The sequence below is a fragment of the Schistocerca americana genome, chromosome 4 (assembly GCF_021461395.2).
Source record: "Schistocerca americana isolate TAMUIC-IGC-003095 chromosome 4, iqSchAmer2.1, whole genome shotgun sequence".
In the NCBI taxonomy this organism is placed as follows: Eukaryota; Metazoa; Arthropoda; class Insecta; order Orthoptera; family Acrididae; genus Schistocerca; species Schistocerca americana.
This window is the reverse complement of record NC_060122.1, coordinates 152183733-152255821: the sequence shown is the minus strand read 5'-3', so window position 1 is coordinate 152255821 and position 72089 is coordinate 152183733.

Sequence of the window (72089 nt, the reverse complement as noted above, 5' to 3'; positions counted from 1 at the left end):
ACATGACGACAGGGAGAAACAGAAACGCACAGGACGAAAAAGAAAGTACAAAAACTGGGGACAGACGAAGACGAAGACGGAGGAAGACGAAGACGGACGAAGACCAGAGTCCCACGCTGTTGGCGCTGACGGCGACAGCGACGGCGACGGCGACCGCGGGTGGCAGGAACGCCGCAGCTACTGCTGCTGCTGCTGCTGCCGCGGACGGAGCCGGGGCTGCTTCTGCTGCTGCTGCTGGGCTGGCTGGCTGGCTGGACCGCCGCAGCCGCTGCTGCTGCTGCTGCAGGAGGACTGGCTGGCTGCTGCCAGCTGGACCGCTGCTGCTGGCCGGGGCCGCTGCTGCTGCTGCTGCTCGGCTGGACCGCTGCTGCTCTGTTCTGCTCGGCTCGGCTCGGCTGGCTGGCTGGCACCTGAAAAACCTAGCCCTTCGAATAGTGCTGGAATGGCACAATCGAAGGGCGGTAACCTTGCGGAATACTGCCGGAGATGATAATTTATTGCTTTGATGTGGTATTTACAGGTAATCACGCTGTAATAGCATGCGTTCTCAGAAATGTTCACAAAGGTATCACATTGGAACAACCGAAATAAAATTTTCAGACGAAAAAAGTGGTCCAACTAAAACATCCATATTTCTTTACGTACTACACGAACATGTAATAAAAATGGGGGTTCCTAATTAAAAGAACGCAGTTGATATCCTTTTAACCTAGCGGGTCAACCATAGCGCCATCTGGTTCCCCCCTTCCAGCTAGACGAGTTTCGTTCTTTGCAGTTTTTTCGTTTGATGCTTATTTCCTGTGATATTTTCCCCGGTCACTATCAATGGCCCACCATGTATATGCGGTGTGTGTGTTTTCGAACCTGTCGGAAAGAACAGACACCTTGTGTGATCCAGCGGCCATACAGATAAAGGGCTTCTGGGCAGTAGGGACGGATATTAAGGTGCTATAGACCATACAAAATTTATGGAAAATGTAATGTCTTTTAAACATATTGAGTAAGTTCTCCCATTTACGTATGAAAAAAATTATGTCCCCTATATGACCACCTAAGGCCTCGCGGCAGCGAGCAATCCGTTCATCGAAGTTCTCGATGAGTCGTTCACAAACACTCCGTGGAATGTCGTTAATAGCCCTTTTAAGTTCATTCTTCAGTGTTTTTGGTTTGTTCACATAAACTTTTGACTTCAAAAACACCGACAAAAAAATTTCACAAGGCGTAAAATCGAATGACCTGGCAGGCCATTCCTGATTGCCACGCAAAGAGATAATTTTTTGAGGAAACTTCATTCAACAGGGCAATCGTTTCACTGGATGTGTGATATGTCGTACCATGTTGTTGATATCAAAAATCGTCATTTTCGTCAATAAGAGGGATAAACCAATCAGAAGGCATGTTTCGGTAACGGTCGCCGTTTACAGTGAGTGCAGCTCCTTCAACATTTTAAAAAACTTACGAGCCGATCACTCCTCCTGTCCAGAACCTAGACCACACAGTCGTGCGTTGTGGGTGCATCTCGTCTTCCACTGCCACTCGCGGATTTTTTGTTACCCTAAATTCTGCAATTCTGCTTCTTGACTGATAAGGAACTGCGCCTCATCTGAGAAAATTTTTCTCTTTTTGTGAAGTTGTCGTTCCCTGCTTGTCGAGCCAAGACCCATTGCGCAAATCGATGTCTCTTTCCATGATGTGCAGGATTCAACTCATGTGTAAGTTTAATCTTGTATGCATGCATTTTCAGATCTTTTGAAAGGATGAACCTATTTTCTGGGGCTTACGGTAACATTGGCACACTCGACAGCAATTTTTTCTGTTGTTCGAACAGAACGCAGTCGCCCTGTTTTCTTAGCGTTTGATACTGAACCCGTGGTCTCTAATTTCCGGATCAACTCCCGAACTGATAATTCGGTCGGAGCAGCATTACGTCCAAGTATCACACACAATTCACGAACGGTTGTCGTGGGACTTCCACTGTTTTTGTAGTAACTTTGTATCACTTGGACACGTTGCTCAGTTGTCATTTGATCCATGACGAAAATAAACATCAAACAACAATATTCATCGCACAGAATCTATCAGGCTACTCATGGGAAGGATCGTAGATAACAAACAGGAACAAACCACGGCTCCCAACAGTCATATGGCAAATGGCAAAAAATTCAAATTCGTCCGTACGTCCCGGACACCCATTACCATTCGAATATTTTCAATTCCGTTAGCCGCATTTTGGTGTCGAAATGAATCAATGGTAACAGGTGAAAATTTATGCCAAATCGAGACGCGAACCCGAATCTCCCGCCTCACGCGAGCAGTTGCCTCAATCGCCTCGGCCATCCGAGCACGCTTTAATCTTTTTTTTTTTTTTTTGTTTGTACATGTACATCACAACTACAACTTTCTGTCCATTTCGGATAATTCCGTCATAGTCCGCTGTTGTATGTGTTGTACGTGTCTGTATGTGTTACTGGACAGAGTGAAATGTCGACTACAGGACAAATCTTTTAGTGCGGATGCACACCAAGTCCGAATTTTTACAGGAATCCGAAAGGCGAGAAATGGCTTCACGGGTAGCTGGCGCTACGCTAGAACTATGTAACAGGCTGGGAAATTGGGTCGGATGGGAAAGGTGCTCGTGTGGCTGAGGCGGTTAAAGCGTCAGCTCGCGTCAAGCTGGAGAGCTGGAGTTCGAGTACACGTCCGGCACAAATGCTTTCTCCAGCACATCTGTACTTGGTATCGATGAGGGGAAGTTTTGCATCCGGATTCATTTACAAATAGACCCATATTACGTGTTTCCTGAAAAAAAAATAATGTGGCAGTATCCCGTTCCCTTTCATAGAGGCTCATGGTTGCCCAGCCAAATTCAGCCGCTCAATATCAGTCGGACGATGTTTGTTTATAACCGCCTCTCTGAGAAGAGACGCTACAATTTCTGTCTTCCATTCTTGCGACGTTGTGGAGTTTGGCGCGCAAAGATAGATGTAGACTATGCTGTTCTCGTGGAGACGTTGTCCACGTGGCCGTTACCTTTGTTGAATTGGTGTTTTGCTCGAAAGTTTCAACGTTGTGCTTAGAGAATACTTCTCTTTGGCTGGTCTCTCACCTACTGACCAGTCTGGTGTGGGTGACCCCTCCTGGGGGCAAAGCTCCCCCCCAGCTTAGCCTAGTGGATCATTGAGCCACAGAAACCTCTCCACCAACGTTGAGGCTGTCGTCCATGGGGAGGAAGGTACAAGGACAGGAGACAACTACTAGAAAACGAAGAGGGTAGCAAATGACAGGAGTGTGTGGGGAGCTACAAGTCAATACCTGCCCTAGGTCGAAACACGTATGATGATGGTATCAAAGATTCATTTCAATGCCCAAATTCGGCTTACGTCATTGACAACATGTGAATAGTATGTGTGACTTATTTTCAGAAGTCCCTATGTACACTACTAGCCATTGAAAGTGTTACACCACGAAGATGACGTGCTACAGGCGTGAAATTTAACCGACATGAAGATGATGCCGTGATATGCAAATGACTAGCTTTTCAGAGCATTCACACAAGGTTGGCGCCGGTGGCGACACCTACAACGTGCAGACATGAGGAAATTTTCCAACCGATTTCTCATACACAAACAGCAGTTGACCGGCGTTGCCTGGTGAAACGTTGTTGTGATGCCTCGTGTAAGGAGGAGAAATGCGTACCATTACGTTTCAGACTTTGATAAAGATCGGATTGTAGTCTATCGCGATTGCGGTTTATCGTATCGCGACATTGGTGCTCTCGTTGGTCGAGATCTAATGACTGTTAGCAGAATATGGATTCTGTGGGTTCAGGAGGGTAATACGGAATGCCGTGCTGGATCCCAACGATCTCGTATCATTAGCAGTCGAGATGAGAGGCATCTTATCCGCATGGCTGTAACGGATCGTGCAGCCACGTCTTGATCCTTCAGTCAACAGATGGCGGCGTTTGCAAGACAACAACCATCTGCACGAACAGTTCGACGACGTTTGCAGCAACATGGACTATCAGCTCGGAGACCATGGCTGCGGTTACCCTTGACACTGCATCACAGACAGGAGCGATGCGATGGTGTACTCAACGACGAACCTGAGTGCACGAATGGCAAAACGTCATTTTTTCGGATGAATCCATGTTTACAGCATCTACATCTACATCCATACTCCGCAAGCCACCTGATGGTGTGTGGCGGAGGGTACCTTGAGTACCTCTATCGCTTCTCCCTTCTATTCCAGTCACGTATTGTTCGTGGAAATAAGGATTGTCGGTATGCCTCTGTGTGGGATCTAATCTCTCTGATTTTATCCTCATGGTCTCTTCGCGAGATATACGTAGGAGGGAGCAATATACTGCTTGACTCCTCGGTGAGCGTCTCTCCTGCAGAGTCTTCCACTGGAGTTTATCTATCATTTCCGTACCGCTTTCGCGATTACTAAATGATCCTGTAACGAAGCGCACTGCTCTCCGTTGGATCTTCTGTACCTCTTCTATCAACCCTATCTGGTACGGATCCCATACTGCTGAGCAGTATTCAAGCAGTGGACGAACAAGCGTACTGTAACCTACTTCCTTTGTTTTCGGATTGCATTTCCTTAGGATTCTTCCAATGAATCTCAGTCTGGCATCTACTTTACCGACGATCAACTTTATATGATCATTCCATTTTAAATCACTCCTAATGCCTACTCCCAGATAATTTATGGAATTAACTGCTTCCAGTTGCTGACCTGCTATACTATAGCTAAATGATAAGGGATCTTTCTTTCTATGTATTCGCAGCACATTACACTTTTCTACATTGACATTCAATTGCCATTCCATGTACCATGCGTCAATTTGCTGCAGATCCTCCTGCATTTCAGTACAATTTTCCATTGTTACAACCTCTCGATATACCACAGCATCATCCGCAAAAAGCCTCAGTGAACTTCTGATGTCATTCACAAGGTCATTTATATATATAGTGAATAGCAACGGTCCTACGACACTCCCCTACGGCACACCTGAAATCACTCCTACTGCGGAAGACGTCTCTCCATTGAGAATGACATGCTGCGTTCTGTTATCTAGGAACTCTTCAATCCATCAGACAATTGGTCTGGTAGTCCATATGCTCTTACTTTGTTCCTTAAACGACTGTGGGGAACTGTATCGAATGCCTTGCGCAAGTGAAGAAACACGGCATCTACCTGGGAACCCGTGTCATCATGATGGTCGCATCCGTGTTTGGCGACATCGCGGTGAACGCACATTGGAAGCGTGTATTCGTCATTGCCATACTGGCGTATCACCCGGCGTGATGGTTTGGGGTGCCATTGGTTACACGTCTCGGTCACCTCTTGTTCGCATTGATGGCACTTTGAACTGTGGACGTTACATTTCAGATTTGTTACGACCCGTGGCTCTAACCTTCATTCGATCCCTGTGAAACCCTACATTTCAGCAGGATAATGCACGACCTTATGTTGCAGGTCCTGTACGGGCCTGGATACACAAAAATGTTCGACTGCTGCTCTGGCCAGCACATTCTCCAGATCTCTCACCAACTGAAAACGTCTGATCAATGGTGGCCGAGCAACTGGCTCGTTACAATACGCCAGTCACTACTCTTGATGAACTATGGTATCGTGTTGAAGCTGCATGAGCAGCTGTACCTGTACACGCCATCCAAACTCTGTTTGACTCAATGCCGAGGTGTATCAAGGCCGTTATTGCGGCCAGAGGTGGTTGTTCTGGGTACTGATTTCTCAGGATCTATTCACCCAAATTGCGTGAAAATGTAATCACATGTCAGTTCTAGTATAATATTATTGTCCAATGAATACCCGTTTATCATCCGCATTTCTTCTTGGTGTAGCAATTTTAATGGCCAGTAGTGTATATTAGAAGTGCCTGGTGGGATCAGAACGGTTACCGGTGGAGTGCGTCGCAGCCAGTAGGCGGCAATAGGCGGCGTATGCTGTCTAGTGCTCGGCTGTGTCTCGCCTAGCTGCGTCGGAGGCTCGCTTCCATATTCATAGCGGCGCGCGGCTCGTTAACAGCTGGTCGGCCGCGCCTTTCGCCCTTCCTACCCCTGCCCACCCGCCGTGCTCCACCTCAGCCGCCGCCCACGCGACCTCCCTGTAGAAAGGCGGCGACGAGCCGGCACCCCCCCGCTGAGAACGGAGGCGCCGACGCCGGCCTCGCCCTGGGACGTCGCGCTTCCTGCCCCGCCGCCACCCCCGGGAGCAAACACGCGACGCTTCTGCCGTCCAGCATTGTGTAACTGGGTCAGGGACGTCTCCGTCAATATATTACCCGTCACGCAAGTCCCTCAGACCGCCTAGGGCCAAAGGTATACAAACTGTACGAATTTTTTCTTCATCTTCCGTCTCTCAGCGCCATTTACTGGTAAAATTTTCCTTTTAATTTTGTTCTATGGCGTTTCCCCCTTTGTCAATAATATGCTGTTCAAATTATATGTCATTCTCAGCAGTGGTTCTCTTTCTACAGCATTTTGAAACTGGAACTTTAATTAAGGACAGCTTGTATTTAAAGGGTTTTTGTTAAAAAGAAATTTTCAGTACTTTGTTTTGGGCCAGTAATATTGAAGCTATGATATCTAACTTTAGATGTTTATAATACATATATATATTCCCATGACTTTAATGCTTGCTGGATTAGTTGTATCTTTTATGTAAAAATGAAACTTAATTAAATATTCTACAGTGTTTGGTAAATGTCATTTGTTTCTTTTAATATGAAACATTGATTATCTTGCCATTAATGTTAATTACAAAGAGTAGTACCATTTTGCAATTGCAAATTGGCTTTTTCTAGTGAAGTGTAATTTTATTTATCATACGTCCAGTTTCAGACCCAACAGGTCCTATGTACTATGTCTACGCTCCCTACCTTTCTAGAGCGATTACAAATACACAAACAATAAACTGAGCTAACTCAAGTATCGTCTATTTAGTGGTAATATAAAACGAGCTGCCCTTCTTGGAACTTTTTTTACGTCCTCCTTCAATAGTACCTGCTAAGGATCTCATAACACACAGCAGTACTCTAACAGAGGACGCACAAGCGTAGTGTAGACAGTGTCTCCAGTAGATCTGCTGCATCCTCTATACGTTCTCCTCAGTGATCTACTACTTCGATGACGAACTCCAGCTGCCTCGGCGCGCCGGCCAAAGATTATCGTATTTCGTTTCTTGCCTAACTACAATATGGTCGCCACGAAGTGTCATAATGAACCATAAAGGATGCCCTTTTATGTTCTGCTCCTATATCAGCCTATTACATCGCACATTGACATAAGGTTCAAAATCAGAAACAAGCAAATAGTTCCTCATCAGACACACGCCGATGTTGTTTTTTTTTGGTATAAGTGCATCATGGCAGATGACAGAAATCTGCAGCCACGTCAAAGATCTTTGCTCACAGACCACAATTCTAGATACAGATTGTTTTGAGCTCACTGGTTCTACCAATAAAACTCAGTCTTTTGTTCTCCTTAGCTGTGTGCTCATTCCAATTTCAGTTGTTCCTAACTTTTATTCCTAGGTTTTTAACTGAGCTAATTGTCTTTGGATTTTTTTTATTTATCGTGTAACATAAATTTAATGGCTTCCTTTTAGCACTCATATGGATGACGTCGCGCTTTTCATTATGTAGAGTCAACAGTCACTTTTCGCATCACACATCTATCTTGTCTGATGTTTAATCGTAATGATAGAATAGGAAAAGCGGAAGGCAAGTCGATCCGTTTTACGGAAGTAAAACGCGTAAGTGGCAGAGGTGGAAGGCACAACCGGTCAGCAGTCTGCCACCATAGGCAACAAGCCCGACCGGACAGCCGCGCGGTCTAACGCGCTGCTTACCGAGCGGGAAGGCGTGCCGGTCCCCGGCATAAATCAGCTCGGCGGATTAGTGTCGAAGTCTGGTGTGCTGGCCAGCCTATGGATGGTTTTTAAGGCGGTTTTCCATCTGCCTTAGCGAATGCGGGCTGGTTCCCCTTATTTCTCCTCAGTTATACTATGTCGGCGATTGCTGCGCAAAACACTGTCTCCACGTACGCGTACAACATAATTACTCTACCAAGCAAACATTAGGGGTTACACTCGTCTGGTATGAGACGTTCCCGAGGCCGAACCGCATAACGACCCTGGGTTCGGTGTGGGGCGGCGGTGGGGTGGGTGGACTGCTGTGGCCTGTTGTGGGGTTGTGAACCACTGAGGGCTACGGCGGGACGAAGCTTCTCCGTCGTTTCTAGGTCCCCAGTACAATACACAATACATTAGGCTACAAACCTCGCTTAAAATATGAGGGTAAAATCTATGCAGCTCCATGAAAATCGTGCCTTGGGTGCTTGTTGTCTACGATAGTAAAGATGTGGAATGTATAAACAGTGCTCCATGGCAACTGTTAATTAGAAGAGCCATGTGTGTGTCTTGTAAACATTGAGCCTCAAACTACACCAAGATATATCTTGGATATGTACTCGCATTCTCTAATACGACAACTGGTCTATACAGCCAGAAGTATGTTTATTCGACGATGACATGCCACGAACTGGTCAGACATTTGTAACATTTTAACATGCACGTGAGAATGGGTACAGAGCCCAAATCATGGTTGTGTAAAATAAATGAACAATTAACAGTCAAGGGGTGGAAATTTCTTTCAAAAATTTCTATGTAACTGTGGTCCTACGAAGGAAAGATTGTTATCTGAGAATGTATTTTTGGAGTACAGCATTGTATGGTGGTGAACCATAGATAGTGAGAAAACCGGAACGGAAGAGAATCTAAGCGTCTGAAATATGGCGCTACAGAAGGATGTTGAAAATCAGGTGGATTGGTACGGCATGAGGAGACTTCCTGCAGAATCGGCGAGAAAGGAGCATAAAGAAAACACTGACGAGAAGATGGGCAGTTATGATAAAATATCAGGAAATAATCTCCATGATGTAGAAGGGAACTTTAAAGGGTAGAGGGGAAGAGAGACATCGGAATAAATATGGTAAATAATTGAGGACGATAAGTGTAATTGCCAGTCTGAAATGAAGAGGTTGGCGCAGGAGAGGAATTGATGGGATGGCGCATCAAACCAGCCAGAAGACTGAAGACCCTGAGAGGTGGCATGCCTTTAAGATGCACACAGTGACTTGCCCCCTCTCATATTTGTATCTTACGCTGAGTAATTCGATTTGGGGAAGTATGGCCGAGTATTGTCATTACAAGGCTAATATTGAGAACTCAGAAGATATGAATATTTTCCTCTCTAATTGCATGTGGTGAAAAGTTGCTATTCCTTCACATGCAGACTTCCCACGCAGCGTCTCTCAGCACCCGGGTGGTCCGGTGACAGGCGGGTACTGCTAATCTTGAAAGGGTTATGCCGACGAGTGTGAGGGAGTTGAATGGATGCTGTTCAGACGCCGACATTGTCATAAGAGCGGGGGCGACACGCCCACAGGGGCCTGAAGGAGTGGCTGGGGCTAGAGATTCCGTTGCTTCGCAGAAACTTAGTGAAAACACTTTCTGACGGGCTACTAGCGAGGCGTGGGAATGACTTGTGTTCCCAGGCAGTCTTGGCAAGGAAATTCACACGTTTTCTGCAAAATCGTAACTGTGATTGGCTTGCTCAGGGAATAGCTCCGTGACGTAGCAATATCGGCGCAGAAATTGGCGCCAAGTATCGCCATTGGTGGAATAGTAGTGCTTCGGCAATAGAGTGGAATTTTCCGCCGGTTTTCGAGTTGCTGATTGGAAAGTTTAACCACGGCCACTGCATGGGGGCGGGAATGTTCTGTGTTCGGCTTTTACAGGCGCTCTTGAGGGAGTCGGCTCTCGCCTTTCGGTCGGAGTAAGTTACAAGACTGAGCTCTCGCTGCTCTGGACAGCCTGCCTTCCTTTGGCTGTCTAATATACTTTCATTTAATTGTAACTGTTTGACGAAGTTGCTGAAGTTGCGGCTTAATCGTAACTTTCCGAGTACAGTTGGCAATTGAGCCTTCTGCGTACAAGCGGCCTTTGTTGTCCGTCTTGAGCAGTTTTGGCTGTAGTTGACTGTATCGGATTTACTGTGAGACTTCGCTTGTTAAAATGAATCACTGTATCGTCAGTGATTGTGTAGCAAGCCTTCTTCGTCTCCCTCAGAGGCGCATTTTTGTTGCTAGGAAGTCTTTAGTCTGGAACAACCAGACCAAGATAATTTGTTTCGGGCTATACCCGCGACATTATCATCACCACGACGGGACGTCGAAGCAACCAACCATCGCCTCCAGTATGCCAGATCGTGTCCTTTCAGTTAAGAAGACACCTTGGTAATGTATGTCCGCAGCACCGGCAGATTAGGGAATTTAGCTATGTGACAATCAGAGCTCAGCAGAGTGCGCCTGTTCCCATCTTTTCAAACATGGTTCTGTCTTGGGTGGTCATTGTCTGAGTTCTCACTACTGTAGCAGCAATTAATGTTGGGTTGGCTGGTTGCAAGGAATTGGCTCCACATACCACTTGGTCATAAATGTCACAAACTAGTGTATGGACAACTCTAGTGTATGGACAACTTCACCGTCACAACATTTGAGTATCCAATTTGACGTATTGTAAAAGTTTCAGGAGTGTTTTGTTTATTATTTTGAGTTTAGTCACAATGAATCAAATTGTTATTTTGGACAGAACTTTCATTCCGTTGATCGGTAGAGCAACCCTTTCATTTCTCATTACGTTAATGAAACTTTCCTTTATCAAATTAATTTCTATCAAATTAAATTATTGCAGGTGCCAAACTCTTTTCTACTCCACTTGCAGGGTCGATTACAGTCAGTTCGCGTTTCTTCTTAATCCATGTGCAACAGCAAAAGTCAGAGTTATAAAAGGGGGGGGGGGGGGGGAGCTTAGAACATCATTTCCATATTAGGATTGTAGAAGAATTTAGTGTTAAATACACTGCTAGCCCCGGCACATCGCAACCCCTCAAAAAACCCTCGAAATCCTTAAGACGTAATTTTGCAACACCCTGTCTGCTGAGAGACGTGAAGATGAATACAACTTTGGTTTGAGTTGCACATTACATGTCCCGTACTCTTCAATGTGCACGATTGTTCAAGTTTGACAGTTAAAAACACTGTTTAGTTAGGTAAGCCCATCCACCACAGAGAGGTTGTATCGCATCGGATGGGGAAAATCGGTTTTTAAATGTTGTGGAGCCAAAAGTTGGATGGAAAGCAAAGTAACATCAGTTTCTAATTGCCGTAAGACTGGTGCAAGACACGTTCAGTATGGTATCCACTGTTTTCTGCCACAAGCTGAAATCGAGAAACAGCATGTTCAACAGGAGATACCAGTGTCTTGGGGGGGGGGGGGGGGAGGTCGGCCGCTGTGGCCGAGCGGTTCTAGGTGCTTCAGCTCGGAACCACGCGGCTGCTACGGTCGCAGGTTCGAATCCTGCCTCGGGCATGGATGTGTGTGATGTCCGTAGGTTAGTTAGATTTAAGTAGTTCTAAATCTAGGGGACTGATTACCTCAGATGTTAAATCCCATAGTGCTTAGAGCCATTTGAACCATTTTTTATCTCGGGAGCCACGTGCAGAATACGTTGCGTAGTGCTTTCCTCTAATTCAGTTACGTCCGTAATTGGAGAACTGTACATAAAATCTTTCTGATAACTTCACAGTCAGAAGTCACACGAATTAAGATCAGGTGATCTGGACGGCCAGATTGTGGGGAAATTACGGCTGATACTTCTACCATTTCCGAAATGTCTCTGCAGCAGCGGCTTTACTGACTGTCCAATGTGCAGAGAAGCGCCACGTTGCGTAAAAATGATCCTACTCACACATCCCTTCTGTATCCAGAAAGGCCGGTACAGGACCTGCAACATGCGGTCGTGCATTATCCTGCTGAAATGTAGGGTTTCAAAAATGGTTCAAATGGCTCTGAGCACTATGGGACATAATATCTGAGGTCGTCAGTCCCCTAGACTTAGAATTACTTAAACCTAAAGACATCACTCACATCCATGCCCGAGGCAGGATTCGAACCTGCAACCGTAGCGGTCGGGCGGTTCCAGACTGAATCGCCTAGAACCTCTCGGCCGGGGCGAATTTTCTCCACTTAATTCTCACTAAATGTGGCTTTTGAATATGAGAATGGACTCATCTGTGTTTTATTTTAATGTGTTACACTTTCCATTTACTGTCTATACTCATCTATGAGTGTGTGACTGCATGGAGTCTCAATGTATGGGGGTAACTGAAGATAGTTTGCCAAAATAAAACCTGTGGGCTAAGCTAAGCTGAGAGATTGCCTACGGATTCGCAAAATGGAAGGTTAGAGGGTGTCAGGTGGTCACAGATAATAGACGTTGGCCTCCCTGGAGTCTGAACAAGAAGACGTTTTCTCCGGAAGTCCGCCATGTTTTTAGCAGTTAGACTGACCGGTCTGAAATGCGGCCGCTCTTACAGACCTCTTGCTGGTACGGCGCGAAAGAAAGTTTCAAAATGAGTTATATCATCGTCGTTAACGTTTGGAATTTGTCGTTTTGAGTCATTATAGTCAGTGAAGTGTTAGACGACGGTTTAATTGTGATAATTTTGATGATTTGATAGCAGTAATCGTCGTTGTGCTGTTGAGACTGGCTGTTGACCATCAGCTCTGCACTCTATTTCATAAATATTTGCCAGTGAAATTTGTTCAGTTGATAGAACGTTTCATGATGTTGATTTTAAGCATAGTTTTTCTGGGATAAAGCTGATTTTTATTCAGGTTTCTTTGTAACGAGGGGGTGAGCACATTTTCGCACCAGTTTCTGGGAGTAGAGATTGTTGTTGTTGTGGTCTTCAGTCCTGAGACTGGTTTGATGCAGCTCGCCATGCTACTCTATGCCTCAGAACATGTCCTACCAACCGATTCCTTCTTCTGGTCAAGTTGTGCCACAAACTTCTCTTCTCCCCAATCCTATTCAATACTTCCTCATTAGTTATGTGATCTACCCATCTAATCTTCAGCATTCTTCTGTAGCACCACATTTCGATTAGTAGTAGAGATTAACGAGTAGAAATTCAAAGTTTTGTCTATGTTGAGCCATGTTAAATATCTGCTAAAGGGAATACACTCTGATACGCAGTCATATCACCTAAAAAATCAAATTTCGGATCAATTCCACAACCACGAATAAATATAGGCAAGGTATCATCAGCTGACAATTTACACGGACGTCTAATATGAACACACATAGATCTGTCAAAATAAAGGTTTGCAGAGATGTCGCTCCTTGTCGCAGCCCACGATTGATTGATTATAAATGTCCTATAGGCAATAACATCACGAGGTGGAAAATTACTCATTTTGTGAATTTTCGGTCGTGTCTTCGTGACATCTACTGGAGCTGCAGAGCTCACCACATGTGCTTGTGGAATCTGTTGTTAGTCCCCGTAAGGCAGCAGAATATTGTGAATGCTTCTAATGATTTCTAAGAGGACTTCAGAGACATCTGAGACCCCTTTTGTGAGAATTTTCGTTCAATTTTACCTCGTTGCGGTGTAAGAAAGATCTGACCATGTTGTGTAGCAATATTTGATGTAGTATATGAATCTAGAATAATTCAAATATCGCTTAGCTTCCTACAGTCACATCAATGGTTTTGGTAGCCATCAGCCACGTTTTGCGTAATAGTTTGGTAGTTTTCTGTTAATTGTCTTTCTGAGCACTAGCAGTCTACATATGTTCCCGCCACGTGTCGTATCTCCACCCCCTCCCCCAATCCCTTCCCCCCCTCCCCCAAACGCTTGTTCAAAGAGTTTTCTTCAATCCCCCGGCATGAAATAATGACCAATCAAAACCAAATTCATTAACGCGTTTCAGATTTCAAACTTCGTGTAAAATTTTATTTGTTTGGCCAATCCAACCCCTCTATCCTTATGGGAACAGTGGAAACAATGTCAGATACGGTAGCTGATCCGAGAGGTAAAAAATGTAATCTGAGTATCTGTCAGTGTGCAGCTGCATAAGCCCCCTCAGGAATTTCCGTTTGTTCCGTTTACGACAGTGTAAGCTGGGCCAATTAGTCTGAATAATAACCACGACACCCCTCCCTCCCCCCTTCTTTCCTAAATTTGAGTGCCCATGTGTGAATGTCGTGTTGCACGCTGATATACTACATGATGTTGAAAGTAACCCATGCCCCTATCCCATAGTGTAACTGAAATTCTTTTGCACAAACGAAACCAAAAGAAAATCTTAACAGTTTTCATTATTTGGAGCCCTAACGCTATATGTATTTGCCATACCAAGAATCTACATTATATAACCCCATTCTGGAAATAGTTTAGAGAATAATAAAAGTAGATAATTGTAAATATCGATATAACAAAATTATCACTCACTTTCCTCATTCAGTGCAGCTTGTTTTTTCAACTCTACAGGTTACCGCCCCCCGCCCTCCCCCCCCCCCCCCCCCCACCTTCTCAATTGAATATGTTGGTTCGATGTAAAGTGAGCATTATCTGTTGCATTCGTAATTAACAGAAGTTTCATGGTCAGTGTAGAACCACTAAAAACATAGATAAAGTCGGGCAGATTTTAACAAATAAAACGCTTAACATACAGTAAGAGGCTGAGCTTTGCATAGCAAACTGGAGAGAATAGTGAAAGGAATAAGCACAAGTTGCACAGGCACAAATAAAGAGTAAATCGTGAGAGAATAGGGGGGTAATTGAAATTCATGCACCATAGTTCCATTAAGCGCAACCGACGGTATCTGTGCAAGTTTAGCCATGTGCAACGAAATGTGCACAGCGTTACATTCCATGCAGTATGCACCTTGGTGTGGAAGTGTTTCTCGCCATTGCCTCATGTCTTGGTAACTTGCTCATGAAATGTGAAAGCACTGGCTAGCTTTAGTTATGTTTTACCAGCAGCGGGCTAAGATTTGTTTTCTGCTTCAGGCACCCACATGCTGTTTTCTGAAAGGCTTAGTTATGAGTGATGAGAGTTCTACACATTTCGTAGGGGAATCACGAAAATAATCAGCTACTAATAGTTTGTCTGTCTGGTGTCTTGTATTAGCTATGGTATTTTGAGATCTTTATGGCATCCGACTGAATTCTCAAACTGATTTCGTCCCTCACTGGGATGATATGAGTGTAGAGTTTATTGACGAGGAAATGTTTTGCGCATCGTTCGAGAGGAACGAGCAATAGACCTCATTTGTCTACTGTGTTCAATCTTCAGCAACTGTGGTTGAATTCAAAATGGAGCCACCACTGTGCTTTAGATTGCTACTCAGTGGCGTCCTCAGGGGACAGCCATGTCTGAAAGTCCATCAGATTTGGCTGGCTTTGTTTCCTTAATTTGTATTAATTTTGTTGAGTTAGTGTTTATTGTACGAACGTGTGCTTATCAAGTTATGTCGTCGGCTTCTGCTGCTCTGTGTTTGCCCTCAGTATTCTCATCGTGTTTTTGGTATTAGTTGTGTACTGAATACATGTCTGCGCTCATAAGTCGTCACCGTATGTTCATCAGTGTTTGGTTTGAGGTTTTCCGTTGTGTTTTTTGGTTGCTTCTAAGGAAAGATGTCCTTGTTGGTTGTGTTATGTGAACAATTCATGTACTTGTTGGTTCTGGTTATTCTACGGACGTCTGCATATGTCTTAAGTTGTGCCCTTGTGTTACATGTAAGGAGCAATGGATGTGCATTCATTATCGACGTTGTTTGATTTGCTCAGTGGCTATCCTGTGCTCTTGTCAACAAAATCCTTCAGCGAGAACTGTTCTAACTTTCTTAGTGATATGTTAGTCTAGAGTGCTGATTTCTATTGAGGATACCACCGTATGCTATTGTTAGGTCAGTGATGATCAGCCTAGCGCCTGTTTAGTCTCCGCTCTAAACTGAAAGCTTAAGTTAAGCTGCGACTAGTTCTGAGAGCAGAAAAGAGTCATCACCCAACAGTAGAACAAAATTTAATGTTAAATGCCAATTGACACAGTTCAAGTGATGTTAAGGTCTTTAAAACCAACAAATAGCAAGTCAGCGCTCTAGCTTAGGTAGGTTGGGTGTAGCTTTAAAGGGAGGCTGCTACTGTCTCTACTGAGTTTTAGTAACTTTTATCATTGAATGGGTATGGGGAAACATCAGTTACGTATGCAACAGCTAAGCTGTGAATGTGTTTCTTAGTCCTACGGCGTGTTGCCTTCAGGTTTATTTATTGATACCAAAAATACGATAGTCACTGTTTAATGATTATCTAACGCATTTCTGCTCGAGTTTAGAGCGTTGCTCGACTGAATCTTTTGGTATGGTTTCAAATTTTATCTAGTTTATGTACTGAATATTTTCTTTCAGCTGATGACACAGAACGGGTTGTGTATGCTATCGGCTTCCTGACCTATTTGTCCGCACAGTTTGACAAATAATGGACTTAGAAAAATCCGAGACTGCTTATACAAGCGTATTAGCTAATGCGTGTTTTCAACCCTCGAATCCCGCCTGCTGCGATTCTGGCCTTTCAAACTTGCAGTCTTTCTTTTGTAGTTGGCTTAAGGGGTCGTCGAATTTGCGAAAAATGTTTATCATTCCAATGAATCTTGCCACTCCCTGTTTTTGGGTGGCGGAAACTTCATGATAGGTGCAATGCAAAACTGGTCACTTTCCATCACTTATTTACTCTAAGTAACCGAGAAAACGTATTTCACAGTGAGATAGGTTAACATTTGATGACCGCACGGTTCAGCCCACTTCTTGAAAATGCTCCAACACCTCTAACGTGCCTCATATGCTGCTCAAAGTTTTTACGAAAAATCACATTATGTAAATAGTGCTATAAGAACTTAAATTTTAAGGAGCCAAAAATACTGTCCAGCAACTAAGGTAATACGGTAGTGCTAGTCGACAACCCAAAGGGAATGCGATTGAAGTCATAAAGGTTCCAGTCACTACAGAATGCAGTCCTCAGCCAAAGGAATTCGATAATAAGTTTAATTGAGATCCAAGGCGGCAAAATGCAGGGCTCCTGCAAACCATAGAAAACATCTATGTGAGTCCAGCAATGGAAATGATTGTAAGATAACTTTTATTTTATAGCGCTATAGTCAATGACAGATGTGAAAATTACCGAACTATCAGTTTAATAAGTCACAGCTGCAAAATACCAACGCGAATTCTTTACAGGCGAATGGAAAAACTGGTAGAAGCCGACCTCGCGGAAGATCAGTTTGGATTCCGTAGAAATGTTGGAACACGTGAGGCAATACTGACCCTACGACTTATCTTAGAAGAAAGATTAAGGAAAGGCAAACCTACGTTTCTAGCATTTGTAGACTTAGAGAAAGCTTTTGACAATGTTGACTGGAACACTCTCTTTCAAATTCGGAAGGTGGCAGGGGTAAAATACAGGGAGCGAAAAGCTATTTACAATTTGTACAGAAAGCAGATGGCAGTTATAAGAGACTAGGGACATGAAAGGGAAGCAGTTGTTGGGAAGGGAGTGAGACAGGGTTGTAGCCTCTCCCCGATGCTATTCAATCTGTATATTGAGCAAGCGGTAAAGGAAACGAAACGGAGTAGGTATTAAAATCCATGGAGAAGAAATAAAAACTTTGAGGTTCGCCGATGACATTGTAATTCTGTCAGATACAGCAAAGGACTTGGAAGAGCAGTTGAATGGAATGGACCGTGTCTTGAAAGGAGGGTATAAGATGAACATCAACGAAAGGAAAACGAGGATAATGGAATGTAGTCGAATTAAGTCGGGTGATGCTGAGGGAATTAGATTAGGAAATGAGACACTTAAGGTAGTAAAGGAGTTTTGCTATTTCGGGAGCAAAATAAATGATGATGGTCGAACTAGAGAGGATTAAAATGTAGACTGGCAATGGCAAGGAAAGCGTTTCTGAAGAAGAGAAATTTGTTGACATCGAGTATTGATTTAAGTGTCAGGAAGTCGTTTCTGAAAGTATTTGTATGGAGTGTAGCCATGTATGAAAGTGAAACATGGACGATAAATAGTTTAGACAAGAAGAGAATAGAAGCTTTCGAAATATGGTGCTACAGAAGAATGCTGAAGATTAGATTGGTAGATCACGTAATTAATGAGGAGGTATTGAATAGAATTGGGGAGAAGAGGAGTTTGTGGCACAACTTGACTAGAAGAAGGGATCGGTTGGTAGGACATGTTCTGAGGCATAAAGGGATCACCAATTTAGCACTGGAGGGCAGCATGGGGGGTAAAAATCGTAGAGGGAGACCAAGAGATGAATACACTAAGCAGATTCAGAAGGATGTAGGCTGCAGTAGATACTGGGAGATGAAGAGGCTTGCACAGGATAGAGTAGCATGGAGAGCTGCATCAAACCAGTCTCAGGACTGAAGACCACAACAACAACAACAGTCAATGACCAGCCTCTACCCAGTCAATATTGGTATAGGAACTAAGAAAATGAATCAATACAGTGAAGTACACGGTCTTATAAACCCTTGATCTAATAGTTAATCAGTTATTGGCCATAGCTCCTTCATTTTCAGCGCAGATAGCTGATAAAGAGTCTGCCTGACTTGTTCTAGGTCAACGACCTGTATCCAATAATCTGTGTCGTTAGGTACACGTAACTTCGTCAAACATCCAGCAACCTTTGAAGGACCCAGTGCAGCACCTTCAGTTGTTGTCTCATAAAAGCCCTGACGAAATCTCCTCTAGTGTTTTTACAAGTTCATTTATATCACTGCTGATTGCCCCCTGCGTTTCATGCCGACAGAAGATGAAACTCTGACCAAGGAAAAATTTAAAATGAAAACGTATGAAAACAACCCAGGTTAGTGGGAGTGGGTAAAACATCGGCCACAAAACCTGAACCCTCCAACTAGACCCTTGAACATGAAGCTTTGCATTCAAAATCTCCTTGAACTCTAAATGAGACAACCATGAGGCAAACCTGGTTCGTGGGCATTGTACTATTTTTCATCTGTAACTGTCGCTCCACTTCCAGACTCCACTAGTCCCAGGCACACTCAAAAGAGACGTGATCACTAGTAGAAACTACCACACAGTTACATTGCAGGATGAACACTCTCTTAATGTTTCTCGGCCGACCCCCCCTCCCCCCCACCCCGTCCCCCAACCTCTTAGTTAGATCGCCTTTCTTTCCCAGCCTACCAAGTGGCCGGCCTGGCCGTAATGCTCAATTATTGACGCAACCCCCGCCAATTTGTTTGATTATCCTTACTTCTACCCCAGGATCCGAAACCTCATGGTTTTGCTTCATGTTAAGCAAACTAATACTCTCTATCTGCTACCTCGCCTTCTGTAATTCATTAATGCTTTTGGGCTGCAGTACGTATATCAGCCCATATCAGTCCACTGATTTTAAGTCTTCTATCACATTTTGGACAATTTCTTTCTCACAAACCAAAACGCACAAGGCATTCATGTTGTTCAAAATTTCATCCAATTAGTGGGAAAAAGACTCATTCTCGCATTGTATGCATGAATAATTTTGTTTATTAAGTCATCCATAAGCATGTGTGGCACAAAATAGGCACAAATACCCTTATAACATTGATCTAAACCAATTCCCAATATGATGCCTCTCGTTTATATCGACTTAATTTTCCTTTAACTAAAGGATACAATACTCTGAACAGTACCTTATCCTCGATTTCAAATACCTTTACCAGTGGCGTAGCATGGTTGTAAAGGTTGGGGGGACTCTGCAGTTATTAAAGGGAGACAAAATAGTACAATAAACAATAATTTAAACAAATGAAACAAAATACTTCAAATAAAACAACAACAACAACTACTACTACTACTACCACTGCCACTAATAATAATAATAATAATAATAATAACTTTTTCAAGAAACGATGACAAATTTGTAGAACTCCAGCAGCAAGAGAAGAAGCACTTATATTTTCTTGTACACAAGTGCAATGCCCCTGTCTTTTCTTTCCACGAATAAGTCTATAACTCGGTCTACAAAGATTTGATCAGTGGCTAGCTCTCCAAGTAGTGTCTTTACTATTGCTAACGTGCTCAAGCACGACAGCCGGATGTTGGACATTGAATTCCTTAAATAATTCTTCACTCATGTGAGAATGCTCATGCTTCATTCACTGCTTGCTGTAGTTGCAGGTAGGGTCTAAACTAAATGCAGGAACTTCGTTGTTTCTTCATAAACGGAGTCTAAATCATTGTTGACAATGTACTTTAAGAGGATTCTTGGAGACAAGTGTTTTTTCTCATCAGTGTATATGTTACACAGTTCATTTTCAAGTTGTTGTTCTCTGAAAAAGGGGTACTGTTCTAATAATTGAAGCAGTTTCAACTTTGGGAATTCTTTTTGATAGTTCGGGAAACACTTTTCTTTCAAAAGTTCAACAAACTGAATTTGGGGAAAGTCTTGAAACCTTCATTCCATCTGAACAATTTGCAAATCCAGTATCTCGCAAGTTAGTGCCCTGAGAGATGTCTTTTGACTGTCACAGAATGATAAGTTGCCATTCAAACACAAGCTGTATTTAATGCATTCATCAACGAATATTTCCATTCCCAGAATGAGATTCTCACTCTGCAGTGGAGTGTGCGCTGATTATATTTCCATTCTTAATTGTCGTAAGTTCTTATTTCGTCGTGGCAAGCAGTTATACTGACAGATTTTGACTGAAGAACATTAAAGAGATGATCAACATAAACAAAGCACCCTCGGTAGAAGCAAAGCAAGTAGACAAACGTAGGATCATCTATCCGTCGTTTCCTTCCCACAGCACAGCTCAAAAATTCTGGATCCCACTGAGAGTCTGTATCATCAAATATATAATTAAAAGCACTATATAGCCCTAAGAAACGACTAGATGTTGTTGAAACTGCCCTGGAACGAAAGTTCCAGCAAGTTTTGCTTGCATGTGGCAGTTTAAATCCTTTTTCAGTTAGCAATATGGTTTGTTTTGATTATTTGCTGAAAAATGAATGGAATGCAGTAAGATCACTTACAAACATGCGTACTTGTCATATGATTTTGGAGGCATGTAACAGTACCAAATTCAGTTGGTGTGCGTAACAATGAATAAACAGCGCATAGGGACAGAACTGCTTCACCAATTGTTGTAGTCCTCTTTCTCTGCCCGCCATTACTGAAGCGCCATCTTATGTTTGACCAACCACTTTTCCTTCCACATTCCATTCTTTCAATACTGCATGAATAATGTTTGACAAAGCTTCAGCAGTTTTATCTCCAGAAACATCGTAAAATCCAATGGATCTCTGCTCAATTATCTGAATATTATACTCATTTGACTCTTGCATGACACGTCTAAAGTTTCATCAGCCTGAATCGAAATGAAATTGAAGTTCTGAATTTCAGATTTTATTTTCTCATTAAATGCCAGAGTTATCACTTCTATTACATCATTCTGTATATCCGGAGGAGTTCCTTTAAAAGTAGAAGATGATGACAGACGGTCTCGGATTAACTGCTCTCCTTGAGATAGTAAATCCAACAAATCCAGATAGTTACCTTAGTTGCTGGAGGATTCTCCTTCTCGATGGCCGCGAAGCTCTAGTTCTTGTTTACAAGGAAATACAATTGCCGGATAAGACGAGTCAATACTCTCCTGCTGGATGCAACTTCTTTGTTGTATGTTATTGCTGTCAGACGAGCGGCTTCAGAAAGGGCGTGCTCAATTCTACTTTTGCCCAATAACTGAAATGATTCTTTGTTCTGCAGGTGACGTTTTGATAACTGATGATTTTGTGCTTTCCTGTCAAAGTTCTTTATTGTACAAATGCCCTCATTGCATCATTCCTTTTCACCACCAAACAGAAGACATATATAACAATATAATTTGTTATTAACTACATTCGCAGTGAGCCAAGCATACTTTTCGTACCAGGCTGTCTCGAAAGTGCGTTGTTGTTTGGCTTCACTTAAAACTCATTGAGTATAGGAGAAGGTCGTTGGTCCTTCAATTCGCACTTGTTTTCATACTTTAATGTAGAACAAGACGTTTTTAATAAAAATTCTATAAGGTGTTCAGTTGCTGGCTCACTCATGTTGGCGACACAACGAATATATGCACTAAAATCACATAAGAATGACTATGAACACAAACCGCGCGACTGTTCACTTCCGTGATTAAAGCCAGCAAGTCTCGATACCTGCTAGCAAGTGAAGCGCACCGGCCTTCGTGGAAGAGGGGGCGCAGGTGCACACAGCCAGGTAAGGGAAGGGAGGCAGAGACAGAGCAGTCGAGTCTCAAGCAGGCAGATACACCAATACTCAGGGTGCGGCGCCGCGGGCTAAAAAACTGATGTCCTCGCACATTTAGTGCTCTTAGTAGAAAGTTGTTTATATTTTTGTTAAGAATTACTATTGCATCTTTTTAAAGCACGAATACAGGGGAGACTGAGTCTCAAAGTCTCCCCTCACGCTACGCCACCGACCTTTACATTCTCCTGAGTTTCAGCCAGTAACCTCAAAACTTTCTACATTTGTTGCACAGACCATACTGATAGTTCTCCCAACTGCTGCAAAGGGCTTAATAATAGATTAGCTAACTTAGCAAAACTACTTCACATGTGATTGGTCTCCCAGATTTGCACAGATGTGTTAAGATCACTCACAGAAATATCATTATGCAGGTCACTATAGTCCCTGCACTATCCTTAATCAGTATTTTACACAGACACTCTCCGTATTCTCCGATTCTCTACTCCTTGACTAATTTTAGCTCATCCTGTTCTAATTTGAGGGTTTTAATGTCTTTAATACGATTGCTATATTGGAAAATGTGTTTCCTCACGCTTAATTTGTGTTTTTGATGCTTTGGTCGAATTTAAGAAGGCCAAGAGACAGTCTAACAGTCTCGTAAACAGACATACGGCGAGGAGAGTGGTGTGCTGACCACAGTCCCCTCCATATCTACATCCAGTGACGCCTGTGGGCTGAGGATGACACGGCGGCCGGTCGGTATCCCGCTGGGACTTCATGGCCTGTTGAGGTGGAGTGTGAGTGTGTAAGAGATAATCTAAACTAGAAGAATCAATGCCAATGGTATCAATAGTCTTGCTCATTTGGTTGAGCTGTGACGAAACTGTCATGATGGGTTGGTCAACCCCCCTCCCCCCCCCCCCCACTCACACACACATACACAACTTGTGTATCTGGTCAGTGAGTCTCCCTTCAGTTGACTGACCATGGATGGCCAACACACTGGACTTGCTCCTTCCTGAGGTCTTGCGTTCCCAGAACCTACCTTGGTTCAGTATCAACAGTGCAACAAATGCCACTTAATTAAGGCTCATATAGCTACAATGACAATATGAAATTTCTAACTACCGTCTAGTGCCCATTACAACCATGCTCTGCTAAAACAGTATGGATCGTTGAGATAGTACATATGATAAATAAAACATTATGCCAAACAATCAAAAATCACACTTCACTAGAAAACGACAATTTACAATTGCCAAAAGGGTACTACAGCCTTTAATTAACGTTGGCGGCAAGATAATCAAGCTCCATCAGTAATAAATTTCAACTTATGTTCTGTTTTTACACAAAAGCTTCAACTAATCCTGCAAGCATGTAGATCACAAGCATACATAAATGCCATATATACATCTATACACATACATTCAATGGCCATTATGTAATTTTTGCGCCAAGGACGCACCAAATACTAAAAAGAAAATTTACATCAAATAGTAATAACAGATGACAACTTGTTCACCGAAGCCTGCAATATATTAAGCATTTCTTTTCAACCAAAATGCATTAAATAAAACTTGCCTTGGATACAGTTCTACATGCCTTTAGTATTATCTTGGAGCTCTAAATTAACAATTCGATTGACAAGTGCGCAGGACGTTACGTTTATTACCAGTTCTAAACAAATAGAAACAAGTCTTGGATCAGCACAGTAAGCACACCCGTTATTTATACTAAAGAGAACTACATTAGCCTATAGAGACTGTAAACACTTATTCTGTGAGACAACAGACACCTGAATGAACTGATGACACAACCATTTACAAGACTACAGCTGAGAACGGCAACGCTGTGAAATAATGCAATGTCTGCAAAACGACTTCACCCATGTAACAATCAGCATACAGCTTTGCCCACACAATATCCCTAAAATCACGACGAAATCCTTTACAGGAGAAAACGTACTGTTGAGCCCCACCATATAGTAATTGGGTCCATTCCTCTGCTACTTGCAAGCTATGACCATTTTCAGACACAAACAAGAATCATATTAGCATTTAAGCATCACTTCCCATCTGAAGCGCCGTAAGAGAGACAGTGTCGCTTATGTCAACTCGCCGTCGTCCGTACACAGCGGTGTGAGCAAGCGAAGAAAGAGAGGGCCTGCACTATACCAGTCACTTGCTAATTGATTACTGCTGTCTGTTTGCGGCGCTCCGAAGTTGCAGTGCCTTCCTTGTTGGCCACTGGGTGACTCACCGGCTGCCACGCTCTCCCACTTTCTCCTTTGTCAGAGAGCTTTCTTAGCGAGAACAGTGCTTGCAGCGAAACTTCTTTGGAATCGATAATACGTCCCGCTGCAAAAACGGCTCATCTCTCTCATCTAACGCACGACTGGAGGTATTAGTATCTTTTACAAATGACAGTGCGGTAACACAAGAAAGTCTAACTTACTTTTTAGAAAGAATCATTGATAGAATTGGTGAAAACTGCCTTCTTAACAGAAAAGAGTTAATAACTCAGGCATAGTGCGCAAACACGCTGTATGTAGCTATGATGAGAAGTTGTATTGGAAAAAAAATAGTTCTGAATTTTTTTTTTAAACAAAAGAATTAGCCGATAATTCTCTGCATTTGATTGCAGGCGCTGGAAAAAAAATAAGGAAAATGGCACTTAGACTACTTTTGCGTACCTTCATCCATATAATTCCCTGTTACATTAGAGTTTAGATATGGAATCTTTGAGAATGAAAGTTTTCGTATCTCAGGGGCATTCTTATAATAACAGACAATGCTCACGCATGATGTCAAGTTGTCACACTATTGCTCAAGCAGTTATTCACATCTACTGCAGCTTCAACAGTTTGCACAGTCTTCCTTGTAACTTTCTGTAACTAAACCAGCAAATGATTTAGATTGCAGCAACTATAGCCTTAACAGAGATAATAATTGTCGTACTTTGTATCTTCTACCAGCTTTATTATTTTAGGCTGGTTTATAAGTTGGTAACGTTTTTGTTTTGCACATTGGTACTAACGTTGCGTAGGGTTTATTTATCGATTATCATTTTTTATTTGTAGTTCACTGCTGCTGTTTGACTTTACATATTGTCATTTTGTCATTTGGGGCTAGTGAGAGGAGCTGTGGACACTAGAAAATGGAGTGGCGAGTGGAGAAATCGGAACATTCCCGACATATTCTTCTGTTTGAATTCAATAGAGTGACAGCAGCGGAGGTAACCAGAAATATATGCGCCGTGGGACATAGCATGGCAAGAAAATAGTTTTCTCGTTTTAAGGAGGCCCCATTTGACATTCGTGACTCTCCACGCCCAGGAAGACCTTCGGAGTTTGATCAAGTGTGTTTAAAGCATTAATCCAGAATTATCCATACTCGCAACTAGCAAACACGATGGACTGTGATAATTACATATCGTGCTACATTTGCATGCAATGGTGAAGGCTTAAAAACATCAGATGTATGGGTACCACATGCTCTAAGCCAGAATCCCAAAAGTTAGCACGTGCAACTCTGCTTGCTTGTCATCATTTAACTTGTTAACAACACCGATCATTCCTATCCTGCATCGTTATTGGCGACGAGAAATGGTGTATTTATGCTAAAATAACGAAAAGAAAACGACTGAGCCCAAACAAAACAACAGCTCCCCGTGCGAAGACCTCCACACATCCACAAAAGATAATTTCATGCATCTGATGGAACAGTGATGGAGTGGTGTACTACGAATTGCTTCCCCGCGGTGTAACCATCAATGTTGACGTTTATTGTCTAAAACTGAGACGTCTTACAGGCACAGTCCAAGAAGAACGGCCAGGAAGATTGCGTGAAGTGATTCTACCCCACCGTAACGCCCGCCCGCCTTCTGCTAGACTGACGAAAAACACTATATAAGCGTCGGGCTGGGAAGCCATTCCGCACGCACATTGTTTACCTGATCATGTCAAACAACTTTCACGGAACTTCCTTTCTGGATGAAAATGCTCTCCGAACGTAGCTCGACGAGTTCTTTGCCTCAAAACCACGTGCAGTCGCGGAATCGAAAAGTTACCCGAGCGTTGGCAGACTGTTGTAAATGGTGGAGGAGAAAATATTATTGATGACTAAGGTCTCTGTTACGTGTATCTTTTGTGTTTATTAAACTTACGGAGAAACAGTGCGAACTGATGCACCGACCCAATAATAACAAGTGCCTAGCAGATACTAAGTCAAATCTGAGTTCTAGATGAAATAGTTTCTACTTAGCAACTCACTTTATTCTTATCTGTTACATGTACTCATCTCTCACTGGTGAGAATGCATGATCCATGTTGAAACATACGCTGCATTAAAGCTTTGAGTTGCATTAGTAAATATACAGTACTGGCCATTAAAATTGCTACAACAAGAATAAATGCAGATGATAAACGGGTATTCATTTGACAAATATATTATACTAGAACTGATATGTGATTACATTTTCAAGCAATTTGGGTGCATAGATCCTGAGAAACCAGTACCCAGAACAACCACCTCTGGCCGTAATAATGGCCTTGATACGCCTGGGCATTGAGTCAAACAGAGCTTGGATGGCGTGTACAGGTACAGCTGCCCATGCAGCTTCAACACGATACCACAGTTAATCAAGAGTAGGGACTGGGGTATTGTGACTAGCCAGTTGCTCGGCCACCATTGACCAGACGTTTTCAATTGGTGAGAGATCTGGAGAATGCGCTGGCCAGGGCAGCAGTCGAACATTTTCTGTATCCAGAAAGGCCGGTACAGGACCTGCAACATGCGGTCGTTCATTATCCTACTGAAATGTAGGGTTTCAAAAATAGTTCAAATGGATCTGAGCGCGATGGGACGTAACATCTGTGGTCATCAGTCCCCTAGAACTTAGAACTACTTAAACCTAACTAACCTAAGGACATCACACACATCCATGCCCGAGGCAGCATTCGAACCTGCGACCGTAGCAGTCGCGCGGTTCCGGACTGAGCGTTTAGAACCGCTAGACCATCGTGGCCGGCGAAATGTAGGGTTTCGCCGGGGTCGAATGAAGGGTGGAGCCACGGGTCGTAACACATCTAAAATGTAACATCCACTGTTCAAAATGCCGTCAATGCGAACAAGAGGCGAGCGAGACGTGTAACCAGTGGCACCCCAAACCATCACGCCGGGTGATACGCCAGTATGGCGATGATGAATACACGCTTCCAATGTGCGTTCACCGCGATGTCGCCAAACACGGATGCGACCATCATGATGCTGTAAACAGAACCTGGATTCATCCGAAAAAATGACATTTTGCGATTCGTGCACCCAGGTTCTTCGTTGAGTACACCGTCGCAGGCACTCCTGTCTGTGACGCAGCGTCAAGGGTAACCGCAGCCATGGTCTCCGAGCTGATAGTCCACGCTGCTGTAAACGTCGTCGAACTGTTCGTGCAGATGGTTGTTGTCTTGCAAACGTCCCCATCTGTTGACTCAGGAATCGAGACGTAGCCGCACGATCCGTTACAGTCATGCGGATAAGATGCCTGTCATCTCGACTGCTAGTGATACGAAGCCGTTGGGATCCAGCACGGCGTTCCGTATTACCCTCCTAAACCCACCGATTCCATATTCTGCTAACAGTCATTAGATCTCGACCAACGGGAGTAGCAATGTCGCGATACGATAAACCGAAATCGCGATAGGCTACAATCCTACCTTTATGAAAGTCGGAAACGTGATGGCACGCATTTCTCCTCCTTACACGACGCACCACAACAACATTTCACCAGGCAATGCCGGTCAACTGCTGTTTGAGTATGAGAAATCAGTTGGAAACTTTCCTGATGTCAGCACGTTGTAGGTGTCGCCACCGGTGCCAACCTTGTGTGAATGCTCTGAAGAGCTAATCATTTGCATATCACAGCATCTTCTTCCTGTCGGTTTAATTTCGCGTCTGTAGCACGTCATCTTCGTGGTGTAGCAATTTTAATGGCCAGTAGTGTATGTACCAATGATAAAAAACTGAAATTACCATTAACAATTGTTTTTCTTCGGATTCATATCATACCTAATGCTGGACTTAAATACATAAAAACTGTTATGTATTATACATCGCTATTCCCAAAGTGTATATACTGACATGTATTTCACTGTTGTGCTGGAAAAAACCTTTTGTCACTTACAGAATGGAATAGAATATATTCTAAATCGTTTCACAACATAAAGAAATTGTGTACGTATGTTCCCTGTAACACATGACTACAGCAATCGCGTATCATTTAAACCTACATTCTTTTCAAGATACACATTTGCAACATTACACTACAAATCTCTGTTTAACGTGTGATGGAGAGTAATTTAGGTCAGGCCATAATCCTCAAGTAATCATTTTTCAACAGGGACTCAATAGCTGCTTGCGTATACCTGTTGCAGGCTAGAATCCATCTTATGATACGCCTTTACAACCAGTATGGGACCATAATGTGAGACAATGGTGGGTGAGATTACAATGTTCCTCTCTGAAAACTAATTCTATAATTATTTTAGTATTCTTTCTTGAAATAATGTTCTTCTTTTCATAAAGTCCGTTATTTCCAAGTTTTTTCGTTTCCCTATGAAACACTACCGTATTCCAAGGAAATGTGTGGTTATCTACACTACCCCATTGGCTATCCGTTCGGTATTCCACGATAGTATAATCTGCTTTTCCATATAGTCACTGAACATTCTTAGATAGATACTAAAAGATTTTCACAATGTGCTGAAGGTTTGCACACGTTCCCATTCTTTCATTGTTACAAGCATTCTTAAATGCACAAATATTTATGTGGCTGGATAGATGCGAGTAGCTCCCCAGTAACACTTTCATCAAAGAGTACTACATTTGCGAAATGGTAACTTAAAGTTTGTAATAGCTGGCAGGCATTACAACAGTATAAAGTGTTTTCAAGGTGTATACGGACAAAAACAATCTACCTTAGACAACCAGTTGCTAAACACGTAAAATTGTTAAGTTACAGATAGCACCGCTGTTATGCTCAACTAGAGTGCTCCCGGAGTTACGTCTGTGGCTGTGTCTGACTCTCCATTCAAATTTCTCAATTTATTCCGCTTACCACACCTCAGTCACAGGTCTTCATAAACGTTTTCTTACCACTGCAGAAGTTTGGGTTTCTATGCTTATGGAGCAGAATAAGCCACGTCTCATATAACGTGGTTATAATATGTTGATGGTGATGTTAGACATAACCTTCGTAGTTCTCGTAATGCAGATGTGCCAAATAGAGACATGGTTGGAGACGGCTGCTGTTATACGAAATAAATTATTGACGGTGTACAGCAACCAGCCACAAATTGGTTTTTGGTTTTTTTTTTCAAATGTTACCGTTATCGGTTTCCAATTATACAATTCATAACCAGATGTCTTTCATGGTTTCATCAGAACAAATGGTACAGTGGTTTACTTTTGTATTGCCCTAGGATAGTCAGTAATTCACAGTTACAACAGTGTGACAAAAGTGGTTGCGTTACAGATTTGTGTTAGAACGCTAGTTTCGTTAAATGTATGTCTAGTGGATTTGTTTTTGCAGTTTTCTGCCAACGAAAAAAATTTAAACAGACGTTCGTATTTTCACCAAGACAAACTTATAAAATACTTTCGTTTGGTCACAAAACGAACCGCCAATGTGTAGCACATATTTTGATTCACAACATGTGAAAACAAACACAGAGTATACAAAATACCTGAATGTTAAAGATGCTGCGCTGCAATGATACAAGAACATGGCATTTTTGGAAAACAAAGTGTAAATTACTTTTGTGTTAAATTGACAAAGGATTTTGCACTGAATGTAGGGCCTTAAATACAGGCAGAGGACGATAACGAAATGGGTTTTTGTGAATACAGCGCTGCAAACGTATTTTATACAACGATAGAGAAACAAATGTGGATAAGTATATATGTGAAATCCTTGTGTGCTATTTGAGGTGATCGTGATAATACATTAAAATCTATTAATATTTAGTGTCGTAAATAGTATTGATTTTTATAGATACATTCAATATTACAAGATTAGTTACTTTATTTGCAGAGAGGTGTACAAACATTTTTTTGTATTGAAGTTTTGAAACTATTTTCTGGAATTTTTTCAGGAAAGGAGTCAGTTCATTAAGGATATTATCAGTGGACGCTTTCGCGTGCGTGAGCGTGTGTGTGCGTGTGTGTTTCTATTTCTTCTGACAGATTCATAGAGGCTCTTACTTCTGTTAAATGTAATATTTCCATGTTACTCTCAGTGTATCTCACTGAATGGTTTTGCTCTGCAATGCAGTCTGTAACATGTAGATTTATTCAAGTTTTCAGTCCTTAAGTTTCCAAGCCTTAAGGCTTAGAAACTTGAACATATCTATATTTGTGAGGCTTCTTCCGGAACAAGGCAGACGACTGCAGCTGCTTCAGAATTTTTAACCGCCACTGAGAGCACCCGAAACCTGTTTGTCAGAAAAATCGGGGAGATCTTTCAATTGTTCTTCCTGGAAGTCTTGCGTTGCTTGTCACACTTTTAAACGACCTTCCACTTGACCACAGGTGAGGGATCAACCTCAATGCGGGCAGTAATTGAGGGACTGCAGTTGTGGACCGATCCGGTGACACCTCAGACATGTTGGACCCTACGTCCATTCCCTCACAGTGAAAGTCACTGGCAACAGACTAACGCAGCTTGATCCAAGCCACTACGTTTGGGACTGGTAGCGAAAGTATTCTAAGTCAGCTCGCACGAGATAATGCATCCACATTTCCTATCCATAGTAAAAACGGCAGAAATTTACACAACGCTAAGACACAAGAGGTTTACGAGCAAAACCGCAAAACGATGCAGATAAACTAAATAAGTAAGCTACAAACACTTAAGATAGGGCAGTAACAAGTGGTTTACACGCCTGGAATAGAAGTGAGCGCCTCACAAGTACAGTCCCAGAAGTTTCTATAATGCTAAGCGGTAACCAAACACCAGATACTGCGAGGAATTCTGTTGGAGGAATTGTCCTTAAAACTGCTGATTCATCATCCGGTCCTCGGATAAACACCAAATGATAGAGATCAGCTGCAGGGACGTAAGAATCTTCAGTATTACAAAAACACACCAAACTGTGAGGAAAATTATTTGCCATAAAACTGTTTGCAAATTATATTATCGTTGGATCTCGCTCCAGTACATCAGTGCATCTAATTCTGGGTGGCTGGTAGATTTCCCAACGCTTTGCAAAGTAGTCCGCCAAGTTCTCTATTTCATGGAACATAAGTCTACCAATCATTAATGCAACATGTCACAGCGATAACTAGGAATCAAACTTTCCGAATGAGTTTTAAAAACAGAAATGCTTCCACGATCGTTCATAAATAATTTTTTACGAGAATTTCACAGTTTCACTTCAGTTTCTTGGAGCTCTACCTTACACGAAGACCGAAACCAAAAAGGTTTCATATCATACCTCAAGTGGGCAGTCGGAGAGCTGTTTTCGTGATGTGCCAATTCAGTTAGCAATATCGATTTCTGATACTTCATTTAACGCTTTGGCAATCGTTTCAGGTGTGCAAACAACATTCAATTAACCGGCTACGCTCTCCAGTAATTCAATTACGCCTCTGTACTCACGTGCACTAACGCAATAAATGAGGTAAACACAAGTGAGCAATCTTGTTGACCATCGTCCCAGCTCTGCCTGTTTCGTACCCCATCCTATGGCCAACACATACATACGTGTGCACGTAGATATTTCGACAGTTTGTAAGCAGATGCGCGTGCGCACGTGCGCCGCCACACACACACACACACACACACACACACACGTAATCGATATTACCGTAGTGCTGCTGTTTGATACTAAGTTTCATCTACTTTTGTTTCTTGACCTTCCAACACTTAACATATCAGATAATTTTCCAAGGAATCATGCGACAATACGTTCGACATTCGTCAAAAAGACATTCGATTACCTGACGATGCTTCTTGTACACTGAAATAGATGAAAGGTGGCAGGAATACGATAAAGGGCTATACAAGGAAAATGAACTTTGAGTATATTTAGTAAGAGAAGATGGAGTAGATAATGATGACATTATATGATACTGCGAGAAGAAGTTGACAGACAACTGAAAGACCTAAATCGAAACAACGGCACTGGAATAGACCACATTCCCTGAGAATTATTGGAGTCAGCCACGACAAAGCTATTTACGTGGTGTGCAACATATATGATATAGGCGAAATGAAATAATCCAATTTCCGAAGAAGGCAGGTTTGACAGATGTGAATCTCATCGTACTACCAGATGGTTCAAATGGCTCTAAGCACTATGGGACAACTTATTAGGTCATCATGTAACCTCCGCGTGACACACAGTACTCAGTAAAGCCTGTGCTATGGTAAGTGAGCGTGGTTCACCTTATGAGAAAGGATTTTCGTATAGATATCGACCGCGTGTACCTGAATGGTGGCAAATCAGACTTACATCCACTCTGTAATAACAATGATACATCAAGTAAGTTCGAAATGCAATTACACGTCAGGATGGACCAAAAGCAACACTGCTGATGCTACCAATTTGTTAATAATACGGTCGCCAGCTTAATTAGGCATTAACTGAGTTTCTTCCCTGTATAAGTTGGTATATTCATGCAAAACAACAAGTAGTAACACTGGATAATATAGTAGAATTTTAGAACCAGAAAATCTATTGAACTGATAGTCTCACGTTCTGTACTGATATGGAAAAACCATGAATACATAACACCACACTACAATGCATACTACAAAACTTTATACTGTCTATTACTCTGATTAAAATCGGTCACAGGTTACCCTAGAAATTGTACTTTCATGCCCCACACACACAAAATGTCAATTTTGATAAAGATAAACACTGATAAATTTTGACTTTTAAATTGATTTTAACTTTTGCGGATCAAACCAATTTAGAACACTTCAGAATTCAAATGAATAAAAGAGGGGGGGGGGGGGGGGAGGGACCCCCAAACTGTTATGATCGCTGTATTAAAAAAATTATTACTGAATTTATTATGCGTTCAAGATTTCTTATCTTATTTACTGTTCATTTAAATGCCTTTAAATCTGTCTCGAAATAATAAACTTCATTACTATATCAATATTAAAGTTATCTTTCAACTTCGTTAGACCTTCGTTATTCATTTACTGGTTCATTAGCAAAACATTTCCTTAAACACCATTCTAACATAGCTAGTTCTGCAAACAATTATTATTAACACAAATTTTAATTTTCATTTTGGGACACTCGGATTGCACAACATTTGGAAAGGACCCTGTCTAGGTTAGTTGTGAGGATAATTAAATGATGGGAAAATTCTGGTAAAATTTAGGTTATTATTGCACAGATCACTCTCTGATCCATACGAATACAGTACCAGAAGTTTCAACCCGCTAGTATCGATGCGGCGGTTGGCGGGCGGCGAGATGGCGAGGCACAGAGCACACATACAACCACAGCTATGGCTCTTGACGTAACGGCACTTTAATTGTTCTTAGCGTCGCAATACTTTTCCATTTAGTGCCTATGGAATTTTGCCATGCTGTGTGGCGTTGGAACGGCATACCCGAGGCTCAGTGAAGCTATGTCTTGCAGTAGAGCCTCCTCGCTCCAGAAGGTGTTGCTCAAACCAATGCCAAACTCCAACTACTACTGCTGAGCCCGTTCTGCCGTGCAGGGCCCGCGTGCATCTTCCCGCGCTCGCCGGCCATCCACCTTTTACCGCTCCCTAACAGGCCGGGTATTCACCAGAGGTTTTGCATTCTACATATCCTAACACATTGCCTACGTATGGACCATACGCACAGTTACAACTTTAAACATCTTACAACAGCTTCAACATTTGTTACATTTCAATTGTATTACAATATTACTTGACATTTGACATAAACATTAATATTCACTTTGAAGCTTGTTTACAGTTTTCTTAACAGAATGGCATGAAACAAAAAAAATGAAATCAGAACATCAATTGCACAAGTTTATCGAAAAATCAGAAGAAAAAGTATTATTTGTATGTACAATAGTACAGCGTCGTTGTTGTTACAATCAGTCCCCTAGAACTAAGAACTACTTAAACCTAACGAACCTAAGGATATCACACACATCCATGCCCGAGGCAGGATTCGAACCTGCGTCCGTAGCGTTCGCGCGGTTCCAGACTGTAGCGCCTAGAACCGCACGGCCAGAGCGGCCGGCTCATCGCACTATCAGCAGCTCTGCCAACGAAGATTAATAATGGTCGAGTCAGGGGGAAATCATGTAGTCGCAAATTTTTGTACAGTACTAGGAGGGAGTGCCATGAACAACAACATACTAAGAATTCCTACAGGTGGGGGTGGGAGGTCTTTAAAGATCATCTTTTTATGTTACTCTTGAAAATTTGGAAACGGCGTCTTACAGCGAAAATTTTATTCAGTACAAAATTAATCTACGTTAAATTTCCCACAAAAAAGATGATATTCGTCTTTTCTCTAGGTGAGACAGTTTCCGCTTTGCAGAGGATATAAAAATCGCAAATTGTTAAAAATAACGTTTTAATAATGTGAAATTAACGTTTAGTGCTAAATTTTACTTGGTTAAGAACAAATCTATACTGGATCTCGAAAGGAAGCAAGGACAAATGCTTGTGGCTTATAGGGAGGCGGCAGCGGCAGTTTCAAACGTGGCGCCGGCCCCCGTGTCTCCTGACGTCACTCGGTTCCGCGCGTGGTCTACGAGAAAGACAGGCCATAGCGCGTACGTCACAGCACGTGACACTGCAGGTTTTAAGAGTGCCAGCATTCGTGGCCGCAGGGGAGCAAGTAACTGTTTCAGACAATTTTAACAATTCTTGACGGCGTTTCTAAATGCATTCAAGTTCTCGATAGCATACGACAGAATTAAGAACTGAAGTGGATACATTTTCTGTTAAAAATTTATTTCCCGTGGGCCCTGTATGGAGCCGAGCGTTCGCGAAATGTGGTGAATAAGCCGACTAGTGTGACGTCGCAAGTTTGTTGCAGGGCCCGAATACCTCGTTGGCCCAGGTCCCGCGGCGGACCGGAGCTGCTGTGATTTGCTCAACACGCCTTCCGCGCCCGCGTCGTTCCGGCTCTGTCGGATTGGTTCCAGAGGCTGCAATCGTGGCGATATAAGCGGAGAACCGTGCCAGCCGTCGCAGCCAGTGGTTTTACTCCTGATGACGGTGTTAGAGATAGTCGACGAAAGTTCCAGAACGTCATTCGAATTGCTGCGACTTGAAGATTTTATTCAGACATACTACCGTGGAAGACTCCGTGTACGACGCCAATCTGCAGTAGAGCCATATTAAGGGATAAAAGGTATTTTCCTCCTCCATGGCGAGCAGGTGATTACCCCCTCTGTCTACCACACTACGCCACAAGAAGCAAAAAAATGGTTCAAATGGCTCTGAGCACTATGGGACTTAACATCTATGGTAATCAGTCCCCTAGAACTTAGAACTACTTAAACCTAACTAACATAAGGACAGCACACAACACCCAGCCATCACGAGGCAGAGAAAATCCCTGATCCCGCCGGGAACCGAACCCGGGAACCCGGGCGTGGGAAGCGAGAACGCTACCGCACGACCACGAGATGCGGGCACACAAGAAGCAACCTTAAAGACACGTTGTGGATTTGTTGCAAGTGCCAGCAGTTTCAGAGGGGAAGCGATTTACAATGTGACTTATAATCCGTCTTGATTGCAAATTGTTTATTCATATGACCGGTTTCGGTTCCTCTAGAACCATCTTCAGATCTGATATTTATGTGACGCAGCATGTGAAAGTTGCTGTATTTGGACGGGTTACTCCTGTAACCGAAATATCAGATCTGAAGATCGTTCTAGAAGAACCGAAACCGGCCATATGAATAAACATTTTGCAATCAAGACGGATTATAAGTAACATTGTAAAATAACTGACTGCGGCTATCCTATCAGACATTATGTCTGTTTTTGCAAAGGGAAGCGATTTTTCAGCTTACCAGTAACAGAATTAATGGTGAGAGATTTGCAGTAACTTTCTCTTCATTCATTCATTCAACACCAAATGACGTCAGCACAATTACGTAGCTGTACAAAAGCTGTCAGTGATAGACAGCAGCATTCCAATCGTTTCCCCACGTACACTACCGATGTCAGTGTCATCATACGTACATATTACACGCTTCTCAGCCATTGTTTCTAGGGACCTATTTACATAAAAGCAACTAAAAATAATTTTTTCTTTATTGTTATTTCAAAACCTTGTACAAAAGGTAGGGCGGCAGCCGCCTATCTATGCCGCTCTTCGGCCATAGAAAACCAGAGAACAGATAACATGTAGACAGATATACAGAAAATATGAATATGAAAAAAAAAAACAGGTGACACACATAATGATAGCTGGCCGGAGTGGCCGTGCGGCTATAGGCGCTACAGTCTGGAACCGCGTGACCGCTACGGTCGCAGGTTAGAATTCTGCCTCATGCATGGATGTGTGTGATGTCCTTAGGTTAGTTAGGTTTAAGTAGATCTAAGTTGTAGGGGGCTGATGACCACAGCAGTTAAGTCCCATAGAGCTCAGAGCCATTTTAAACCGAGCGGTTCTAGGCGCTACAGTCTGGAATCGCGCGACCGCTACGGTCGCAGGTTCGAATTCTGCCTCAGGTACGGATGTGTGTGATGTCCCTAGGTTAGTTAGGTTTAATTAGTTCTAAGTTCTAGTGGACTCATGACCTCAGAAGTTACGTGCCATAGTGGTCAGAGTCATTTGAACACATAATGATAATAATGAAGACGATCGAACTGAAGACACTGAATTGCATAAGCAAGTGCAACTGTACACGAAGGCACAATGAGTACACCGTCGAACGATGGAGGACACTGAAGAGAGACAACTGCACTGGAACGGAGAAACACTGCATAGAAAACATTGATGATGATCTTCGACGCACTGCACACACTATTGCACGAAAAAGAAGGGGGGGGGGGGCTGCCACAGGGAATAGTGGAGGGTAGGAGGGAGGTGGAGAGGACACCAGTGGGAGAGAACAAGTGAGGGGGAGGGGAGAGTGTAGGACTGGGTGTGAAAGCCTGAGGGGGGGGGGGGAGGAGAGGGAGTGAGGAGGGGGAAGGAAGTTAGGAGGGTGAGAAGGGAAAGAGGGAGCCCTGGAGGAAAAACTCATGAGGAGGAAGGGGAGGATCAAATCTGATAGGAGGGGTAGATGAAGGGCATCATCTGACAGGTGGAGTTGGTGGAAGTCACCTTGGGCTAGGTTGGTTCAAATGGCTCTGAGCACTATGGGACTTAACTTCTGAGGTCATCAGTCCCCTAGAACTTAGAACTACTTAAATCTAACTAACCTAAGGACGTCACACACATCCATGCCCGCGGCAGGATTCGAACCTGCGACCGTAGCGCTTGGGCAAGGGTATGGAGGGTGGTAAGATGGAGAGCGGGTGGGATGCAGGAGTACAGGAGTGGCATCGGATTGGAGTGCTAAAAAGAAGAAAATAACTCCCCTATATAAATAGGAGCCCAGTGCAGTTATTGACAGTAAACAAATGGAAACACGTGGAGAACGCACAGAAGACATAACTGTACCGCTAGCTTACATTCTTCATGGGTGAGAAGCATTTCTACCTTCAATTCGTTGGCGTGCACTGCACTCACACAAACCTTCAACTAAAATACGGCCGACTGAATGAGCTATCTAGCGTGTTTCCGGGATCTCCTACAACATCAACAACCCGCAATGTCGCAACGCTGTGCGGGTCATCGCTTCAGCTCCGCAGGAGCAACGACCGAAGTCAGCCAAACTTCGCGTGGCCTGCAAGAAGCAGGCTAGTTCACAGGGCTCGTTGATGTGCAGTGAAGACCATCACATACGGGGATCTTTTGGTGCATCAACCGCAGAATTTTCCTCAGCCCATCCGAGCCCCTACAGCGAGACCAATAGCTATCTAGTAGTCTGCCAGCAGAAGCGGAAGACCGCCAGCACCACGCCGCCGCCCAGACTCACGTCGCCCTTGCCAACCGGGACCACCGCGCGTCGGTGCGGATGTGGACTCTAAAGCTGCAACCCCTTCTACTGCTCGTGCGATGGAACTTTAAATTTCTGTCTTGTGTGCATGTCTAGTAAGATAGCCGTTTCCGTTTACAAGAGAACTTTACAGAGGATAGTCTCACACAAGGATTTATTTATGTTGTTTTTCCAAGAACTTCTAAGTTGTCAAAGAAGTCACTCCTTTATTTTAAGAAAAAATTTTCTTATTTGTTTTGAACTGCTAACTGATACGCCCGCTAAACCCGCTGGGCAGAACAAGTGATTAGGATTGTGGAAAGGGCCAAATAAAGTTGGGGTCAGTTTCACCTTAAAATTTTAATTTATTGTAATTTAATAACACATTTACAGCCAAAGCGGCACATAGCCGAACCTTTACGACTACGAGTTTCAAAATGCGATTCTTTCACGGCTGAAGGCCTCCAAATATATATATTACAGCTAGGTTGAAAGCCTCAAGGCAAAAGGAGATAGATCCAACATATACAAGGTGCAATAGAAACGAGTGAAGGCCACAATTAAATTTCAAAATTTTAAAATATATTACCATAATCTTTTAAGGCAGTTTCAAAAATTTTAAAAAACTATAACCATAAGCCTTAAGTTTTAAGTAACTGAAACCGCACTAAAAGAAAAGACCACACAACAGCAATAACCTTTCCGAAAATATCCACTTGCCGGAATTCAAACTTACCTACATAAAACACAGTAGCCGGCCGAAGCGACCGAGCGGTTCTAGGCGCTACAGTACGGAACCGCGCTACTGCTACGGTCGCAGCTTCGAATCCTGCCTCGCGCATGGATGTGTGTGATGTCCTTAGGTTCTTTAGATTTAAGTAGTTCTAAGTTCTAGGGGATTGATGACCTCGGAAGTTAAGTCCCATAGTGCTCAGAGCCATTTGAACCGAAACACAGTAAAACCAAGAATTTGTAACCAAGTGAGTTTCAGCGAAAGCAACTGTATTGGTTACCTGTTTACTAAAGAATATTTGCTTGGTACCTTATTTTATTTTGCTTCTACACAAAAATATTCATTTTGTGTATTCGAGGCAAATGGTACAACATATATAACAGCCGTGTGGAAAAATGATGGCTTCATTGAACAAATTTGTGGCCATGGTGTCACCAACGAAGAAGAAGAAAATGCAGTTAATGTAGTAGTATTCAAAAGTGATAAAAACCTACATCATCATCATTGATTATGTCAAATCTTTGAATATGATAGATAGGGAGCATAATGGAAAAGAATGGATTACCCAAAAACTTGATTCAAATTATTCAAGATATGAGTACCAAGATAAAAATTGGGACATAAGTTGCTGCAAGAGATCCTAATAATTCACGGAATACATCTGCATTATAACCAGGCTACAACACTCTTTGGTACAGGGTATACGAGGATGTGCTCAAAACTAATGATTCCAGATTTTTTACTCCACTCCAGGTATTACACGCATTGCATACTACTCGGTTGACTTTCCCTCAACACTGACGCCAAGTTACAACCCTTTGCCGCTAGAGTGTTCCGAATTGTAGCGTGTAACATGACGGTGTGTAACATGTCAGTGTGTGAGAAGCAGAGCGCTGCAATCGAGTTTCTAACCGCAAAAAACGTGCCTCTAATTGAAGTCCATAGAAGAATGAAGGCTGTGTACAACGATTGTATCGACATCAGTAACGTGCGACGTTTGGTTTTCGTGTTCGAAATGGAACTGTGGTGCTAACTTCAACGTGTATGATAGAACTCGGAGTGGACGATCGCGTACGGCAACCGACGAGACTCACCGGAATCAGGTTGATGAACTCATCAGAGAAAAATCGTCTGATAACACAGACACAGGTGTAGGGCGAGTGTGGCGTATAATAGAGTGGCATATCACGAGAGCGTGTACAGGACTTCATTGCAGTATTGCGGTACAGAAAACTGTGTGCATGGTGGGTTCCTCAAATACACACTACTGACGTGGAAGAGAGGAGATTAGACATTTGCCAACAATTTCTCTTGCGTTTTAGTTTGTTCTTTAACCAACGCCTTATGTTAACTGTCATCGATTATCCTCCATACAGTGCCGACTTGGTCCATCGATTTTCATCTATTTTCAAAACTTGATAACACCTTCGAGGACTTAACTTTGATAGTGATGAAGTAGTACAAGTGGAGGCGATTTTGTGGCTCCGTCAACAAAGTCAAACATTATATGGTGATGGTATCAGTAAATTATCCCCCCGTCCGCTGAAATGTGTTCGTCCCCAGGGCGAGTATGTTGAGAAATAAATATGTAGACATGAAAAATAAATCTGTAGAATGTTAATAGTAGAATGTTAATAAAGTTTGTTTTATTTAATAGTTTTCACAAAAAAAGCGCAGAGGCATTAGTTTTTACCGTGCCGTCGTATATAGACGAGATAATGAGAAACTGGAAGCAACATGTATACCCTCGAATAAAACTGAATAACCATATGTACATAAATGCTATGTTTTTTGAAAACGATCATTTTATTCTACAGGACGACGATGTCAAGTGTCAGAAAACGGGACATTTGTTAAATATCATTTGTGAAAGCTATAATTTTTAGATTTCTAGAACAAAAACAAAAATTATACCACGGCAAGGAAACTACCTAATTAGACCCCAGATATTAATAACTGACGAACAGCTATTAGAACTAGTTTGAAGCTTCTCTTATCTTGCGATTTACATTGCGGAGACCAAAATGATGGGGTACATCCCAGTATCGTGTCGGTCCTCCTTTTGGCCGGTGTAGTACAGCAGCTCGACGTAGCATGGACTCAACAAGTCGCTGGAAGTCCCCTGCAGAAATACTGACTCATACTGCCTCTATAGCCGTCCATAATTACGAAAGTGATGCTGATGCAGGATTTTGTGCACTAACTGACCTCCCGATTATGTCACGTAAATTTACAATGGGTACCCAAATCATTCGCGCGATCTGTCCAAAATGTTCTTCAAAGCAACCGTGAACAATTGTGGCCCGGTGACATGACGCATTGTCTTCCATAAAAATTTCATTGTTGTACAGGAACGTGAAGTCCATGAATGGCTGCAAATTGTCTCCAAGTAGCCGAACATAATCATTTCCAGTCAATGATCGGTTCAGCTGGACCAGAGGACTCTATGTGCCGACCGCTGGTGGCCGAGCGCTTCTAGGCGCTTCAGTCTGGAACCGCGCGACAGCTAAGTTCTAGGGGACTGATGACCTGAGATGTTAAGTCCCATAGTGCTCAGAGCCATTTGAACCAAGGACTCTATGTAAACACAGCCCACACCATGATGGAGCCAACACCAGCTTGCTCAGCACCTTGTTCACAACTTGTCCCCATGGGTTCGTGGTCGCCTGCGCCATACTCGAACCCTACCATTACCTCTTGCCAACTGGCATTGGGTCTCATCTGATCGGGCTACGATTTCCAAGTCGTCCAGGGCCCAACCGATATGGTCACGAGCCCAGGAGAGGCACTGCAGGCGATACCGTGCTGTCAGCAAAGGCACTCGCGTTGGTTGTCTGCTGCCATAGCCAATTAATACAAAATTTCGCTGCAGCATCCTAACAAATACGTTCATCGTACGCCTCACATTCATTTCTGCCGTTATATCAAGCATTGATGTTTCTCTGTTACCACTGACAGCTCTACGCAAGCGACGCTGTGGTGTCCGTGGTGAGAGATAATGCGTGATATTTGTTCTTCTCGCCACGCTCCTGACACTGTGAACCTTGTAATACTGAATTCCCTAACGATTTCCGAAATGGAATATCACATGCGTCTAGCTCCAACTACGATTCCGCGGTGAAAGTCTGTTAATTCACGTCGTGCTACTGTCATAATCACGTCGGAAACTTTTTTACATGAATCACCAGAGGACAGTCCGCCCCTGGTAGGTGAGTGGTCAACGCGGCAGAATGGCAATCCTAAGTGCCCGGGTTCGATTCCTGGCTGGGTCGGAGATTTTCTCCGCTCAGCGACTAGGTGTTGTGTTGTCCTAATCATCATCATTTCATACCCATCGACGCGCAAGTCGCAGAAGTGGCGTCAAATCGAAAGACTTGCACCAGGCGAACGGACTACCCGACGGGAGGCCCTAGTCACACGACACGACCAGAGGACAAACGGCAGCTCCACCAATGCACTGTCCTACCGCCATCTGCATTTCGCTATCCCATGACTTCTGTCACCTTAGTGTACGTTTTAATGTTGATTATGGAGTGAGAAAAAAATTCGTCGATTTCAGCATATATGTCAAACAACTGGACGAATATTGAAACCCAAGGTTAAAGAAGAGACTCAACTTAAATGTTATTAGACTATGTCTGTGCCAACATTGATTTATGGAAGTGAGTTGTGGCTGAATGGAACAAATCATCAAAAGAAAATACAGTCACCTGTAATTCAGTTCCTCAGATCAGTGAAAGGATACTCTCTGAAAGATAAAAAACGGAGTAGGGGGGGGGGTTAAGGCAGGAATTAAATATATTCTCGTTGCATGACAGTTTACCAACAAGAGACACTGAGATGGCGGATACTCTTAAAACCATCGATGCACTTCGCATAATCGACAAAAGAGCCACGACTCAGACGTGAAGCGGTGACGTCACCCATGCCTCAGGAGATCTGCCTCTCTGCTGTGTCAATGATATTACGACTATGGACCGTCTTCTGAGCCGGGATATGTGGTAATTGCTCGATGCTGTGGCGCCAGTATTCGTTGTATAAGCAGATCGCTCCTCATGTAAGCGCCTGGCTGACCTCGGTACGACACGCTGCCATGAAGCTCTTGGATCACGCGAGGCGGTGTCTTTAGTTTATTCGGCCGTGCAAAGTAAATTGCGGCGCAAAACTGCACAAATCTGCTACATGCTGTATTCTAAAATTGTTTCGATTAATTATTTCAGGAACCTGCATGATGTGTAAAAGGTTGCGATTACATACCAGACCTCTTGGCAACGCCGGCCGGAGTGGCCGAGCGTTTCTAGGCGCTACAGTCTGGAACCGCGCGACCGCTACGGTCGCAGGTTCGAATCCTGCCTCGGGCATGGATGTGTGTGTTGTCCTTAGGTTAGTTAGGTTTAAGTAGTTCTAAGTTCTAGGGAACTGATGACCATAGCAGTTAAGTCCCATAGTGCTCAGAGCCATTTGAACCAACCTCTTGGCAACAAACAATCCACAGCAAATAGTGTCATGAAGGATAAAAGGATTAGTGACCCCGAGATCGTTGTAGCAGTGTAGAGTAGTATGCAAATTGTATGCTGGTGCGCACGCAACGCGCGCGCGCAAACACACACACCACACACACACACACACACACACGCACACACACACACACACACGCACACTGTGATGATATTTATACAAATGATCAGTAGATCCAAGCGGACTTCGATATACGGTAAGTGATGCAAATAACATATAAATAAGATGTCTTCTGTTACAAAAGACTGTGTGGTTTGTTTGTGTTATGGTCGCGAGGAAGTAGACAGAAGGGCGATGGAATTTCCAGGCGTGTGCTGCAAGCCAGAAAACTGTACGTCATTGTCACTCAACCGACAGCCACACAGCGCGAGAAGAAGCCGTCATCACTGTGGCAGTTTCCTGTGCCAATTATTAAAATATGAAATTACCTTGTTGTTAATGAAATCAAAAAATGATCTGTATGTGAAATGACGTCAGTCTATGTGAGTATTCAACCACGAACACTACACGTCAATGTGAATCTTTGATACAAGTTGTCATCCGTAGTAATGCACAACTTGCGTGAAATAAAAGATCGTGATGGATTCGTTACGTGCAACATGAGTTGTGAATTTTATTGCCAAAGTATTTAGTTTGAAGAAAACTGAAACAAAAGGATTTAAGATGAAGGACTGAGCGAGATTTTGACTGGAGGAAACTACCATGACGTGTCATATCTTTGAAAATTATTACAAGAACGAGAAATTTTGTGTTATGCTGAGTGATCTTTTTGAAGTGAGAATATTCTGACTTAGAATTGTGATGAAAGATTGAGTCGTAGTAGCCTAAAATACTATCTGACTCAAGGGAGAATGTTGTATAAATAATTTGACATTAGGTAAAAGCAGAGGAATTACTGATAGTTGCACTCTTTACTGATCTGGTATCATGGAGGTTTAGCATGGGGAGGTTGCGCTTCATACTTACGCTGTACATTGCTTTGAAGCCGGCGCCACCATGTTAGTAGGTCGTAAACAGTAGCAGAATATTGTTTACAATTACTTCTTGTTCTTAATTTCTGTCATCTTCACGTGATAGTTGTTTTCGGTAGTAAATATTACTGTGCCTTCCTGAATAATACAGCGTCAGGAAGGCATTTTCAGAGTTTTTTCTGGCCTTAAAGGCATATCTGATTCAGTAATACGACGCGTTCGGCCTCGTTAATGTAACTTACTTTTTGTCACACCTTTCGAACAACCAAGAAGCGAAATATGTAATGTGAAAAGGCTGCTTTCGTATTGCAACATTTTCGTCAATACGGAGGAACGAAACTGATATTTCGTCTGTGCAGTGTTCTCGAAAATGCTGAGGACATGCGTGTTTTGCTGTGTATGGGCCGTTTGCAATATTTTCTTCTCACAGCGCACAACCAGAGAGGTCTTCAGGTTGCAGTGATACGATACCTAAAATCACATTACAGAAATAAAACCACTACAGTAAAAGTAACAAGTAAGTAGCAACTAAAGTTCATGTATAGGAAAGAAAATGTCGCTTTCATCAGTCCACTTACGATTATGATTCCTCTACACTTTACACTATAATCAGAACGAATAGTACACCTGTAAATGATGCACGCTGACATTTTTTATCAAAACACTTCCACCAAAAGCTAATGTTTGGGACTAATAACACGGCGGACGTCTACTTCGAGTTTGTTGCGCCGTGACAATTCCCTTATTATGCCGCTATGTCTGGTGTAGGGTGTGTGATCTCTGGGAACCATAGCAATGGAGGAAACATTGAATCTAGATTACCCTGATTTCACGAGGTTCTGCTTAAATATTACGCATTAATAATATTAGAAGACTTTCTGCCCCTGATCCGTAGAAGATAGGTCCTACAGTATTAGAAATTTCTCCAGAGAGACGATAGATGTAGTGTCCAGAAGTAGAGGGGTTAAATAATCTACCAAAAGTTTTACTATTATTCCTGAACGTTCGTGAAAAATTACATGAACTGATTGGGTTCAAATATTGTGGAGTGAACTAATCACCTTAATTGCACCTTGTTACTAACAATGTATCGTATACGCATTGGCCAAAACTAACGGGAACGCCTATCGTTACCGTGTGATTGAAACAGTGTCGATACCGCAGCAAAAAAAGAGAAAAAAGGGCAGTCCACGATATGCAGTTTCTGAACCAAGCTTGAGTGCAGCAGAGGTTAGTAACCGAGATAAACAACAGTTTTTTTTCTAGCTCCTAGTAAAGTAGTGCAGTTATGGCGATAAGTCGTGGTATTACATCATAATACTGTTATAACACTAAAAATTGTTGTGTTCATTTAGCAACTGTGTCGTAAAATCGTTCTTTTAAGCTGAACACGCTTAGAGTCACATGGAGATCTTCGGGAGAAATTTCAAAATGAACGTGTAAGCATTAAAGTTATTTATTTTGAGAACCATTAAGTAAAAAAGAATTAATCATATTTTTGTAATCTGCTTGTGAATAATTTTTTTTGGTGCACTATACGACGAATTTATCACGTAAGACAAGTTTTGATGAAGAAATAATTAGTAATGAGGAAGCCGGTGTTTAAGTTGGAGGCGATAACTTCTGAACGACAAAAGTGATGTACAGTGATGGCGTCAAAACTTTTGGCGCTCTGGTGGAGTCAAACCTGCGATTCTTGAACTTCCTGCAATGAATGTTGTCATCTTATATTAGGGTCTTTTCTTGCATACACTACAGGGATTTGCCGACGTCAGTAACACTCAAATTATCTGTGGTGTGCGAGATGGCAACTGATATGTGAGAGTGTACATGAGAATAAATGTTGATCTGACAACGTGTAATCTCTACTTGCATTGCCTTTAAAAAAACCATAAGTCTTGCATTGCCTTCGATTGGACATTTATCGGTTCTTGGTTCACGTGTGGTAGAGACGGTCACAATTCTTGCTTCATCGACCTCATTCATGAATGTAGTTCAATAAGCATCATAAATTTAAGCAAAATTTGTTATTTTTCATAGCACCATTCCCAGAATGTTCACATCCATCGGGTTCAACAGTGGACACACATGTCTGGTGTTGTTACAATTTTTATTTGTTAATTACTATGGTGAAATTATATTGTTTTCTGAGTGTATGTAGGTGTGAGTGTATGTGGGTGTGAGGGGCGTTTCAATTTTATTTTCATTTTGTATTGATATCTTGTGGTGCCATTACTAGTATAAATTCCCGTTGTGTGTTATGTTAACACTCTGGCAATAAGTGAAGAATTAAAAGTTCGTATTATTTGGTTCACTTTTACCGTCGATTTAGTACACATGTTCTCAAAAAAATTTTTTGTTCCTTTCTTACTCTTTGTGGTTACGAGCACAACTTATCCACTATGTAAAGTAGGTGCCCGTCATATGGTTCTTGTTAGCAGACTAGACATTTAACGCCACTTGGTGTGCCATAGGGCAGTACTGTGTAGTGTAGAGTAGTGTGGAACTATAGATCACAAGACCTGTGGTGTAGTGCTAGAGGCCAATGCGTTAGTACAGGAACATAGATTCTGCCTTCTGGGTACTGAATGTGTTGCGTCTATCCAGTTCGTAGTGACACGTAAGGTATCTCACACCAACAGTATATTTTCAGATAGTTAGACATATGTGTATGAAAACTTTGGTTCAGGATCAAATTTTCGAGCTATTTTCATTAGCTTCGCGAGTTATTGGGAATGCGAAGAATCTCAAGATAGCGATTACACAGTTACCTCACACTATGAAAATATTCCCATAATTTTGCAAGAATTAAAACCTTTTTCCAGACGACATATTCCTTGATTTTTGGTTTCACGGAAGAGTGGAAGGCGTCAGATGAAATATCAAAAGACACTCATTTCAACCTAAATTCAGCGATTACTCTTCGGCATAAGCATCAGTTGTCTGTGCATCTCACGAAACTAAATTAACTGTGAATGTTTATTGTAGCCATTAGAGAGCCAGATACAAACTTTGAACTGCTATTGAAAATAGAGAAAATGGAAATTATGGACCTTGCTAACACAAGAACAAGCTCCCAAAGCCAATATAGCATGAAACGTTATACAGTGCAGCGATGAATTAATTTACGTATTAACTGTTGACTAGGGCAACACAGCGACAGAGACTGTAAATACATGATTCATTGCATTCAGATCATTGGGCCTTGCTCCGATAATGTAAGAGCATTAACAGTGGTCGTAATGCATTATTAAATACGTGATTTACATTGGAAATTCATGCCTGCGTCTGCATAATGATTGCCACATTATTCATTCGGCTCTTTGAAAGATAACTATTTTCTCTGGAAAGAAAAGTATTCGCCTTTTTCACTGTCACGTTCGCACTCCGGAAAAAGTTTTCAATAAATTATTCGCAACCACGAATCGACTGCTGAGTTTTAAGTTGGAAAATGATGGCGCTGTCTAGCGATATTTTTTTTACTTCGCATTGTAAGAACGTAAACGAACGATACATAAGCATTTGAAGTAGAAAAAATTTAATTGAAAAAAATGTCTTTATAGCTCGTGGAGGCAAAAAACAGATTTTCATCTACCGCAAGTAAATGTTACGTCGGTTTTCTGTCAGCACAGTTTCGCTGCCAAAGCCTTTTTAAGGAGCTTCACGGTGAAATACGATCTTCTTAAAGAACGTACATTTTTTTCAGGTTAAGGCGCGTTCTTGGAACGGTTTCAAATTAGGAAACTGATAGTCTTAAATGTGCGCTGCACTTTCCTTACAGTCATTAGCTCCGCATTAACACTACGTAATTCACCAATCATTATTTTCAAATTATCACTTCTTTTAGTTGTCAATTATTGTTTGCTAAAATCATTAGAGCTGTTGGTGCTGACAATTTGGTCGCTGATACATCATAGTGCTTTCATCTAGTGAGGTATGTAGCAATTTCACCATAATGAATCGAATACATCTACATATATACTTCGCTAGCAACCAAGCGGTGTGTGGCTGAGGGCACTGTTCGCGCCAGAGTCACATTTCCCCCCCTCTGTTTCACTTGCGGATCGCGCGATGGAAAAACGACTGTCTGAACGCATCAGTACGAGTTCTAATTTCCCTTATCTTTGAATGGTGATCATTGCGCGATTTGAAAGTTGGTGGTAATAATATATGCTCTACATCCTCGGAGAAGATCGGATTTTGGAATTTAGTGAGCAGCCCCTTTACGTTTAGCGCGTCGTCTGTCTGCAAGTGAAGAAATAAATCTCGGGTGAACAGCCTGGTACGAGTGTGCATAGGACACAATATTTCGGCAATCGACCACGTTGCCATCATCAGGTGCGCACCTGATGATGGCAACGTGGTTGATTGCCGAAATATTGTGTCCGATGTACACTCATACCAGGCTGTTCACCCGAGATTTATTTCGTCGTAAAATACGCCTGGAGAAATTGAAGAATCATATCTGCAAGTGTGTCCTACTTCAACTTTCTATGAGATTTGTAACGCTCTCGTGATGGCTAAATGTACCAGTCACGAATCTTGCCGCTCTTCTTTGGACCTTCTCAATCTCATGAATCAGACCCAACTGGTAAGGGTACCATACAGACGAACAATGCTCTAAGACTGGACGAACTAAAGTATTGTAAGCAATTTCCTTTGTTGAAGGACTGCATCGCTCCAGGATTCTACCAATAAACCGCAATCTAGAAATCGCCTTACCCGTTACTTGTGTAATCTGATCGTTCCATTTGAGATCATTTCGAATAGTCACACTCAGGTATTTGACGGATGTTTCCGCTTCCAGAGACAGGGCATTTATTTTGTACATTAATGGGGATTTTCGCTTTGTTATACGCAGTAGGTTACAATTCCTAATATTGAGAAATAACTACCAGTCATTACACCAGGCATTTATTTTCTGCAAATCCTTATTGATTTGTTCACAACTATCGTGTGATACTACTTTCCTGTAGATTACAGCATGATCGGCAAACAATCAAATGCCGCTATCAATACCATCAACCAGATCGTTTATGTAAATCGTAAAAAGCAGCAGACCTATTACGCTGCCCTGGGGCACACCTGATGTTACGCTTGTTACTGTTGAAGTCTTCCCAGTCAGGACGACATACTGCTTTCTGTCTGTTAGAAAACTTTCTATCCACCCCCATATGTCATCGGATAGTCCGTAAGCGCGCTCTTTTTGGAGCAAGTGACAGTTCGGAACTGAGTCGAACGCCTTTCAAAAGTCGAGGAATATGGCATCAACGTGGAAGCCATTATCTAGAGCTTGTTGTGTATCATGCACAAAGAGGGCCAGCTGTGTCTCGCGTGACCGCTGTTTCCTAAAACCGTGCTGGTTTCTGCAGATGAGCTGCTCAGAGTCTAGATAGGTCATTATGCCTGAACACAAAATACGTTCCATGATTCTACATCAAATCGATGTCAATGAAATTGGCCAGTAATTATGTTCATCCGATTATCTACCCTTTTTATACCTTGCTATGTCCTGGGCCTTCTTCCAGTCCCGTGGAACTTTCCGCTGTTCCAATGATCTCCTATAGATGATGGATAAGAATGCTGCTATATTTGTAGCATAGTCAACATAAAATGTTACGGGGATAGCGTCTGGGCCAGATACCTTCCTGGCGTCTAATGATCTTAATTGTTTTACAATCCCATATAGACTAAACACTATGTCAGCCATCCTTGTGTTTGCTCGATAACTGAAAGGGGGAATGGTGCTGCAGTCCTCTACCGTAAACGAGTTTTTGAAAGCTAGGTTTAGAATATCGGCCTTCTGTTTATCATCATCCGTTACATTACCCGCACTGTCAGCAGGAGAAGGTATTCAATTAATTGTAGCGGTCATAGATTTTACGTACCACCAAAATTTTTTAGGGTTATTTTTAGAATCTGCAGATAAAATATTGCTTTCAAATTCGTTAAAAGAATCTCTCATTGACCCTTTGACAGCTGCTTTCATTTCGCATAATTTCTGTTTGTCAGCGGGGCAGTGACTACGTTTAAAAGGCTGTGCAAAATTCTCTGCTTTCTCAGCAACTTCTTAATGTCTTTGTTGAACCAAGGTGGATCCTTTCCCTTCCCTATGTTTTTGCTAGGCACATATTTCTCTAGCACTTGGTGGACAATACCTTTAAATTCCGACCAAAGATGCTCGATATCATTGTGCCCCGCGGTGAATGCTGGGAGCTGAGTATGAAGATATTCATTAAGTACACTTTTATTTGCTTTCCCAAACAAGAAAACTCTACGATGTTTCATTGGTTTTTTTTGCAACTTCCGCTGACATAGAAGCCACAACGACATTATGGTCGCTAATACCTCCTTGTAGATTAACTTTCCAAAAGAGATCAGGTCTGTTTGTCGCCAAGATACCTAGTATGTTCGCATTTCGAGTTGGTTTTCTAACCAATTGCTCTATGTTGTATGTTGAGAGCGCTCCTAGTCTTTGCTTTGCTTCTGACTGCTGTGATAAACGTGTAATTTTCCCTGTCAGTGGTCGTCAGATTAAAGTCTCCACCTACACTCCTGGAAATGGAAAAAAGAACACATTGACACCGGTGTGTCAGACCCACCATACTTGCTCCGGACACTGCGAGAGGGCTGCACAAGCAATGATCACACGCACGGCACAGCGGACACACCAGGAACCGCGGTGTTGGCCGTCGAATGGCGCTAGCTGCGCAGCATTTGTGCACCGCCGCCATCAGTGTCAGCCAGTTTGCCGTGGCATACGGAGCTCCATCGCAGTCTTTAACACTGGTAGCATGCCGCGACAGCGTGGACGTGAACCGTATGTGCAGTTGACGGACTTTGAGCGAGGGCGTATAGTGGGCATGCGGGAGGCCGGGTAGACGTACCGCCGAATTGCTCAACACGTGGGGCGTGAGGTCTCCACAGTACATCGATGTTGTCGCCAGTGGTCGGCGGAAGGTGCACGTGCCCGTCGATCTGGGACCGGACCGCAGCGACGCACGGATGCACGCCAAGACCGTAGGATCCTACGCAGTGCCGTAGGGGACCGCACCGCCACTTCCCAGCAAATTAGGGACACTGTTGCTCCTGGGGTATCGACGAGGACCATTCGCAACCGTCTCCATGAAGCTGGGCTACGGTCCCGCACACCGTTAGGCCGTCTTCCGCTCACGCCCCAACATCGTGCAGCCCGCCTCCAGTGGTGTCGCGACAGGCGTGAATGGAGGGACGAATGGAGACGTGTCGTCTTCAGCGATGAGAGTCGCTTCTGCCTTGGTGCCAATGATGGTCGTATGCGTGTTTGGCGCCGTGCAGGTGAGCGCCACAATCAGGACTGCATACGACCGAGGCACACAGGGCCAACACCCGGCATCATGGTGTGGGGAGCGATCTCCTACACTGGCCGTACACCACTGGTGATCGTCGAGGGGACACTGAATAGTGCACGGTAGATCCAAACCGTCATCGAACCCATCGTTCTACCATTCCTAGACCGGCAAGGGAACTTGCTGTTCCAACAGGACAATGCACGTCCGCAAGTATCCCGTGCCACCCAACGTGCTCTAGAAGGTGTAAGTCAACTACCCTGGCCAGTAAGATCTCCGGATCTGTCCCCCATTGAGCATGTTTGAGACTGGATGAAGCGTCGTCTCACGCGGTCTGCACGTCCAGCACGAACGCTGGTCCAACTGAGGCGCCAGGTGGAAATGGCATGGCAAGCCGTTCCACAGGACTACATCCAGCATCTCTACGATCGTCTCCATGGGAGAATAGCAGCCTGCATTGCTGCGAAAAGTGGATATACACTGTACTAGTGCCGACATTGTGCATGCTCTGTTGCCTGTGTCTATGTGCCTGTGGTTCTGTCAGTGTGATCATGTGATGTATCTGACCCCAGGAATGTGTCAATAAAGTTTCCCCTTCCTGGGACAATGAATTCACGGTGTTCTTATTTCAATTTCCAGGAGTGTATAATTAATGGATAATTTGTATATTTATTTCCTATGTACTCAAGACTTTCCCTGAAACGTTCTGCGACGTTTGTTGCGGATGCTGGTGATCTATAAAAACTTCCTAATACAATGGTCACTCCTAGTCTGAGTGACAGCTTTATCCAGACTATTTCACAGTCCGACCCAGTATCGATCTCAACTGCGTTTAAACAGCTTTTAACTGCAATGAACACACCACCTAGTTCAAAATTTCACTGCTATTTATGTCCGGTTTCAACTAGCTTTCGGTACCCAATACAATATTGGCGTTACTATTGTTTATTTCCGAGAGCAACTAGGGATCTTGCTACAGACACTTCGACAATTTACTAACATGAGATTTAGCATATTTATATCCCTTCGAATGACCTGTTTAGGCGAAGTAACAATTTTTACATTTGGTACACCCACATCAGTGTCATGAACTGGCAGTTTTTCAGGCCAATGGATTGTTTCCCGTGGGGAGGTACCTAATCTAAAAAATAAAATAAAATAAAATAAAAAAACATGTGCTCGCCACAAGTACTGTGCTACCCATGTAGCTACTTCCTGTGTGTAGTGCACCCCAGATCAATCGAGGGGCGTTCTACAACTTTCCACCCCATAGCGTAGGTCGAGAAATCTACAACCATTTTCGTCACAAAGTCGACATAGCCTCTGGTTTAGATTCTCCACTGGACTCCGAACCGGAGGACCCTGGTCCACTCTGGGTACGATGCTGCAAATCGCCAGCTTGGCTTCCACTCCTCAAGAGATGGAGGCCGCCTCGCCAATTTAGCCAGCAGTCGAAAGGACCCAAGGATTTCCTTGGAACCCCGACGACTGGCATCGTTCGTTCCGACATGTGCAACAATCTGCAGCTGGCTGCATCCCACACGCTCGATAGCCACCGGAAGAGCCTCTTCCACATCTCGGACAAGGCCCCCTGGCAAGCACACCGACCGTTGGACTTCTTCCCTGCCCCAGCCGCTATGTTCCTGAGGGACTCCATGACCCGCCTAGCATTGGAGCTCCCAATAACTACACTACTGGCCATTAAAATTGCTACACCACGAAGAAGACGTGCTACAGACGCGAAATTTAACCGACAGGAAGAAGATGCTGTGGTATGCAAATGATTAGCTTTTCAGAGCATTCACACAAGGTTGGCGCCGGTGGCGACACCTACAACATGCTGACATGAGGAAAGTTTCCAACCGATTTCTCATACACAAACAGCAGTTGATCGGCGTCGCCTGGTGATACGTTGTTGTGATGCCTCGTGTACGGAGAAGAAACGCGTACCATCACGTTTCCGAGTTTCATAAAGGTTGGATTGTAGCCTATCGCCATTGCGGTTTGTCGTATCGCGACATCGTTGCTGGCGTTCGTCGGGACCCAATGATTGTTAGCAGAATATGGAATCTGTGGGTTATGGAGGGTAATACGGAACGCCGTGCTGGATCTCAAAGGCCTCGTATCACCAGCAGTCAAGATGACAGGTATCTTATCCCCATGGCTGTAACGGATCGTGCAGCCACGTCTCGATCCCTGAGTCAGCAGATGGGGATGTTTGCAAGACAACAACCATCTGCACGAACAGTTCGACGACGTTTGCAGCACCATTGACTATCAGCTCAGAGACTATGGCTGCGGTTACCCTTGACGCTGCATCACAGACAGGAGCGTCTTAGATGGTGTACTCGACGACGAACCTTGTTGCACGAATGGCAAAACGTCATTTTTTTCGGATGAATCCAGGTTCTGTTACAGCATCAAGATGGTCGCATCCGTGTTTGGCGACGTAGCGGTGAACGCAAATTGAAGCGTGTATTCGTCATCGCCATACTAGCGTATCACCCAGCGTGATGGTATGGGGTGCCATTGGTTACACGTCTCGGCCACCTCTTGTTCCATTGACGGCACTTTGAACAGTGGACATTACATTTCAGATGTGTTACGCCCCGTGGCTCTGCCCTTCATTCGATCCCTGCGAAACCTTACATTTCAGCAGGATATTGCACGACCGCATATTGCAGGTCCAGTACGGGCCTTTCTGGATACAGAAAATGTTCGATCGCTGCCCTGGCCAGCACATTCTCCAGATCTCTCACCAATTGAAAACATCTGGTCAATGGTGGCCGAGCAACTGGCTCGTCACAATACGCCAGTCACTACTCTTGATGAACTGTGGTATCGTGTTGAAGCTGCATGGGCAGCTGTACCTGTACACTCCATCCAGGCTGTGTTTGACTCGATGCCCAGGCGTATCAAGGCTGTTATTAGGGCCAGAGTTGGTTGTTCTGGGTACTGATTTCTCAGGATCTATGCACCCAAATTGCGTGAAAATGTAATCACATGTCAGTTCTAGTATAATATATTTATCCAATGAATTCCCGTTTATCATCTGCATTTCTTCTTGGTGTAGAATTTAAATGGTCAGTAGTGTAACAAATCGCTATCACCACATGCCTGTCCTGACTTTGCTGAACGGGCAGCCACTATCCTGGCAGAACGTGCATTCTGATCCAGCTCAGTCTCCCCTCACCCCACCCCCACCCCTCCCAGAATCAGACAGCACACTGATCCTATTAAGAAAGTACATGAGATTTGGCAGGAGCCTGTGTCCCCCACGCAGCCTTCGCCTTGAGCCTCGAGACCTTGACACAGTTCACCACCCACATTGAGGTGAGAGTGGGGCAGCCGGCTCAGTCGCACCTGAGGTCGGCTCAGTGACAGAGAGCTGTGACATCTCCCCCTCCCCCTGCAAATCTAGTACAGCAGAGGCAGCCCCAGACACCCCATCCCCACCGCGCCTGAAGGTGGCACTCTGTAGCCTGTTGACTGTGGCCAACAAACTTTCCATCTTCGTTTGGACTGTGGCCAACTCCTCCTGCATCCGCACACAACAGACACAGTCCCTATCCATCTACCTAATATGTGACTTACAATAAGAAACTTAAGGAAAGCTATTGCCACACAAGGTTAACAGCTACACTCTATTTGGCAGAAAGGACGCTCAACAATAAAAAACAATAAAAATGTATGGTAGAAGCTAGATCTGGTGTTTATTTTACTGCAAGGGGCAATCTAGTGAATACTAAGAGAAAAAAACTGTGACCTACAGTAAATTGCTAGGGGCTATCAAGCGAATATCATTAAAGAATTCAACAGTACAATACAATGTTGGACGATGCATCAATTGTAGTGTGCAAGTAAATTGTTTTAATGCTTATTCTGTGTGACAAATTGCTGAATACACATTTTATTAAAGTGAAAAGCAAATTTATTCATTTTTTTTTGTCTCTTACAGACATATTAGGCATAGATATATGTGTACTGTTAGAAGAGTTTCAGAGTAACTTTACATAATTGAAATGCGAAGAGTATGTCATGGAATTAAATTACTTGTAAATATTCAAGTAATGAGATACAATAATAACAACAAAAGAAACAGAAGAAGTATGTTAAAACAAAGGATATAATTAAACTAACTTGTCTAAACAATGTACGTAAAGTTTACTTACCTGGCTTAAGAAGATGCAGGAAAGATAAAAAGCTGATACCTTACCGCATTTTATATGCCCTTTTATACCACAGGCCTCACCACAACTCGAGCAGACAACATGACCTTACATTACGTTGAATAAATTCCAGTATAGCCAGCGCTAAAGGTGATCGAAGGCGAAATTACAAGCAATACTAACATTACTCACCATAGATGATTTGAATATCTGCCTCGTTCAAAATAACAAGCACTAAAAGATAGATTAGCCGCCAATATAGACGCACATACATCGAACAACCCACACTATAAAACGAAGCACTTGATTTTTATCCCATTTCTCGATATATACCCTGCAGAAAGAAGTTTTAATGGTAGCTGCACTTACACAACTGTCTGAACATACCAATTATGGCCTTATTTCCATGAGAATGTGACATTAAAACTGGTATTTCTAACCAGTCAGTGGATATTCAAAAGTTTGTTATTTTGTGAAATTCATTCAGCAAATGAATATAATTCTACGAAAACATTTTTTTTTAAATATCAGATGTTATTGATGACGGGAGCAAATGTTAAATATCACCGTTATCACCATCTTGACTTTCAGGGATTAGGCTAACCGTCTGTTCCATCTTCAAAGGTTATTTTGGATTGCATCTTATTAGAAAATAATTAGCTCTGATAGCGATGAGTGGTCCTGGGTATCATATAAAAATAAATTAAAAAAGACAAGAGAATATGTCGCTAAATTTACTCGTTAATGCATAAGATTATAGCTGTTATCATCCAGACAGTTTCCATCCTGTCACTCCGTTGCTGCCATAATCATTTTTTAAAGAATTACTAATTTTCACTTTTTGGTTCAGTTGCAATTTATTTAATTACATGCAAAGAATTTTGTACTATACTTTTCACGGTAAACTATTTAATATCTTCGTTTAAAAGATTATGGTCATAACATTTTACTAACGTTTTCTATACATAAAGTTTACTATAAAAGGTGCATAAGTTTAATATAAAAACCGTGAGCAGGTTTCGACACCACTAAATGTAACTTCTACAGAAGGAAGTCACTTTAATTACATGACGTTAAAATTGTAAACATACATGACAAGCTAAGGAGCTCAAGTCAAACAGCAGAAAATATTAAGTAAAGTCCTCCGCAAAAACAGTAAAAATTGTTACAACAGCTAGAACTTGATAAAAGAGCAGACATTAGGCTGTCGGTCACGCAGTTTATGTGACTTCCTTCTGAAGAAGACACCTTTAGTGGTAGTGGAAAGTCGTTCAATTTGGGGAGGTTTTTTTAAGTGGGTCATAGAGGAAAATGAGAACCATATTTGTTAATACAAACACTAAATATACTTTGTTTAATATGTTAGAATGATGATGTATGTTCAGTTTCTGCTCTTGCTATACATTTACGTTAGACATGCTACAAAACAAATACTGTTGCCTAACTGTCTCTCTTAAAAATGGAATGAAAATTGGGAAGGTCTTATGACCATCGTATATAAAACAAGTAATCAGATATTTGGCACATGCTGTATGTGCCCATTAGATTCATTTTGAGCACCGTATTCAGTTGCCTCCATTGTGATCGTCTGAGAAGAAGCCTGCACAATAGATGCACTCTGCGTCTTTATCGTCGTCGCTATCTTCGCTTTCATCAGACAGTTGAATTTCATCTGCTTCGGATTCTGACGAAGATTCAATGATGCTCCCTTTCTTAACAGTCAGTTCGCCAGGCGCCTGGTTTGATGTCCGCACTTACCGCATCCCGCATTACCAACTTGCTTGGGTGTTACCATCCTTTGTTTTCAGACTACTAACTGATGATCATAGGGAGACCCAGTGATCAGCTGGGCAGAACCAGTGCGGGATCTTTTGGAACCTATTTGGCTTCTAATTTTCGGAAGGGGGCTGATGTCAGTTGCCATGACAAATCTGGATTTTTGAATTTGAGGAACAGCACTTCCTTTAGATGCCAGTGTTTGAAGGAATATTCTCAAGAGTATCAGCCAGTTCTTCTACAAATTGATGGGCTCGGAAATTCTGGCCGTTGCAAGGGAACAGTCTTGCCTCCCTAAATCAGTTCGCTGCCATTTCTGCTGTCGCTGCCGGTAAGTAAGCTTTTCGAAAAATATCGTTTGCTAGGTACACATTCACAAGGCTACTAACATGGCGCTTCATCCAGCCCTCAATCTTCTGAGCATTAAATGTTTCATGAAATAAACGTCCAATGGCTGCATTTTTCTGGTGCTATGAGGCGTAGAGACACAATGAAACTTGGCTATCCCTGGCCAAATTAATCATGTCCGCATTTCTGACATGGGTGAGGTGTCCATCCACGACGAGAACCACAGGATCATCCTTCGTTGGTTTCACTTGGATCGAGGAGTGACGAAACATTGTGTAAGAATTTACGTTAAAATTCACCCTGGAGGATGGCATGTACAAATGAAATCTAGAGGAGCACTATCCATTAACTCCATCTTCATATTATTCTGTACGAAGATCGTCAGAGGCAGTGTGAACTGTCCCGAAGGACTCATGCTTGTCACATTCAGCAGCCTGTAGAGAAGCGATTTGCTTTTCTCCTCCAGCGCAACAATTTCAGTGTGGTTATCCTGTCCAACTGTGACACTAGTTTCGTCACAGTTAAACAATATGACTACGTTGCTCTTGAGTGAAGCTCAGGCCGGCCCATAAATGTCAAAAACCTTGCTGACATCTTCAGCTGTGAAACCTTAGCTCTGGCGACTGAAAATCGTTGGGGAGACCTAAAAGAGAACTTTAGGAAGTTACGTAACCGTTTTTACCAACTTGCAGTTTTTCATTCGAAAATGGGTTTCTGATGTTATTTTTTATAGCAATCTGATAGGCAAGTCTTCGCACATTTTTTTTCCAGAGAGACCATAGGATCACTGTTCCATTTGTGTGCTGTAATTCTTCAAGTCATCTTATAGATCTTATAATTATATTTTTTCCGTGAGATATTTAAGTCACGTCTTTATCTACTTCATTTCTTCTGATTCAATCATTATCTTCAAGTCAGCTTCCAGTTCTCGAGGAAAAATACGTTTCCTTCATATTTTGGTATCCATATGTTTATCTGGACATTTGTTGTCTTTAACACAGCGTAACAATGTTGCCTGAGGAACACAGAAGATGCGAGACGCTTTATAGTTCCCCTTTCTTTACTGTCAGTAGCTAAAATGGCAGCCTTCGTTTGTTTGGGGTCCCAATGTTTTCTAGGTGCCATCCACAAAAGAAACGTAGACTATTGTTAGAGTCTCTTTGCTTCTATTAAAATACCTTCTTTGATATGCCATTCAGCATACAAAATGAAAACATGTTTACAGACATGTAAGTACAATTAATTTTATGGAAATCAAATGTGATTAAACATACACATGGACGAATTAAAGTTCCAAAGAACGATTTGGGATCCCAATTTGGGGAGCCCCATATTAAGAATCCCAGACTTCCGCAAACTGAGGCACCTGCACGTGCTAACAAAACGTGTTTCAATAGTACACTTCGCAGTTCGTGAACAACGAAACTATTTATTTCATTACAATCCTAAAGAAGTGTAAATTTAAGGTATGTATAATTATTTAACCAGGCAGTCGCCTCTTATAATATTTTTCCAGCTTTCTAACAACGGCCGGCCGTAGTGGCCGAGCGGTTCTAGGCGCTACAGTCTGGAACCTCGCTACCGCTACGGTCGCAGGTTCGAATCCTGCCTCGGGCATGGATGTGTGTGATGTCCTTAGGTTACTTAGGTTTAAGTAGTTCTAAGTTCTAGGGGACTGATGACCTCAGAAGTTAAGTCCCATAGTTCTCAGAACCATTTGAACCATTTCTAACAACGAACAAAATCTTCAGGAACGTGAACATTGCTTTCCTGCTCGTAGCAGTACAAGACAATGGCACTCTACTGATAATGAGGACTTCCAAGGTCAGTTACATGCCTGTCCTTCAGTTCCAACCTTCTTCCCATGATAGCACCATCTACTTGACAGAAATGCAGCACCCAAGTTGAGGAGTCTCTCCAAAATATGGGACTTTCTCCTATCGAAATCTGGTCAATTTTTGCATTAAACTTGTCCAACTGGTTTGCTGCATAATTTATATACTGAAAATTTATTTACGATTCCTGCTGTCAGTCATTTTTAAAACTGTGAGAATTTATGAAAGTTTCTTACTACAAACGTAAATACATGCTTCCCTCTGCTGACTTTCATATTTTAAAAAATCTTGTTACAAAATGAGGCAAAATTCTCTAGCAACCACAAGTGTCTGTTATCTACTCAAAAGTATATGACAACGCCAGAGTCCCGTAATCTTATCTCTGCCTTCCTCTACAACTTTTACCATCTACCGGTCCCTCTGGTAACATGGAGGTTAATTCCCTGATATCTCAACACATTCCCTATCGTCCTGTCCTTTCTTTTTGTCAGTATTTTCCATATGTTCTTTTCTTTCTTGCAAGTCCCCTGACTCTGCAACATACTTCTGAAGCACTACAAGACAAACGTTTTCAGTAAATCACGTCTTCCAGCTCTCAAATACTAAAGAAAGGCGTTTTTTATTGTCTAGCACCAAAGCTTGGTGTTAAACGCTTAAAAACAAAAGTCTTGTGTTCTACATCTCAAACGCTTCGATTCTTTTCTGTTCCGTTTTTCCTACTGTCCATTATTCGCTACCATACAACGCTGTGATGGTCCAAACGAAAGTTTCTTTCTCAACGTAAGGCCTATGTTTGTTAACATAGATTTTTCTTGGCCAGGAATTCCCTCTTTGCCTCTGCTAGTCTGTTTTTTATGTCCTTCTTACTTCGTCCATCATGGGTAATTTGTCCCGAGGTGGCAGAATTCCTTAACTTCTTCTCCTTCGTGAACACCGATTTTCATGTTTTGTTTCTCGCTATTATCAATCGCTTACTTCTCATTACTTTGGTCTTCTTGCGGTTTACTCTCAATCTATATTCTGTATTCACTACAACATTCCAATCAACAGATTCTGTAATTCATTTTCATTTTCACTGAGGATTTCAGTGTCACCACTGAATATTATCATTGATATTCTTTCACACTTAATTTTAGTCCCTACCTTGAATCTTCCCTTTATTTAGGTCATTGCTTCTTCACTGAACAGTTGAGGCGAAAGACTTCATACCTGCCCTTCACTCGTTTTATTCCGAGCACTTCATTCTTTGTTTTCCAGTCCTTCTGTTCCCTCTTGGTTCTTGTACATATTGTACATCACCCGCCTTTCTCAGCAGCTTACTCCTATTTTTCTCAGTATTTCGAACGTCTTGCAACAATTTTCACTGTCGAACGCTTTTTTCAGGTCAGAAAATTCTATGAACGGGTCTTGATTTTTCTTTAGTCTTGCTTCCACTATCAAGCGCACACCAGGACTGCCTCTCTTCTTTTATCTTCCTTCAGCCAAACTGACTGTCATCTAACAGATCCTCAGTTTTCTTTTCAATACTTGTGCTTATTATTATTCTCAGCAGCTTGGCTGTATAAGATATTGATTTTGCGGCATTTCTCGCACATGTCTGCCCTTCTTATATGCGGAATTGTGGGGATGATATCATCCCAAAAGTTTGAGTGTATGTCGTGCGTAGTCAGTCGTCACACCAATTAGAATACCTTCTTCTTCTACGATATTTCTTTCCTCCGTTCTTGTCAATCGTTAACTAATGCTCTCTCTGAAACTCTCTACAACCTCTGATACTTTCAATTTATACACGTCCCATCTCCTTAACTCCTACATTTTTGCAGTTTTTTCAGTTTCAGTCTACAGTTCATAACCAATAAATTGTGGTCGGAGTCCACATCTGCCCTTGGAAGTGTCTTTCAGTTTAAAACCTGGTTCCAAAATCTCTGTCTTACCATTATATAATCCATATGATACCTTTTAGTCTCCAGGGTTCTTCCATGTATACAACCTTCTTTCCTGATTCTTAAACCAAGTGTTAGCTATAATTAAGTTATGCTCTGTGCAAAATTCTACCAGGTGGCTTCCTCTTTCATTCCTCACCGCCATTCCATATTCGCTTACTACTTTTCCTTCTCTTCCTTTTCCTACTATCGAGTTCCAGCCCCCATGACTATTAAATTTTCGTCTCCCCTCGCTATCTGATTGATTTCTTTTATCTCATCATACATTTCCTCAATCTCTTCGTCATCTGTGGAGCTAGTTGGCATATAAACTTGCACTACTGTGGTAGGCGTGGGACTCGCGTGTATCTTGGCTACAATAATGCGTTCACTATGCTGTGGTAGTAGCTTACCTGCACTCCTATTATTTTATTCATTATTAAACCTACTCCTGCATTAACCCTATTTGATTTTGTATTTATAGCCCTGTATTCACCTGAGAATTTATAGGTGAGCAAATGAGATGTTTTCTGATATAGCGAGTTCTGAGAAAAGAAATTTTAAGGAGATTGCATAACCTAAGTATTCTGGGAAATGAAGGAGATCTGGTTGGACACAAGGATGTACAGCTCAACAAGTGCGGACTGGAAAAATGGTTGTCATTATTGTTGCTTCAGTAGAGCTGGAGATGTTATTCTGTTCTCCAGTGTGATGCAGGAGTTTATTCCAGAGTCGGGTTCTTGTTGCTGAGAAGGGCTTCGAGAAGGTGGCTGAACGATGAAGTGGGACAGAAAGGATTTTGTTGTGATGGCAACGGATGTTTCTGCCATGTTTTTCAGACAAGAGTGCTAAGATCGAAGAGAGGTATGAGGGACAGTGTATGTTGATAGCACAGGAGACACGGTAGAGCGTATGAAAATCCCTGTTCGTCTACGCATAGCCAGGACAGCAGTGGATGTGATGGTGAAATATGATGAAAGGGTCGGACACCACAGATATAACAAACGCAGGCATTCGTAACCCGTTCCATGCGCTGCGCGCTTTCCTCAGAAAGACCTTGTAGGATAACATTGCTGTAACCAGTAACTGGAAATATAAGTTTTATTTCAGGTCAAAGGGGAAGAACTTTTTATATTTTTGTAAGGCGTGGAAAGATGCTGATGCTTCCATGCACCTTGCAATTACGTGTTCAGTCCAATTTAAATTTTCGTCCATTATTACTGCAAGACTCATTGGTGAAGAAGAGGAATCGCTATGTTTCCCATTTAAGATTAAAAATGGTAAGGACTGCCGATATTCCGCGCTAATGAGGCTAGAATGACCAAACAGTACTGCTTAGGTTTTGGATGGGCTCAGCTTTAGTCTTACACTGTGTGTCCATTTTGGTGGTGAGATTCTCGATGGCTGTCTTCAGGATTAATGGAAGGATTAACAAAAAGGAATTATTATAGCATTGTTTCAGTATTAGCAAATCGTCTTCTTTCACAAATATTTCGTATTATTTTCCGTCCAGCTTTCACCATTTCTGTTGAAACATCATCGTCTTCAACCGACTTTCCTCTCTTCACACACCTCGTCTAGCTCTACTTTCGGAATGTTGCTATTTCCATTATCAACCATCTGTGTTACTGATTCACAGCATAAGCAGTAGTGGAACTAAGTAAGTGTCAGCGCACACTGCATTGTTGCCAAATTTATTCAAGATGGCGGCGATGACGTCATCCAAGAGGGCGACATGTAGACTTGGCAACAGTGCATGATGTCATCCAAGATGGCGGATTTTTGCGGGTGAATACACCAATTGTGCTACGTCGACTAACCTAACCTCCAGAAAAAATGGCGGGAATTTTGAAGTTTGGCGGGAAAATAGACCAATTGGGCTACAACCATTGACCTAAGCCTCCAGAGAAAATAGTCGCGAAATTCAAATTCCAACAGGATAATGCATCCAAGACCTTACTTTTCTTTATTATTATTCATTATCATTTATTGACATTCATTATCATTTATTAATATTTAAATAGGTCAATTGGGCTACGTCCACTAACCTAACCACCAGAAAAAATGGTGTGAATTTTGAACTCTGGCGAGGAAAATAGACCAATTGGGCTACGTGCAACAACCTAACCCTCCAGAAGGAAAAATGGCGGGAAGTTTGAATTCCAGCAGGATATTGGCGTGCTTCTCTTTATTATTATTGTTATTTATTATCATTTCTGTTCATTTATCATCATTCATTATTATTTAAGTTCATTTATTATTATTTATGTTCATTTATTATCATTTATCATTATTTATGTTGATTTATTATCATTTATTATTGTCATTGGCCTACCTCCAAAAACATAGAAAATCGCGCCCAGTTCAATCATTCACTATTATTTATTCAAATCGGCTGATTTTGGTGGGAAGAAAGCCACTTCTCTTACAACCATTACAAAAAATCGATCACAAGTCCTAATTCCAGCACGATAATCAGTCACACATACCAAAACGTTCACCTCATCCAACGAAGTTTTAATTTTTTTCGCAGTCACTTATTGCTTCATTTGTAAGCTATGAAAATCGCGTCAAATAATAATAATAAACTGGACTACCACTAATCTAAGTCACCTCCTGTCAATTCTTGGGGAAAAAGGACTGAAGTCTTTATTTCAAACAGTAAAGTCCTCATTTCTTCTCCAACAAACTTAGTACACGTCTTCGAGATCCCGGCAGCATCCACCGTGCTCGCTACGAGGTCTGGAGTCCAACTGTGTGTTAGTTCGTATCTCAGCCACCTGAGGACGTCGCCGTGACGTCATTTAAGATGGCGGGAAGAAAGCCAATTGGGCCACGTCCACCAAGTTTGAATTTTCGCGGTCACTTATGCTTCTGCTGCTAAATTATTAAAACTTCGTCACTTGTACTACGCTAAGTCACAAGGTGGGAAAATCCAAGTGACTTCTCGATGCTCACACAGCGAACTCCAGAGCGCAGCTGACGAAAGGCACGGCTGACTGATCCCTCTCCATCGGCCGCTCACTGGCCGGCTGATGTCAAGCGACCAGCGGTGCCCGCACAGCCCCCGGCCAGCGCGGCAGGTAGGCGGCGAGCGGCGCCTCAGAGTCCAACCACAAACGGTCAGCCGCGCTCGCCTCAGAGTCTGGCTATGTAAACATCTTTTCGCGCCCGCGAGCACTTAACGCTGGACAGGATGGAAGCTGTCGACCACGGACAGGAAGCGACATGCTTGCTTTGTCCAAACCACCCTCACGCCACATACCGCGCCACCAGAACATGTGATGGAGCACAAAGGCCGCTCTCATCCCCATAAACTTTGGAATTCCAGACTGGTAGACAGGAACCGACATGCTCGAACTGGAAAGCTTTTTCTACTGAGTTGGAAACCTCCTTGACGTCACAACGTGCGATCAAACACGTGGCTCTGTCGGACAAAGAATGGTCTCACTAAGTTCACTGATCACCTGATTCTCATTATTCACCACACTTGCTTCGATTGCCTAATCCAAGATCTCTGCGAAAACACACGTTCGTACACATGAGCCATCACGCGCACCTAGCTTAGTACCTCCGCAAGTGAATGTAACAAAGTTTGCATGTCTATTTAATTAATCTGATCAATTAATTAACCTCTCTGATGTGGAAAACTGCCACGTCCACCTACACTTGGAATCAGTTTTCACCACTGCCACGCCCACCTGGACTTGAAATGAAATAGTTAAAGTCCCTACCGACCACCACGTCCTTTTACCGACCCATGTTCATTGGCTAACATATACTAATACTTGCTTCCGTTTACTAACGTGTACTAACCTACATAAACTTATATCACATTTTGTCTATACAAATAAGCCAAGCTTCAATTCTGATGGTTAGTTCGTGTTTCGCTACCAACACAAGAAATTTGTGGCAAACGAAGCCACTAACCGAAGTCACCTGTGATGACTCAAAATCGTCTGCTTTGCCTCTCTCACACACCACGAGCGCGAGACCGCCCATATCACAGCACGGACTTTTATACTCGCGTCGGAAATACTCCTGTGCAAATATTCTGGCTAAACTATGACCCTGATACTGTTGTTCAATCCACACGGTCTAGCACATGGCCAGAGCACACCCCCAGTACCTAAGACGAGAACATTGCTGGTCCCATCTTTAGTTAACCACTGAGAGACGGAGATATGCTGCAATCACACCCCTCGCGCTCTCGTAGCTACTCGCCTCAGCAATTCGATCTAACAAACCCTCCAAGTAGAAAAAATAAGAGCCAACTCGAACTCTCTCATGTTCTATACCGTCCCGCAAATACTTACCGTACATTTTATTTACGCATCGAGTATACCTATCACTCTCATACAAAAAGCACTCGCCCTGATGTACCTGGTGTCATGTTGCACAGTCGGCAGACACGCAAACAGCTCCTAATTTCAGTGCACAATATCAAACTGCTCCTAAATAATGCGGTACACATAACTGTAAACACCATCACTACTTTTAATCTGTCCAAATAACGCATAGCAAAATAACAGACGCGCGAAATCAACCTGTCCCACGTCTGACAGCCCTCAATTTTCTCAAAGGTCTCTGTTCGACCCCTCAAACATGACTTGATGACAGCCGCATTCACACCTAACACCTGAGAAATTCATATCACCTACACGCCGAACATGACTATCCAAGCCAGGCCACGCGAGTCGTCTGTCAGCGTCCTAACTCACTGCGGTCCAACACACATGTTAAGGCTGCATTCCATTGCTTGCCAGCCTACATGCGACACATCTCCACCTTCACATCTGTTGTCAGAATACCGGAGAGCGAGTTCACACACACACCGTCCGCACACATCCCAGTGCTTCCCTCCCCTCGATCATTTGACAATGTAAAAAAAAAAAAAGAACCCTGTCAACCTCTCCGAAATTGTATAGTGCCCCCAAAACTAGTTAACGCTCGCTTTCGTGTATTCTCAGCTCATTTGTAAATTCAAATTCTTACCCTAACAGAACTTGTTCATCAAAATAATACTGAATGCGCTCCTAACCTCCTACCTTTCCAGCTCTCAACATACGCAATTGTTCTCAACCCTCCTGTATCCCAGCACAACCGATTAATCATTCTTATTCCTTCTTATCGAATTTACTGGCCTAATTTCCTAAAGACCCATTATCGAAATACCTCTCCTGCTTTTCTTTCTGAGGCTTTCTGTGCTTACTTTTACAGATATCGCTAAATTACCTCCACAGCCCTCCTCAATCTACACACACTCAGACACACACACACACACACACACACACACACACACACACACACACACACAAACACGGTCATCCTCTCTACTCTTCCCATAACATAAGCAATAGTAACTTTACAATCCATTATATACAAACCCTACACAATGTAAGCCACATTAACTTTACAATACCCACTACATGCCCCAATTCTCTCCATTCCTAAGGAAGCACTGTGAACCTGGTCTTTCTTTCTACACACGCCACACTCAGCGGTAATCAGCCCTTCTACATCAACGGACAGAAGTCCCTCTCAGAACTGTTCCACAAATTCGGCGATCGCTTCCCCTCAACACAAATGCATTACTATCTCTTCTTCTTTCTTGCCTGCTCCCTTATTTTCTACAAACTTATCCAGATTCGTAGACTACAAGAACACACCATTTTTTTTCCAAGTACAGCATCCTGTATACCACTGAATAACTAGAAACAAACAGACCAAAACATTATATTCGCACTCTCGAATACCGAAGTCGTTGATGTCATTATACTTACAGTTAAATCTTACGATCGCGGTCTCAATTGATTGGCATTCCACAATGAGATAAGTTTCGGAAATACACTCTCTTGACCGCTGTTACTCTGGAAATATCTCTACCGTCCTTACGACTTCCTCTCTACTCATCACATAACATAAACAATATTAAATTTACAACGCAATATATACAAACGCTACACAATGTAAACCACATTCACTTTACAATACAGTATATACACATTTGACACAAAACAGTGCACTTATCCAGTATATCTCTACAGCATGCAAAAAAATATCCTATTCCTACAGTGTCTATATACAGCAATGCTATCCAATCCTAGGAAAGCACCGTCAACCTGCTCTTTCTCTCTACAGACCCGACACACAGAGCTAATCTTCCCTCTTACATCTCCAACTCGACATGTAAACAGTGTCTCCCCCAGCCAGCAAACCCGTCGTTATTCACGCTGCGTTGACAATTTTCACTCACAAATCTTAAATACTCTCATATATAAAAGCCTATTCACTGCTGTCAAAACTCACTTAATAAAAAAAAAAGCATTCTCCCTTTCTAAGCGTAGATGAGTATGCATTTAGAAGAAATAGACAAACATAACTCCAATGACTTCTGCTTGGAGTTATGTTTGTCTATTTCTTCTAAATGTATACTCATCTACGCTTAGAAAGGGAGAATGCTTTTTTATTATTAAGTGAGTTTTGACAGGATTGAACAGTGAGTATTTAAGAGTATTTAAGATTTGTGAGTGAAAATTGTCAGCGCAGCGTGAATGACGACAGGTTCACTGGCTGGGGGAGACACTGTTTAAATGTTGAGTTGGAGATGCAGGGGAGGATAGAGATCTGCACTATTCAGGAATCCATTTGTGCTGTGTATGTCGTTACACAATAGTTGGAGAACAGGTATAAAGAGAAAGCCAACTTCGGCATACTGGTCCTGGGGCTAAGTGGACGGCTGTTTAGATGGACAGATATGTAGCTTTGACATGCCACCGGAGGCGCTCGCATTTCAGGCGAATGGTCAAGACAAGGTCCTGTTACAGTAACTGAGGTCATTCTGTTTGTAGACAGGCTGCAGAAAGTAATTGATATGTCTTTCCCCGACTTAAATTGCATATATCAGATGCGGAAATATCTGGAAATGGTATCAGGTGAACGATGTGAAGGGTGTGGTGGTGGTTAGTGTTTAACGTCCCGTCGACAACGAGGTCATTAGAGACGGAGCGCAAGCTCGGGTGAGGGAAGGACTGGGAAGGAAATCGGCCGTGCCCTTTCAAAGGAACCATCCCGGCATTTGCCTGAAACGATTTAGGGAAATCACGGAAAACCTAAATCAGGATGGCCGGAGACGGGATTGAACCGTCGTGTGAAGGGTGTGACTAAAGCCAAGTTGGAATTTTACTGTAGCAAGCAGGTTCGGGAAAGGTGACACATTTCGCACTGGGTGCAGCCATCTTGAACAATGATAATTGCGTAATCAACTGATGTGATGACAGAGCGCTCTGGTGGTTGTGATAGGAGCTAAACACAGTGGAACTTGGAACCATTTCTGTTAAGTAAACGAATTGTATGATCTTGCACCAAAATTCAAACTCCCTACCAAAATCGGACATCTTGAATAAGGCCCGCTGCTGGTGGCAATGTGTACTAACCCAGTTGGTCTCCAGACCTAGTGGTGAACACACGGGCATAATATAAATAATAATAAATAATAAATCATAATAAATAATAATAAAGAATGATAAATGATAATAAATAACTGGAGCAGCTGTCAGAATGCAGAGACCTATTGGAGTGTATGGATCTGCAAGAGTTAACTTTGATGTCCTCTAGACGACCGAATAGCGAAGTAATAGTAGGTGTTGGGCGGCTTTGGTGATCAAGTCAGAATTTGATAAAATGATTGATTTAGGTTGGAGTGTTATTACATGGGATGTAGATTGTTCGGTTGACTACTTCTGCACATTTGTTTCCTTTATTTAGCTGAGTGAAGATCGGTTGTGGTGTGTTGGATACACGCTTGTCTGTTCTCTAGACCTAGGACAGACCTTAGTTGACGTGTAAATTATAGCCAAGATCTCGAAAATGTTACATGACTGAGACTGGTATTCCAGAGTAGAAATATCATTTTGCGTATGTTTGTTTCTAGTTAGTCAGTGGTTTACAGCATGCTGCACATAGATGAAGTTCAGCGTTTGTAGAGAATTAATTTGAAGTCTGTATCTTGGGAATTATGATGAACTAGTGATCGGTAGGGTGTAGCCTAGTGCATGATATTGAGAAGTACAGCTAAAATGGTGTAATATTATGGAGAGAGTACATGTGTTCTTGCAGTCTATGAGTCTGAGGATGCTTGTAGAAAAGCGAACAGATAAGGAAGGAGAGACAGTAAGGCGTTTGTGCTAAGGGGAGACGATACCGAATTTGCAAAAAGAGTTCTGAGGGTGACTTAAGTCCGCTGATGTAAGAGGGAAGATTAGCTCTGTGTGTCGGGTCTGTAGAGAGAAAGAGCAGGTTCACGGTGCTTTCCTAGGATTGGATAGCATTGCTGTATATAGACACTGTAGGAATAGGATATTTTTTTGCATGCTGTAGAGATACACTGGATAAGTGCACTGTTTTGTGTCAAATGTGTATATACTGTATTGTAAAGTGAATGTGGTTTACATTGTGTAGCGTTTGTATACATTGCGTTGTAAATTTAATATTGTTTATATTATGTGATGAGTAGAGAGGAAGTCGTAAGGACGGTAGAGATATTTTCAGAGTAACAGCGGTCAAGAGAGTGTATTTCCGACACTTATCTCATTGTGGAATGCCAATCAATTGAGACCATGATAGTAAGGTTTAACTGTAAGTATAATGACATCAACGACTTCGATATTCGAGAGTGCGAATATAATTATTTGGTCTGTTTGCTTCTAGTTATTCAGTGGTATACCGCATGCTGTACTTAGAAAAAAATTGGTGTGCTCTTGTAGTCTATGAGTCTGGATAAGTTTGTAGAAAATAAGGGAGCAGGCAAGGAAGAAGAAGAGAGAGTAACGCAATTGGGTTGAGGGGAAGCGATCGCCGAATTTGTGGAACAGTTCTGAGAGGGACTTCCGTCCGTTGATGTAGAAGGGCTGATTACCCCTGAGTGTGGCGTGTGTAGAAAGAAAGACCAGGTTCACAGTGCTTCCTTAGGAATGGAGAGAATTGGGGCATCTAGTGGGTATTGTAAAGTTAATGTGGCTTACATTGTGTAGGGTTTGTATATAATGAATTGTAAAGTTACTATTGCTTATGTTCTGGGAAGAGTAGAGAGGATGACCGTGTGTGTGTGTGTGTGTGTGTGTGTGTGTGTGTGTGTGTGTGTGTGTCTGAGTGTGTGTAGATTGAGGAGGGCTGTGGAGGTAATTTAGCGATATCTGTAACAGTAAGCACAGAAAGCCTCAGAAAGAAAAGCAGGAGAGGTACTTCGATAATGGGTCTTTAGGAAATTAGGCCAGTAAATTCGATAAGAAGGAATAAGAATGATTAATCGGTTGTGCTGGGATATAGGAGGGTTGAGAACATTTGCGTATGTTGAGAGCTGGAAAGGTAGGAGGTTAGGAGCACATTCAGTATTATTTTGATGAACAAGTTCTGTTAGGGTAAGAATTTGAATTTACAAATGAGCTGAGAATACACGAAAGCGAGCGTTAACTATTTTTGGGGGCACTATACAATTTCGGAGAGGTTGACAGGGCTCTTATTCTTTTTACATTGTCAAATGATCGTTCTAGATTGTGAGGGGAGGGAAGCACTGGGATGTGTGCGGACGGTGTGTGTGTGAACTCGCTCTCCGGGATTCTGACAACAGATGTGAAGGTGGAGATGTGTCGCATATAGGCCGGCAAGCAATGGAATGCAGCCTTAACATGTGTGTTGGACCGCAGTGAGTTAGGACGGTGACAGACGACTCGCGTGGCCGGGCTTGGAGAGTCATGTTCGGCGTGTAAGTGATATGAATTTCTCAGGTGCTAGGTGTGAATGCAGCTGTCATCAAGTCATGTTTGAGGGGTTGAACAGAGGCCTTTGAGAAAATTGAGGGCTGTCAGACGTGGGACAGGTTGATTTCGCGCGTCTGTTATTTTGCTATGCGTTATTTGGACAGATTAAAAGTAGTGATGGTGTTTACAGTTATGTGTACCGCATTATTTAGGAGCAGTTTGATATTGTGCACTGAAATTAGGAGCTGTTTGCGTGTCTGCCGACTGTGCAACATGACACCAGGTACATCAGGGCGAGTGCTTTTTGTATGAGAGTGATAGGTATACTCGATGCGTAAATAAAATGTACGGTAAGTATTTGCGGGACGGTATAGAACATGAGAGAGTTCGAGTTGGCTCTTATTTTTTCTACTTGGAGGGTTTGTTAGATCGAATTGCTGAGGCGAGTAGCTACGA